The 71,611-nt window shown below is 38.3% G+C and overlaps 1 long non-coding RNA gene across 3 annotated transcripts; it reads left to right on the top strand.

The window, feature by feature from the left end:
• Nucleotides 1-11,008: 11,008 nt before the first annotated feature.
• LOC142051705 (uncharacterized) lies at nt 11,009-62,187 on the top strand. 3 transcript variants are annotated; one of them, XR_012658593.1, is made up of 6 exons: nt 11,009-11,251; nt 16,616-16,765; nt 17,088-17,180; nt 25,336-25,391; nt 29,405-29,488; nt 48,400-62,187. It is a non-coding gene; the product is annotated as an uncharacterized LOC142051705 (long non-coding RNA). The 3 variants fall into 3 exon arrangements; XR_012658594.1 differs by lacking the exons at nt 25,336-25,391; nt 29,405-29,488; nt 48,400-62,187 and adding an exon at nt 18,776-19,786; XR_012658592.1 differs by lacking the exons at nt 25,336-25,391; nt 29,405-29,488; nt 48,400-62,187 and having other exon boundaries at nt 17,088-17,268.
• The last annotated feature ends 9,424 nt before the right edge of the window (nt 62,188-71,611 follow it).

Raw genomic sequence — 71,611 nt, 5'->3', positions numbered from 1 at the left:
TTTCTTTCCTCAGTAGAAAGATTTGAATTATTTTATATTGTTTTGCTCCCTGAAAGTCTCTAGTGTGATTACTATGATGATGCCATTTGTGCCACTCCGGGTACATTTATGTCGTATTTTTCATTTATAACTCCTTGATTCAGATTTTTATGATGAAACCATTAGGAGTCCAGTCCTGTAAAAAAGACTTAGACCCAGGTCCTGGAAAAACACATATACATATGCCGAACTTGACTGCTGAGAGTAGTCCTGGTAGCGAAGCGTGTCTGGAAATGCAGTACTGTGGGTTTCTGTGTTTCAGTAGCCCTGCTAGCTGCAATGGGACAGCCCTGCGCATAAAATTAAGGTTGGGCATATTGTGTAGGTCCATGTCTGAAGTTTTCTCTGGGATGTAACTATAGGATCTTAGTTTAAATGCAACTGATCTTTAGAAAAAGGTGGAAGCAAATTTTTTCAGCTGTTATTATGTCACATAAATGAAAGATATAGGAATGGTGTGATTTTAGATGCCTTTTTTAGCTTATGAAACTTAAGAAAATATTTTTACATTAAATTTTGCAGGTCATTAGTCTTGAAAAGGCAGAGAAGTGTTGAGGGCTATTTTGAAAATGCCAGATAACTGGTATTTTTTTCTAACTGGTCATTCATACACACATACGCCCACAACCTAATTTTAAAAAAGATAAATTCCATAACTGCTCACAGATTGTTCTGTACATGCAGCAGCCAAATAGACATGAAATGCTGAAACAGATTTAATGGAGCAGTTGTAGTCTATTGGGGTTAAAAAATTTCCTGTCTACAGGAATTTAAATATGCATTTAAATAATAGCCCATAATAATTCCAAGATCTCCTATGCTGTATAGAAGAAATAGAATAGCTGATAATGGAAAGTCAGCCAACTTATCATAAAGACATTTGGAGAACCCCGTAGCATGGGGGTTCTCAGGGTAGGGAATGATGCCATGGCAGCAGTGGCCCTTACTTAGCCAGGCTGTCCTCTTGGCTTGCAAAGAGGTGATTAAGCAGCCAGATTTTGAGTCTCTTGCTCACATTCCTCTGTGATTATTCATTCACACAATGAGTCCTATTAAAACCAAAGGGACTCCTTGGGAGAATAGCATTTCTTGCCTGTGGGCAATGGGTTCTTGATTTGACTCCAAGAAAGCGAGATGTAACAGCATTGCACTGCCCAGCTGAGGTAAAGTGTTTTGGCAAATTGGCATATAGTTTTGGCAAATGAGACGTGCTGAAAGGCACCCGCCCCGGTACACTGCTTCCAAATTTGCACATGCTTTATCATCTCTGTTTACTGAACAAATATAGCAAACAGGGGGTCATAATCCTTGCCAGCATTTTGGGATGCAGTTTTTGTATGTTAACAGTCCCATTTGCACATATTTTCTCCTTGGTACGTTATGTTATTTAATGACATCTGTGATCTTCTATGTATTTTCTGTACTCATACAGTCGAGTCCTGAGCTTGCTAATGAACACTCACAGAAACATCTCCTTGATTACAAAAGCACTAGTCACAACAGTGAAGTTATTCATGAGTTTAAAGTCATGAAGAACTGTGCCTGTAGGATTAGTGTCTTAATTTCATTTCCTTTTTTTGTTGTTTTTTTTTTTTTTTTGTTTAATATTTAAAATTGATTTAAGTAGTTTTTTGTCATTATGATTAAATACAGGTGAAGAGAAGCATTTTTGGATACTTATCTTCCTTTCATCTTTATTAAAGTTTTTGCTTTGTTGAACTGGAAAAATATTAAACTTTTCACCTTGGACAGCAGGTTGAAGTATGACAGTGTAATCCAGATGGGAAACACAGGAAGACTTGGATAAAAGAAAATGAACTGCAAAGGGGCTCAAGCTGACTAAGTTGACAATGCTGTAATACTACCTTCGACTCTGTCTCAAGCTGTTTGTTTTTGCAATGAACACAAGTTTCCACTATAACATTTGCCTGTGTGAAAAACTATGGCAAGATTTTGGTTTCCATGGTGACACTTCTCTTTTTCATACATATTTATCATTAAAAAGCAGGAAGCCCACCCTTTTCCATCTGAGAATGTTACTTTTAGCACTTAATAATTGAAGCCAAAGCTGATTTATTTTTTATGTCAGGGTGTCTTACACACATTCTTCTATCAGTAAAAACTCCCATAGTATTACAGTCATTTAGTGTAAGTAGTTTATTCCATACATTACTTCAGGAAAATATTTCCAAGTTTTAAAACTGGAGAGCAGCCTGCCTTTCCTCCCCCCAGTTTCAGTTGGCACCACAGGGTATCAGAGCTAAGCTTTCAAACTATTTCAGAGCACACACTGCTCTACACACAAAGCATTCGGCTTCATTAATATGACATACAAGAGATGCAACATCTCTGGTTCTTGCCAGTGACCAGAGAATACTTGGAAGAGTAAAATATTTTATGAAATTAACCTTTTTGGAAACAGAAATTCTTCGTCTCTACCTGGCTGGCAATCTTTTGCATTTGCACAGCAACATTGTTATTTCTAACTCCGCCACAATTAGAGCCGAAACTAATAAATAATCTAGGATGGCCACCGTGTCAGTTTTCCAGTTCTTCAAATCCATACTTCAGCTAGCAATTTGTTAACATTTCTCCAGTGAAAAAAGTTAGACACTCAATCCAAAACAATTTTTCTATTCTCAGGTTCCCAAGCTGATGCCTTTTATCAGCAGAGCTTTTTATGGTGAAGGAAGGATACCCTGGTGAAATATGTTGTCTAATTAGTTTTGAATCTAAAAGCACCAAGGATATGTGACATAATTAAATATACAAATGCTACTTGAACCTAAACAATTCTTACAGAAACTGAGGTAACACCAGAATGATACATTCAGAAATGTACAAAGTGGCAATGAGAAAGGTCTGTGCACTACATATGCTATCTGCAGTGGGTCAGTCACCTTAGGTGCCTTAGTGTGTCCTTAGTATTTACAGTACTCTGCATGTTTCCCAGTGTTTCCCAGCATAACTGAAAAAAGGATCCTGTAAATCCATTAAAAACTGGTGCTGTAATCCAAGCTGACATGTTTGGCGAAACTGGTGGAATTGACTGTGATTTAGGATAGAGTTACCATGCAGTTATGGTGATGAGTATGGTATAAAAATGCAGGTTCTTTTTAACTTAATGGCTGGGAGTCATTACAGCATTACTCAAGTCAATGAGTATTTTAAGTACAATGCAACTGGAGATGAGTATTAGAAAAATGAGGATTAAAAATCCTTAGGAAGAGTTGTTACGTGTGAAAAATCATGAGTACTTCTGTCACTGTTTTCTTTCCAGCTTAAATCCAGACTACCCCATCTGGCCAACAGAACTGAGCTGAGCAATGACTTAGGTACTGCCAGTGTAAGAGCTGCAGTGCTGTGCACTGTGAGGGCTCCTCACCGTGACGGGAAGGGACACAGAAAGCACAGCAAGTTCTCCAGCCAAGCACCCATCTCACTGCCACATATCAACTCCTTCAGACCTCTGGGGGTGGGAGATACATATGGATGAGAAGAAAGCAGCAATGCAATGCTGACATGTCTGTACTCCACAGATGGAATTGTGCTGTCTGCATGGAAGTGAAGGGAGATGAGACACCTTTGTATTTCTCCTTGAACATCTCCTTCCAGGTGTAGGGTGTTGGGGGAGTGGGTGTCTTTGAGTGGCCTCTCTGAGGACCCTGTCCCCTGACGGTGCAGCTCCTCTGAGAGACTGTGGTTTCCCCTTGTTTGGGAGATGAAATATTCTCATTTAAGAAAATTTTTTATTTGTGCTTTTTTCTTATTTTTGGGGGTGTTGAGCAGAATTTGTATACTGTTATGCGTTTAGGATCAAAGAAATAAAACTATTAGAAAAATAGATCAATCATTAGAATTTCATTACAGTAAACAGTCAGCTAGATAGCTAAATAGATGCACACATGTACTTCCCAGTTACATTAGTGGTAACATATTGGTGGGCAAAGAAGCAGTAAGAAATGTCAATAAACTTATTAATATAGGACAGGCCAAACACAGGATTTTGTATACACATATATCTATATATATAAGAACTGTGTAATTTGTGCATATACTTATATGTGAAGTCAGCAGATGAGGTTTCTGAAAGCAGTAAATCTGTTAAATTTTATAAAACATTTTTTGAACTATTCAGTGTTCTTAGTTTAACTGTCTCCATCCTTTGTTTTCATATAACCCAATAAAGACAACTGTTCTCTTTCTGGTAATTTGGTTGCTCACACCACATGCATCTCGTTCAGCCTAGGCCTTGGTCTTTTCTTCTGGATTTATTTATCTTCCATTGTAGAGCAGAGGTGGTCTTTCAGATATGCACTAATAATGTTTACATTTCTAAAATGGAACACAGACTTTCTCTTGAGGTAAAAGATCACAGGGTCAAGGAAACTCAGAGATTAGATCTTCTGCCTAAGCAGACTGCAATATAGTAAAACTTCGGAGATCTTGATCGGTAATGCTAATACCCTGCTTCAGAGCCAGAGGCCAAGGTCTTTTGTGAACCAGCATTTTTGTTAAAATTGCCTTCTAAAATTTCTTTTAATTACCCACTAACACCAGTGAAACCCCAACCAAGCTAACTAGGAATTGGGAACATGAGCGTATTTCAGCTTAGTGCTGTACCCTCAACATGATCCAGCCCCGGTAAACATGTCAATCCACCAGCTGCCCACTCTCACCTCCTGCCCACTGCTAATGGAAGTGCATTGGCGGCAATGAAAGAACAAGAAATGTTCATAAATTCACTAGCAGTATAGGCAGGTCAAACACGTGATGGTGATTTTTAGTAGAACAAATGCACCTATCAACAGCTTCGAAATGAAGAAAGTGAAAGTCAACATCTTGGAGACTGGGATGTTTGGGTAGCAACATCCCTAAACAATTAAGTCTGACATGCTGCAGAAAACCTCTAGAGGTAGGTTAACTCATGAGTTTTGAATTAATTGTTGGTTACATTCAAATCATTCAGATATGGTGAGATTAATTTAGTAAAATTACTTGGGATAATGTTCAAGCAGATTTTCCTAAGAAGACTTTTTGCCCTGCATAAACATTGAGCATCATCTCCACGATGTACATGTCATTTCCACAAGCAGTCCATGCATACCTCTTGTTTTCCTCTCAGCCCCCATAGAGTGCTTTGGAATGGAAACTTGTAGGTCTTGTCAGCCCAGTTTAGATTTTGTGCCTGTGCCTAAGTCAAGAAGTTGAGTTTAGCTTGCTCTGTTGGACAGTTGCATCGCATCTGTACTAGTTTTAGACAATAAGAGAGACAAAGTAAATGGGAGAGGTAGCATCTGTTATTAAAGGATCTCAAATATTTGAAAAACACAGAGGATCTAGAATAATTTATGCTATTTTTACTTGTTTTCTTTAAAAAAATCCATGGAAATATAAAAAGAAAACTCAGCAGAATAAGATTTATCTAAATTATCAGCTTTTTGACAGAAGTATTTTGACATTTTTGATCTGAAATACTGTTTCTAGTTTGTCAGCTGGAAACAAATATTTGTTTTGGGCAATATCAATCTGCTTCATATTTTGAGTGCCTCATGGGAACAGTTCTCAGACTCTTACACCCTCCTCATTCCCTTGGTCATGTTTCACAATCAGACTGCTACTCTCATGGTCAGCAGTGGCCACTCCCTAGTAATGAATTACTACAATGCTCGATGGAGAGAATATGTAAATTCCCATACTCACAAAAAGCCCCTGTTGTTGGGCTTTGTGTAGGAATGTTTGTTGCAATGCTGAGAAAGGAAAATATTTCCTGTGGTTAGGTCTGCAAAACTACTTGCCCCTTCCCCTGCAACTTCTCTCTCCCTCTTTGCAGAAAGAAATTTCTTTGTCTTGCAAGGTGCTCTGTGTTTTGTGTGGTCCCTTTATACCCCTGAAATCTAAAAGCACCTTTCTTTTGTTCTGAAACAGATGTAAGGCATGCTTGTGTGGATGTTCCAGCTGCATAACTCTCTATAGATCACAGAGGTGCCATCCAAACTTGCAGCCATTTATTGGCTAAACAGGAGAAAGTGGCTTCTGTAAAGGGTGAATGAAATGGGGACTATTAACCTTCCTGGAACCAAGTCCATGCGTACAGAATGTGTGCGGCCCACTGGAGATGAGAAAGATAGGATGGATGCCTGAGCAGAATCAGAGGCATTTGTTTAGTTGCAACTGTGATGAAAATAGAGCCAGAATCAGTCACTGCAAACCCAGACAACTTCAGGCTAGAGTTCTGATTCCAGCCAGTTTCTAAAAATAACATGAAAGCTGTGGTGAAAACTGATAAAAGCTTGGAAATACCAAGCTACAGCTGGTCACCGGGCTTGATTCACTGCTATATTAAAGCCTCTTTAAACATCTTTGGCAGGGCAAAGGGTCATTAAAGTGAGTGTGAATTATATGGTTAAATACTTGCAGCTGATTTATCATAACTCGTGTTGCTGTATAGGGTTATGGAAATATATATTGTCTAGTCCTATTTTCCTGAGCTGTGCAGGTCTAAGGAACTCACATTTTTGCAGGATAGCTGCAGCTGGAATACACAGAATGAAGCGTGGAGTTGGAGGCTCAAGCTTGAAACAAAAGCTCACACTTCTCGGTATAGGATGTTGTAATATTCCAAATTATATAAACATTTAAATTAAATTATTTGTATTAAGTTAAAATGAAAAATGTTAGTAACAAATTTAGTCCACATTCTATGTAGGTTTCTGTATCTGGTTACAATAATTGTACATATATAAGTAAAATTCAAGGCATACACCAAACTCTTCAGAGAGTTCTTTTTTAAAGGTGGTAAAAGCCTAAAGTTCACTGTGTAAATACCAACTAATTAAATGATTTCACCTTAGTTTTAACACCATTATGCAAAATGCCCAGACAATGTTTTTCTCTGGGTCCCACCTAATCCAGCTGAATCTGTTTTAAATAGCTGTAATTGGTGATTTTCTAGATCAAGGGTCTTACTCAGATCAATGACAGTACCTTGTGTATATTGATTACTAACCATGCCTATGAAAATATCATTTGTTACCTCGGGAATGATAGTGGAATGAACAAGCTAACTCCAAATTGGAAGGGGATCAATGTGTTGCATGTAGATAAAAAGAAGCATGTTACCTGAGAGAGCATCAATTTTTCATGGACTGTGGACAAAACACGAAAGAAAAAGGAATTCTCTAGGTCAGACACTTAATTACTGAGGTCCTGTATTATTTTCTTCTTGCAAACTAGTCGTCCACGTTCATTTTTCAGTCAGAGAGAGGGAGAAAATTTTCTAAACCATGCTGAAATATATGGGGCATATCCATTAAAAGTGAAGATACATGCTTTGGTATTACAATCATACTTAATGGTTTAGAAACAGACTAGTGTATCATCTTATAATAAGTACTCCTGGGCAGACACGCTAAGCCACCCAGGGGTGAAGAGCTGATACACATAAACATCCCAAATGTGTTCAGGCCTCCAGGAGAAGCTCACTTCTCCCCTTTTCCTCACACATATGAAATGAGGTGTAAAGTTTATCAGATTCAAAAAGTATACCTTGCAAGCACGTATTTCAGAATATTTTCTCCCTTACTTCAGGCTTGACACCGAGGTGGATTGGCAGATCATGGCAGATCAGCTTTTTTGCTGTAAATGTGCAATAGAAGAAAGATTCAGTCCAAACTCAGCAACACTTATTGCATTTTCAGGGAGGATGAGATGTTCTACAAGGGAACGGGATGTGAAGAACAAAATATTGTGCAGAGCTGGTGTGCTGAAGTGCAGAGCAGCCCAGAGGCAGAGGAAATGGGTTTGCCAAGCAGAGGAGCTGCAGCTATCCCAGAGCCACAATGGAGGATCCCCTATCTCTGCAGACAGCTCCATGCTGCCAGGGGGCTCTGGGCAGCAACTGGGAAAGCCCGCTGCTTGCTCTGTAGTGAAGGGGAGAGGAGGGAGGAGACACCTCCTTTACCTGGGGATACTTTGATGGAAACATCCCAAAAGGAAGTTCTGCAGTGTGTTGGGACAGCCTTTTGACTGTCTTGGTTCTCCTTTCTGGTATGCAGACGGCAAACACCCATGTGTTAGGCTATGCTACTAGACTCAGGAGAAGGTAATTCTTTTGTAGCACCAATGTAAGTACTAGTGTACAGGGACTTAGCTTATGACTGAAAATCACAATTCTCTGATGCACTCCAGACCTACCCAGTGGGATCCTGTGGGTAGTTACTCAAGTTTAAAGTAACACAATTTTTATATGGTGCTTTAATGTTGAGGGAAACTAATGCAGGTATTGTAATCAGTGAAGAAGGGTGGTGAACTGAAAAACCATCTAAATTGTTAGCCTGTTTTTCATTACTTTTCTACCTGATCTCCACCCTATGAAATTTCCATAGCTTTTCTTTCACATTGCGGTGTTGTGAAATGTATGGAATATGCTGGCAAAGTCTGTTTTCTGATTTTAGCATGAGTATTCAATTTTTTCCCCCTCCAAATAGAAAAGGGGAAGGGAAGGGAAGAGAAGGTAAAAGCTTTCCAGAGTGAAATTAGAAATATTGACTGTTCTCCGAGTCAAAGGTACAAGATGAAAATCTTCTATAAATTCCACATTTTTATTTGCTCCTGTGATTTTGGGAACCCGCTTGTGGTATTTTAATTCATTTGGGAATTTGTCAATAATCAGTGAAATTATAGTTGTTATTAAAATCAGGAGAAATTGCATAGTCATATTAGCTTGAAGGATTTCCACCTTCGTAAACAGCCTGTACCTCTTCTCAGGTTTGCTTTTGACAGTGACAGAGTAAATACAGAAAACAAATGAATACAGTTTTTTTACTTTATTAGGGAAGAGTGCCATGTAGCCACAGAGTTTGCAGATTATTCACTACCACTTCAAATAAACAATCTTGCACAGTGTTACTTCCCTAAAATATTTTTGGATGGATGAAACAAGTCAACTACCTTCATCCACTGATAGAAAAGCACGAGAAGCTGAAAACACAAGTACTACTGTGGCTCAGAGAATTTACAGCTTAAAATAAACAAGTTAGCTCCAATGTTAATCCTTTATTTGTTTTAAAAATTGTCATAAAAACTCACAAAGAAGAATTTGGCATATGGGCATATTGAAGGAGTGAGATCCTCGTCAGAAAAGAAAGAAGTGTTGATATTAGTCAGCTAAACTGGATTCATGTTGTTCTTAATCGCTTCTGCTGCTGTTGTTTTTCCTTTGCTTCCAAACATCAGACAAATGCTAGCTTTCTGCTTTGTTTCAAGCGAGGTGATTAAACGTAGACACTGGCTAGCTTGCAAAAAGGAAAGATTGTCTCAGAAAATTAGCACCCTTATTATATGGTTCAAATTTTAAATCAAAATTAACAAATAAGACTGTCACGCTATTATATATGAACCATAGGGCAATTTTTTACATGTATAAACACTGATTAGCATTTCACTTCAATTTGTTAATTTAATTAGGCATTTTCAGAAATTTTAAATATTGTTTGAGCAGAACTCCTGTATTTAAAGCTTTTATGTGAAGGTCACATGGGCAAATCTTGTTTTGCCAGGTGGACTGTCTACAGTGTACAGAGTCTTGATAAAAACCAGCTGCAATTGCCTGATACTGGTTAAGACTCAAAATTCAGACTGTGCAAACAAATATATCTTGGCCCTAGATACTTGCCACATCTGCCAACAATTAGTTATATATCAGGACTAGAAAGGGGCACAGAATAAACAAGATCTGATTTCAGAATAAGCAAATAAACAAGGAGCTCTGCATCATTATTCATCAAGTGGATGTGGGATTACCCAAGTTGTAGGCTTAGGTTCAGAGCTGTCAGTCCTTGAGGTTTAGCTAAAAGTATTAGGTAACAAAAGATCTGATTGACAAATACTTTGCAGATGCTCTGGGAGCACGTTATCGCACCTGCTTGCCTGCTCAAGAGTGCCACCCAGACACTCAGCCAGGGTGCTTCTGGGGGACAGATGATATGGGTGAACTGTCTGTGGCAGCAGAAAGAGCCATTTCTGAAGAGTTTCTTATCACGATTGTTAGGGTTTCTACAAATAGTGGTGTCATTATGCCACTGGTGTCATGAGATGTCTGTCTGTTCAGAATTAGGCAAGAATCTAAAACAAATGAATACTAATGTTTTGGACCAAAAGGTAGTTTTTAAACCAAAGTGTTTTATGAGGATTGAAGGAGGGAGGGAAGCTGGGACTCAGTGAAAACACTGAGGTTTCCTGGCTTGCAAAGTTAAGTTGCTGTGTAAAGAAACCATGAATCCCAACTCTCATCTTGCAGGCAAACTGTTCCAAGTTTTGAAGATTTTCCAAAACATTCTGACCTGTTTCTGGAGAGCATGAGAATGAAAAAATGTTGAGTTTCTCTAACAAAGAAGCATTTAATGACAATAAAATTGACAAATAATAGGCCACGTTTACTTTACTATCTAGACAAAGCAAGTCTTTCTGATATCGTGTTTCACTTGAAAGATTGTATTCAATTAAAATCAAAGCAGGAAAGGAATTTTATTACCTGCATGTAACGTGGGATATGATATAATGACCTTCATTCAAACTCCCAGTCATTAAAACTCTCTAACTGGTGACCAGGGAGGACTTCAAATTCAGCTCCAATAGCTGCAAAATATGAATAAAAGCTATACCTTAATTGAATCAGTGATTCTAAATCTTAATACACGAATGGCATGAGAAAATCAGGCACATGGAAAAATAAGTTTCTGCTCTAACGTATTACATTTTATTTTGAATAATTCTTCAGCTGAGTTGTGCTGGGTAAAAGATAGTAAGACATGGCACACTGTCAGGTCTCTCTGATACCCTGATTTTATTCTCTCTAATGAACCCTCTGATGGTTGGCAATAGCAGTAACCTGCCAACAACAAAGATAGAGCTACTGCTCTCTTGCGCAATGCAATTTGTATAGTGGACCAGGTCCAGAGTTCAGTTACGCCAGAGCAAATCAAGAGTAAATATCCTTCTGAGACCTGATCTGAATGGCATATGAGAAAAGCCATTTTTGTGTCTACAGAATGGGAATTAATGACCATGTTTTTTTCATTACTAGATTGATAATGGTCATATAATCCCACATTCAAGGACCCTGATTGCATATTCCACTGAAATCAGCTTCAAGATTTCCACTGGTTCTGGCCAGCTTTCAGTCAGACTTGCAGACGGCAAACAGGCGGAGGTGAGTAGGGTATAAGTTATTTTTTGTAAGCTTTGGGGAAATCAATTTTATTCAGAGTATCTCTGAATGAGGACATAGGCCTTAAAGGGGCCTCAAAAATAAATTTCCTGTCCTTTTGTACAATGTCAGAGTCAACGCAGAAGCTCATAATGACCCATTTAGATTTTATGGGATAACCAGGCTTAAGGGCTGCAATCATTTTGTTTTCTCATGGATCAGAAAGAAGAACATGTCCTGGTCAATAATACTGCAGTCATGTTCAAAAGGAAAAGTAAGAGTTTTTCCCAGAAACACAGGTTTGTGAGAGGGGGATAGAATACCTCTCCTCCACACCTCAGGTTGCTGTGTTCAAAGTTCAAAGCTCACAAGGAGAATAAACAGAGTAAAACCTGAATTCTGAGCTTATCGCACACTACCTCAAAAGTCACATATATACAATGGAATATTTTGTCTCAGTTAATTAAAAAACACTCTTTCATCTTATTAACTATATTTAACCAACTCAGTTGAAAGTTGTTTAAAAAATCAGAAATTGGAGAGGAGCTCATTAAAAAGTGAATTAACATTTCACTGATTTGAGTTGAATATGATTGCATTTATAAAGTACAGAAAAATTACCACTTTATTAGAAGTCATTTGTATACTTAACTGCTGTATGAATTCACCTTCAAAGCAGTGGAATAGTATTTATATCAACTGTTAAGAGTTATAAGGTAACTAGATCTGCTCTGTTCTGCTTCTAAACAGTGAGTTCTTAGATACATGTAACATGATACAAGTCTTATGATTCATGGCCCAAAAAACTCCATGATTCTATCAGGACATGTCTCCATAGTGACTTATCCTTATTCCAGGGAAATGATTACTTTAGCAAAAATCTTATAAACCTAATGCAGATCTGACAGGATGCAAAGCCTTCTATTCCTCTCTAACCAGTCAAAGAACCTGAAAACTCTCTGCAAGAAGCTTGGCACGGCATTTATACCGGGGAACACATTAATGGCTGAGTGCTCAGAAGCTGCCCAACACCTGATGCCCCACAGAGGTTCTTCTCTGATTTTTGTGTCCTAAAATAAAAGTACAGTAGGAAAAAGAAGAGTATAAACATATATTGTATATATCTAGAGGATATGTGATCAGCTTTACCTCCGGTCCTTCCTGATGCTTGCAAATGCAGAGGAGTATTTTTAAACTATGTTTCAGAGTCACCAACTCTCCTCTTGCTTGGAAATCCAAGTGGTGCTAGAGCAAGTGTTCCAAACTGTTGTAAACGTGCCTTTTAAAGAGGAGCTAGTATTCTCCTTTGAGTCCTACTGTCTTTCATCTCAGGGCCACAAGATTCAAAGTGAGGAAGGGAGGAAGGAAGGGAGATGGGAAGGGAGCAAGGGATGAAAGGAGGGAAGGAAGGTGGAAGAGAAAGAGAGAGGGAGGGAAAGAAAAAGAAAACATTTCACAATACTCGCTTTCTGTCTGAATTACTGGGGAAAGAGAATAGATTCACCAGATTCTCTTCTGGGATTGTCTGTCTAAAAATTTGTGTCATTATGAATGACACAAGCAAAAAACAATTGCTACTACAAAGGTGTTGTATGCTTTTCCTTTGAACAGTATTTCAGTGGCTTAAAGGATACTCCCCTTCATGTCTATGGTTAGGGACCTTGAAAGGTGCTCAGTAGTGACTCTTAATCTGAGGAGAAGTTTTTGCAGAAAAGCATGCTCCCCAAATAATCTCCCAAAATGTTTTAGTCTTAATTTTCAAGGGTTTGAGACACTAGAAGCTAATCTCTGTGCCCGTTCATTTTTCTTTCCTTTAAAATGTAATTTAAACATTGCCAGATTTCCTTTGCACTGTATTAATTTTACCATGTGCCTACTTTATAAATAAATGTGATTGGGAATGTTAACTCATTCCCACAAGCTATGCAAAAAATTAAATTTTTAAAAGCTTTCAATCCTCGGCAACATTTAGCCAGTTTCAGAAAGACAATTTACAGGAGAAACCCCAATATGTTACTTCTTGTCTGAGCCGACATTTCCTTTTTCTTTCCAAGACGTATATTTTTAAAAGCAGCTAGAAGCATGATCAGTGGCAACTCTTAAACCAGCAAAGTTTAGTGTTGTTTTAAATGGTGTTTTTGTCTCAGTCTTGCAAGAAGAAGGGGAAGCACCAGGGATATTATCTAATATATAGCCCCAGGAGAGTTGGACTAAATGACCTCTAAAGGTCCCTTCCAACCCAAACCATTCTATGATTCTATGATTCTAACTAGACAACGAGTCTCCCTCTTAGATTCTGTAAAAATTCTATTGGTCTGTCTAGGCACCTATGGCTCATATGTCCCTGAGCATCCTTTCTAGTTATTTAAACATCCTCAATTTCTGTTAGCTTTTTTCTCAGTCTTGAAGCTGTTAGTAAGTTTGTGTGTGTGTCTGTGTGCGTGGATGCATACTTGTGTAAAATAACGGGTTCGTTAAGGATAGCCGAATTGAAAAAGTACGTGCACTTTGTTCTAAAATAAAATTCTTTATTTCCATGCTTATTGTGAATGAATTCACATGATTTTTCATGATCCCTTAGAAGTCCAGTTTCCTGGGCTTGCAAGCCTCTGTTTGTAAGACAAGTGCTTTATTTCTGAAGGGGAAAGCATAATCTTTGAGGTGACTATTGCCACATTCCTGGAGGAGTCTGTGCCTGTCAGGATGGGCATTTATCTTTGAATTTTGTCTTAAGATGGAGAAGGCCAGCATGCAAAGATCACCAGCTGTCTTCACAGGGAACTGCATTGCCAAAAATTGTGCTGCTGCCTTCTGCAGCAAGAGACCCTTTGCAGAGAGACCCTGTCATTTTCTGCCTGGTTCTTAAGGGTTAGAATAGCAAAGCCTATGGAGTTTTTGTGTGCCCTGTTCTACGGCAGGTTGAAACATGAGGTTTAACACAAGGTTCAGACTTCTAGTAGTAATAAATGGGATGTTTGTATATATATATATATAATACTGTAAAAATCTCAATAGCCATCCAGGGTGAATAGTCTGAGGATGAAGATTAAGTCAAAGGCATATTCCTTCAGTAGTGAGATATGCTACAGAAGAAGCAAATGCTCGTGTCTTTTTATGAGTTTCTCTTTTAGTAACACGATCAGGCACAACAACATCAGAAAATCTCTGTGTAAAGAATGAACCACTTTCTCCCTCCCCTTTCTTAACAGTCCAAACCATTTTTTCCTATTTAAATATGGAAAAGGAAAGCTCTGAATACGTTATAAAAGAAGGTGTTGAAAGAAGATTAATAAAATGTGTGTCATCTTTTGCATTCATGGCTTCTATTACAGAGGGTCCTGGTAAGACTGTAGTGCACATCTCTGTCATCTTTTCCCTAGACGTAAAATAGTAAGGAAGGCACAGATTAGAACTGAACATGCTTCGATTCTTGTCAGTCGCATACAAATGTATGGGGATGACATAGCACTGCTTAGAGTAAATCTGTTACAGAGATAACTCTCCTGTCTCGTACTGATTTCAGTTCTACTTGTTATTGGTGATAACAGATGTGTGTTAAATGGAAATAAGTCAAGGTCATGGTTTTGGAGCATCAGTGAAATTCATCAGCCTGAGTCCATCTTCCAATATCTTCTCTGACTTGTACTAAAACTTTTCTTTTTCAGATGGCTTCTGTGAAGAATTCTTATAGTGTTCCAGCAGTATGCTCCTGTATGATATTCAGAGCCCCTTAATAGGGAAATTATAGTACCTGTCAAATTGATGTTCAAACACTACTGTGCTTCTGTGGGATAGTTTTCATTTGCTTTGTTAGTTTTTGTTTCCAAAGGGAAAGACATATTTGTATCAAGTTGAGCTAAAGATATTTATTATCACAGTATGTTAAGTAAAACAGCCAGAGTATATAAAGACTGATTATTGGCTGAATATTTTGCAATCAATTTACAGTCTCAGAATGAAACATCCTTTTTTCTCTTTTCAATTCTTTGTAAAGCCATTTGTAATAACCTTGTTTTCTGAAAAGCATATGCTGACAATTGCTAGTGTGATAATGTACTATTAATGTAACTAAGCTCAAAACCAGTGTTATGCTTAGCTCTTTCTTCAGTTGTGGGCTGCTTTGTTTAGGACATGGATGGGAGCTGGCTGCTGAATCTATGCAGCACCAGCTCACTGAAGTTGCCCATTTGTCTTTGGAAACCTGACAGCTCTTTCAGCTTGTCTGGGCTGGAGGTAAAAATCTGTGCTGGTTGATGCTTGGGCAGTAAAACGACAGTTTTTCATTGAGGTGCGTTGAAGAAGTAGTAATGGTGGATATTCCAAGTTCATTGCTTAAGTCAAAATGCTCCTGGTTCTGAATGTGCTTTGTTTGTTCTGGTCCTGCCGCCTCCTGTATGCTGGATTTGGGACTCAGGAGGTTTCTTTCTGCTCTTCAAACTCATTAGCATAAGTATGGAGCCATTTGACAAACCTGGAGCTTTATTTTATAGATACAATCTATTTAATTCGGTTTAATTCTTTTATTCTTATAAAAGACATTAACAAGACTTCACATTTGGAAATTATACAAAATTAAGAGGTGTTGCAAGTAACTGTGAGGACAGGAAAATAATATGGGGGCTGCGGAGGTTGGTAATATGCAGCGAAAATAAGTTCACATAGGTGAGAATCAAAGCAGAAAAATGTAAAATACCATTCTGAGACAAAGCTAATATGAAACAGATATTCACCAGGAGGATAGTACTTGAAAAGTTACTGGGTCACAAGGACCTGCTGTGAGATAGTACAGCAAACTGGTTGAACTTACAATGTGGCACAATGGAAGAAAAAAAATCCAAAGCATAGTTGTTGCAGTGAAACTGTTTTTAATAGAAGAAAAGCCTTATTTGGCCTTTTGCATCTGCAGAATATCTTGAGGCAAAGTCACTGTCTCCTGTCAAGTATTTTATTCTATCCCAATTAAAACCTCAGATTTTCCACAAAAGGGGTACTTTTCAGTACTCTACGTAAGGAAAGGAATAAAACACGTATCATTGTTCTTCCTGCCAGCATGTACGGCTACTGCTCTTCTGAGACTTTTTAACTGCTTTGTTTGCTTATGCAATAAAGGTCTTATCAAGGATTGCTTGAAGATAAAAGTGCTAGTTTATCACTTTCTAAAGTCCAGCCTGAATCAGCATAAAGCAGATTGTTTTAACCTTATTATCTTGGTGTTCTGCATGTAAGGTGCAATATACAGCCAGCCCAGCACGATCCTTCTATATCGTCTGTATATTATCCAACAAATCTTAGAGATAACCTTAAATACAGATTTGTTAATTTGATTTTTTTTCTTTTTTTTTTTTTTTTCTTAATTCTAACATTAAGGGAAAATGGTCTTGCCAACTGATTTAATTCTGCCAGATCTGATCTGATTTACAGCTGCAATCAGATGAGATATTTTCCTGACAGAAGAAAAAGTGAATACTTCCCTCCAACATGATTCATTTGGGCCTGCAATGGAGAAGGAGAAATCAGGTCAGTAATAAAAAATGTCAAGCTGTTTCAAATACAGGAGTCTATGAAAGTAATGATCAAAATGAGGTCACTGAATTATCTGATTCTGAAAACAATTTTATTTGCCTGCATGCACTAGAGCTTGAGGGTCATAGATACTGAGATGAGAGCAAGAGTGAATATGCCTGGAGACCATGAGAAGCACTTGAACTTGTAGCTGCTGTGATCTTTGATTTTGGAATATTCTCCTTGAAATTGATACTTCAAGGAGTAACATCAGAACTTCTAACCAAAATGATTGATTGTTTCTTTGACAAAATTCTGTTTATTTCTCCTCCCACAGGCATTACTTCTGAGAATTTCTTATGGGTCCTGTCAAGAATGCCATTATTTGTGAGGCATCCATTGGTGCTGTGTACTCCAGTTTGAACACTCTGTGAGCAACGTTTTTTCTAGAGTATTAAATAGTCTGAAAAGCACTGCGAAAAAAGATAGGATGTGAATTAAACACTCAGAAAATCACATTTTCAGTCTTTTAATTCTTCATCAGTACAAGTGAAAATATCTGTCACAGCTGACATGACTCGTACTCAATTATTTTTAAAATGGTGTGTGACTTCTGACATTGTGGCACTTTTGTGCTGCTATGAGTGGGTAGATGGAAGAGAAATTTCACCACCTTTACTGAGTTTTAGCTGTTAACTTTTGATGAGCCACTTTTCTTCTGCATCCTGAATGCAGGGACAACCGAGAAATCTTACCCAGTGCTTTTGAGCTATGTGGAGTCCCACGACATGCTGAAACACAGCTGTTCCCGTTGGAGCAGTTCCTGTGTGCAGGGATAGTCTTCTTCAGAGGAGAGCCATGGAAGAGGCGGGGGGGCAAGTGTTCCAAATCATAGCACCAGGGCTTCCGTTCATTGCTGAAAGGCAGGGAAGCATGTGTTATATATGGAGCTACTGTGTATCTTCTCTGAATACATCACCATTTAAAATACAAAAGTGCTTTCTGTGCATTAAGTAAAACACCTTGAGAAAGCACACAAGCTCCCTGAACCAGCTCTTCCTGACTGTTCACATTTTGGATGCTGCTTGTATTACTCTGCACAGTTGTGAATGATGCACATTAGCAAATCACACCTTCAGAAAGTGAGTTGAAGGCAGTAATGAACGATGAATGAGCCAGTGGCATGAACTTTCATAGTTACCATAGGTTAGTGGATATGCAGGAATTTGTTACCCCTTGGTTACTTGTTCGTATGTCTAGGAACTTCATCTTTCATTTGAAATATTTGAATTTAAAGGCACTCCTCTGAGTTCCATATCATTATCTAAAACTAAGCACAGAGCTGGGGCCAAGTTGCCTATTAAATGCAGAATGTATTTGTTTTTGTTTTCTTTCCTCCTTTCCTTTTTTTCCTAAGAGGTATTGCTTATCCTTCAGGTGGGTCAGTGCAAACACAGGTGATCATTTCCCTGGAACAATAAATTAGTTAATTTAGGGCTCACTTTGAAGCCAGTTAAAAGGTCAAATCTGATTTTGGTTTCTTTTTTTTTTTTTTTTTAAGTAAAACTTTAATGACTCTAGTGGAGTGGTTCCTAATTTAAATATGAAAGGAATGAAGCAAACAGTTCTGTTAGAGGAAATAGACTTGAATCACCTGGCCTTATTAGCCACTTTCTCAATTTTCAGGCCCTTGCCTTCACTGGCTTCTAAACTGCTTGGCTTCACCCTAAGTCCTTCTTTCAACAGTCACAGCTTTGAGAAGAAAGATTGAGCCAGACTTGCTCGCCGGCTCCCTCAACTTTTCAACTTTAATGAAATTGATTTGCATTATCACATACCAGAACAGAAAAATAGGTAAAGTGAGCAAAGCATGAAGCTTAAAATACTATTTCTAGGCTACTTTCAGGTCACCTCCAAAGGACAGGAACAAGCACTTTAAGAAGGAGCACATGAAGTACAGTGATTATCTCACTGAATATAAAGCCTTTTACTACAACACATTCTTCCTTTTTATTTAATTTTCAGTATGTTAAACAGCCTTAATTCCAGTGGAGGTGACCTACTGCTGGCAAAATGGTGAAACCACTGCATTTGGACATGAAAATTCAGGTTTTATATTAAGAGAACCACTTCCATCAATACTGAAAAACATAGCCATTGGAAATGTTGGTATCTTCATAAAATCACGTCTGATACTTTTGTGGTACAAGAGATTCAACATCCATCTTCTTAGAATTATCTTCAAAATTTATGTATTAAATTATGTAATAATGTAAACATACTCAGATTAGAATAAACTGTCCATGTGTGAAGATTTTTATAGTGATAAGCAATAGCCTAATTCTTCGGTGAAAGAAACTCAAAGTGTAGTCACTGTGGGAAAGCAGTGATGATAAGAAAAAACTGATGGAAACTCCTCTCCATTACTCCTCCCATTCTCACAAATCTGATCCTAGGTGCAAATATAAAACTATTATCAATGTCAGTCCCAAAGTAAGTACCTGAAATAGTTGGTGATACCTATGGTTTGGCCCCTGAAATGAGCTCCTAGCCAAAATAATCAGCAAAGACTGTTAGACACTCTACTCACCCTGCAGCCTGCATTTGGGGAGCTGAACGATTCTCTTGAATCCATTGACTGCAAGAGCAGACATCTACCAAGCTCACATAAGATCATCTTTCTGTGAAGACCACAATTTCAGTATCTTCATCCAGAAGGTTAATCCCTCTGAATCCCACCCTGGGGTTAAAATTCGGTTGACTAAACAGAGGGTGTCTTTCATCATTATAAGCAATGTGGAGTTAAGCAGTTTCTGATCAGCAGCTGCTGATCTAGAGAACAACTCCAGTGTGACTTTTACCACCTTTGAATGTCTCAGGTAATCCAGGGCATTTCAAACAGAAGACACCTGCATGTTTGCAACTGTCTTACCAAAGATACACTTACATCAGTGGGACAGACAGGATCACAGAGTGGTAGGGGCCAGAAGGGACCTCTGGAGATCACCTTGTCCAACCCCCCTGCTTGAGCAGGCACACCTAGAGCAGGGGCCACAGGAACACGTCCAGGCCAGTTTTGAATGTCCCCAGGGAAGGAGACTCCACAGCCTCCCTGGGCAGCCTGTTCCACTGCTCTGGCACCATCAAAGTTTTCGCATGTATTCAAGTGGAACTTCCTGTGTTCCAACTTGTGCCCATTGCCCCTTGTCCTGTCACTGGGCACCACTGAAAAGAGTCTGACCCAATCCTTTTGACACCCACCCTTTAGATACTTATAAGCATTGACAAGATCCCCTCTCAGTCTTCTCCAGGCTGAATAAACCCAGGTCTCTCAGCCTTTCCTCATAAGGGAGATGCTCCAGTCCCCTGATTGTCTTAGTAGCTCTCCGCTGGACTCTTTCCAGTAGTTCTGTCTTTTTTGAACTGGGGAGCCCTGAACTGGACACTGTACTCCAGATGTGGCCTCACTGGGCAGAGAAGAGGGGGAGGATAACCCCTCTCGACCTGCTGGCCACACTCCTTTTAATGCACCCCAGGATGTATAAGAAACATTTACACTCATGTAATTGCAGCTTTAGTTGAAAAACACAAAACACTTTTCACTTGGTCATTTACAGGTGGTATCCAGGCTCACTCTAGACCCTGGTATACCTTGGGCATGATATTTGCATCATGTGGTAACAGAGAGAACACAATTTCTCCACCACCTCTCAGGCACACCAACGTGCCATAAAGCTATTGACCAGGCTTTTTAAATTCCAAGGGCTGTTAGAAGCCATCAGCATTTGCAGACTGACAATATGGTACATTACTGTAATCTACTTTCTATTCCTGATATTTCTGCTCATGATACATAGGATTCCCAACAACTCCATAAAATTAGGGCTGAAAATATATCAAACAGCTTGAGTATGTGTCCTATTTTGTGTGCTGATTAGCTTCATATTATGCGGTGTGAAATCTTCCACATTGTATTTCTGTTCATACAAGTACTCTGCAGGAATCAATGGTATCCCCTTTAAGATTCCTAAAATTTTTAGCCTATGGTCTGTGGATCTGACCTAGGCCCTTCTTTGCTAAGTAGAAGAGTCTAAAAATTCAGCTGGCTGGAAATCCGTACCCCCTTTAAGTAGGAATCCTGAAAGGATCCTTCTTCCTCTAAATATACCTAATATGTGGTCTTATGAAAAAGGACGAATCCATTCTTTCATTTCCTTCATCGAAAAAAATAATTCTCTGAAGTAACTTTAAGACTGTATGTATGCCACTTCAACCTTCCTATGGAGTCCATAGACAAAACTATAGGCCTCTAATCAAAAGAACCTCTAATCAAAGAAAATCTGTACTTGAAATAACAAAACAAAAAAGGGTAAACTATACCTACCTATAGGTATAGTTACAGCAATTCAGCTCCGAATTGTATCAAGCTGGGTTTGGCACAGCTTCCTTGAGAGGCTTTTCCAGAGATTTCAAATGATACTAAATCAGAAACCTTCCTGAAGGTTTTCTACTGTTTGCATGCATTTTCCATATATAATTCTATGAAAGATAAAAGAGGGAAAAAAAAGGAAAAATGTTGTTACAGGAATTATTTTAAAAAACATTATTTTTAATAAGCAGATATTTCAGAGGAAGAACTCATTTCCAGAAAAGAACTGAATTAGTTTAAAGTTTGCTAGGTTCTGTAAAATTTGTTTGCTTTCTATTCTACATACAATGAAATACTAAAATATATTAATTGTGCATTCATTCTAATCAGTATTGTTATTTTTAGACCAAATGTATTAGTCAAGAAAACAAACCCAGATGTCTGTTTCTGACAAATAGAGATCCTTCTCCAATCATTAAAACTGAACATGCAGATGATAGTACCAAATAATAATAGACATCTACTTTTTTATGCTTTCATGATACTTTGTACACCCAGCATGTGATGTATGGATTACTATTACTACTAATAATCCTCACAAAGGTGTTCAGGTGCTGCCTTTTTGTGTATACCTATTTATTGTATTCACAATTTGGTAAAATTGTTTAAAAATAGGTCTAGATACTCACGACAAAATCAAACTTCCATTTAATAAAATTTCATATTATATGGCAATATTAAAAAAGATGGTAAAAATTATAATTTTCTATCAAGTAGAGGTAGCCAAGAGAATACCACAAGTTATCACAAAGTAAGGTTAAAACCCAAAAATCCTATCACTTTCATTTGTTATCCTAAGCTTTATCTTTGGAATGCATTATTACTTCTGTTTTCTACCTATGTCCCAAGTTTTAATCACTAGAAGAATTAAAATTTCATTTTCCCCCAATGAATGATATCTATCCTTTATACTAGATATTTTTAACTCTTACATATTCTGCATTTTGATTGGATTGCCATTCCACCTTTGTCTGAAAGGTTATTGAGGCTGTCAACAAGAAAAGGACTAGAATTACCAGCCAATCAAATTACAGAATACTTAAAAGGTCAAAGTAGTACAGCACACTAACATAATTCACAGAATATATGAGGCATTAAAATCCTAATACCTCATTCTCGTAACAAAGGTTGTAATGAGAGCAAGAAATGGCACAACATGAATTCATTCACGTGACAGAGATTATAACAAGAACCTGAAATGCAATAAACTTAACCCATTCTTGCTGCTAAGCTAAGACTGTAACTTAGGTTTGTTTCAAGCTACCTTGAAAATTACTCGGAAGCTAAATGTTAAGTAAGGTCCTGGCAGTAAGTTTTGTTTGTACATCACCTCAAATTAATTGTTAATCATAACTTTGAATTAGAGTTGTTTATGGAATATTATGTAAAAAAGCCCCCAACCCAACCCAGAAATTATTACTGGGTCATCTTTTAAATTTTTTTTGTCTGTTCAGCAAGGAATTTCTTGGTATCACAAATGGTGAAAAGCTACATCTGTTTCTATTTTGCTAGTAATAAACTGAAGTGTTTTCTAACCAGCTACCCTATACAACAGCAACACAGAAATGCCACTCACAAACATAGACATCGCAGATTTTTTGTAGAGTAAAATTCATGCGTTGCAATGTTTCACAGGAACAAAACTTGCCTTTATGAGTCTTTAGTACCTGTGCCATTGCAGTTGTTAGTACATGTAAAATCTTAACAAGTCTTTTTTTCCTGATAGAACATTCAGCTTTAGATCACAAATCTTGTCAAGGCAAAGAAGGCTGGCAATGACAAGCAGCCCAACCCTTAACTTTCCAGCATTTTGGGGAGGGGAGTGTTATGATAAAAAACGTTTTTATTTTAAATTTCTTTTCCTCAGTGAAATGCGTAGCATAATCCTTTAAGTCATAGTATCTATGGGGAGGAAATAAAAACAGATTTTAACCTACAGACCTTTGGTTAACTTCTTGCTAACCTAAATATAAAATGTTACCTCATCTTGCTCGGATTAAAAGGGGAGAGGGGGAACTCCCCCCAATGCCACACATTCCCTTATTGAGAATCCTTTCTATATAAAAAGAAGAGTCTGCATATAAAAGACAATCCAGAGACATCTTTGAAGGTTCTCTTTCAAAGCATCTCTACTTCCCTGTGCGTCTGGGGATTTCTGTTATTAATTGAAGTTAATTTTCTAGGATATCAGTTTGCCGTGCACGTGGGAAAGATTGATAGCCTCTTCGATTCTCAAGAGTGTTGAAAATGACACTGTTCCATCACTGGGTGTCTTCACTTTTATCATCACAAATCAAATTATAAACATCGGGGCAACCTTGCTGGAATCTGGCTTCGGGAGATTTCCATAAGATTAATTAGGCGGCCAAAGCAAAGATGGTAAAATCTGAGGGCGGGGGGGAGGCCGGGGGAAGGGGGGGAGAGAGGCACCATTCATTCCTTGTAGAATGGGAAGTCAATTCAACAATGGGTAATTAGCGTGGGCCATGGATTCTCAAAGGCACTGAGGACACTGGACTCTTTCTCTCACTCTGATGTTTAGTGCGGTATTGTGGACCCCTCATTTAATTAGTGCACTTTGATACCCACAGGAGCTTGAAGCTCCAGGGCATACTAAACACAGACTGACACCAGCAAGCTTCTGCCTCCTTCCAGTCTAATTAGAGACACAATGAGCTGCAAAGACAATGTTTTACTCCAAGATTTCTTCTGCAGATACCTCTGGCAGGAAACAATCGTTTATTTTGTGTCTATATTGGTATTCAGATTAAATTGTTAGCATGCAAAAGATGAGCTAAGGGCACATATCTATTAAAAATGCTTAGCAGAGTTCAGAAAGGATGGAAGCAATTTGTGGAAAAAAATGTATTTTCCCCTTTGGAATTTTTTTTTTTTGTTCTCTTATCTAATTAGAAGTAAATGGTTTGAGTAAGAAAACCAAAACAGGCTGGACTCCAAAGCATCTCTTATGAAATAATTTTCCCCCCCTTGCATAAATAATTTCTACCTCTCAGACAAGAGAATTTTTAAGTTAACTCTTTGTAAAAGTGGAAGGAAAAAAAAAAAGAAATAAGCCAACAAGTACTTCTGTTCCAATTGTGTGTTGAAATGAACAACCACGTACCTGAACAGGTCATTGTGCACAGAAATTGTTACTCAGTTTTACAGCTCTCTAAAGAAGCAACCCCAAAAAGTTTGTGGCAGTCATTGTGTGTGTGTGTGGTGTGTGGTGTTTGGGTATATATATATTTATAAAGTTACTTTTGATGGACAGTTCTATGCTGATTTGGAGAATATAAATATCCCAAGGGAAACTGCGTATTGAAAATTAATCTCAGCATACACAAAACACTTGTATGTGCTGCTTAACAATAGGTTGCAGAACCACTACTCCTAAAAATTCAGTATCTTCTATATTTATAGTATCATTATTTTCCTATTTCTCAGGTAATTAAAGAGAAACCGACTAGCATGTATCAGTATGTCAACTCTTAAGACTGGAATGGTACTCTGCTGGTTAAATTCCGGTGATCTGGGCAGATCTACAATATAATAAGTGTTTATAAGAGGAGGGGGAATTGATGTGAAAAAAATAGGAAAAGAAAACCTAAAAAAAAAAATTCTATTCAATTTTTATGGCAGATCTATGAATCTACCCAGCTCTGGGCAGGCTAGGCTGAGGAGAAGCCAGGGGAGCAGTCTTAGCCTGTTCCCTGATGTCAGGTGTAAGACCCTTGCTGCTGCTCTTACCTGTGCTTACGTGGGTGACCTCTTGGAGGTTCCTCTGCTGTCTGGGGATCACAGGAGGGTTACAGAGGTCCTGCTACCCTCCTGTACTCCGCTGCAAATTCTGTTCCAGTGAAAAGAGTCTTCACCAGCCCCAGAAGCTGTAACCCTTTAAATATCAGCATGTCATAAAGTCTAGCAGGAGGAAGACGCAAGCTCCAGCCCTGACCTAAAAATTCCTGGCCAAATCTGGACAGACTTCTGGTTAGAATAACCAGAGCACTCAGAATAACTCAGAGGCTATGTCTATACTAGTAAGTTAAATGCAAGGAACACATTTAATATAAAGCAGGAACAGATATGTGTTTAGAAGTCTGAACCACCAATGTAGGTGATTAATAAAACTTATACCATTTTCTACCTTTTATAGATATTTGACCGGAATACCTCCATCAGGTTTGTGGTAACCCAATACTGGATGCTGAGGTAAGTTTGAAACCATATATGAAAGTGGAATACATAGAAATATTCCAGGAAAAGAGTGAACTATGCCTGGTTTTATGGTAGTAACAGCTATAGTAGGTCCGGGTCACAGGTTTAAATTGTGGCCTGCCATCACCCATAGCATTGACTGTTAGCAGGCTGTCATGTACACATTTTTGCCTTTGCCATCTAGCACTTTGCCAGATATCTCCAGACACAATCTGGGGAAGAGAACAGGTCAGGGACCACTCACAGAAGACAGTATGAAAAAGTTTACAACATATCTATCTGCTTCTCTGTGACACAGTCCTCCAGCACAAACCCAACATTCTTTGTACTCTCCAAACTCCCACATGTTCCCATCCCACACATTAAGGTGTGCAAACAAATCATTGGTTTTGGGCTAAAAACCCACCAGTCAAGCAGGCTGCAGAGGAACCCTCATATTATTTAATGAACTTTGAACAGAGGAAAGCACATCCCAAATAATTGTCATGTCTTATGGCTAAGGCATTTGGTGACCCCAGAGGAGATCCGGAAGCTACGTAGTGGAAGTGGAGTCAAGGGCACTGCTTGACCCAAGGACCTGAGGCTGGGTCCTGCTCAGTGCTGTTTTCTTTTTCTGAGACAGCCACGGAGAGGACAGGACATGAGCTCTCCATTACAGGGGTTGTGAAAAATTATTCCAGTTCCTAGTGAGGATTCCTGTCTCCATCACTTGACATACCTTTTCTCATATAGAAACAATCAGATAGGATTGTTGTTGGACAGAGTTTCAGTGCATCTTACTTGTCATTTAACAGTTTTGCAACAGGCACGTTACGCTTAGGACCTTCTTGCCTGCCTACAGTTGTAGGAATGAGTTCCCAAAGGATGCGACCGAAGATATAACCACATGAAAGTGTTAATTTTAATTTGAGATATCGTTTCAATTTTCTCCTTTACTTGTACACTCTGGTACTCCTGGCCCTGGAGAACTTGAAGAAGACAAAGCTGAGGAGCTCTGGCATTGGGGGTGTGACTGAGGAGCTTTGAGCCTTCCCTGAGGAGGCTAAGCAGTGCTACTTCCAGTTGGCCAGCTCATAGATCAGGGTTTCACCAAAGACCAGAGAAGGTGGAGCCAACAACTCATGGCAGTAAATCCTTCTGTCCTCCAGAGCTCATCTTTTAGAGCCCCAACTACTATTGCTATTAGGCAACATCTAGATTCGTTTGGTTTGTGGTTTTTTTGTTTGGTTTGGGTTTTTTTTTTCAAATAAGGTTAGATTTTGCCACTCTGCTTCCATCTTTGAACAGAGAAAGAAATAACAGTGACTATATGTAATGGATGTCTTCTAGTTATAATCCTTTACTGTAGCTAGACTTACTTTAAAAACCTGATCTGTTCTCCCCAAGGCTACATATTCCCTATCTGAAACATTAAAGTAACTGCTGAATAATTAGCTGTTGATACCTTGGAAATTAATGTTTAAAATGCGGAGGAAAAAAATACTACATTTTCTTCAAGAGAAAAAAATCAAGCTTTAAGTTGAAAGAAACTGCATAATCCTTTCAAATGTTCCCCACTCCCCAGGAAAACAAAACAGACGATATTATTGCTATTTACCATATAGACCAAGCTTTTTGTTATTTTTGGTGCATTTCTGAATGCTATAGGGAAATTAGGCAACAACTAGGATTTAAATGTAGCATTGTCCATTTGCTCTTTTTTTTCTTGATAACATGTGTCTGATACAAAAAACTACAACAGGTGGACGAGACTGGAAGAGAATGAAGCAACTGAGCAATAATTAGGTTTTTTAATATTTAATATTGTTGAGGAATGATTAGGTTTTCAAAATGGACATAGGTAGTAGTCAACAATGAAACCCAAGACGCTTTCTCAGGTGTGCATAGGTTTTTCAGCCATTCATTCCTATGTAATTAAAGCTATCATTCTGAGCACACCTGTCAAAGAAAATCAATGAAATCTGGTCTTACTGAGTATGCACAACTTCAGAGCCTTTGCTGTTCCTTGTTGGTTTGCACAGTCACAGGAAAATTAAAACAACATATTTAGTCAGAATCTGTAAAAACATCTCAAATTTTGGTGCTGCTTCTTGGGAATACAGAAAATTATGGTGTGGGGATTGGAATGAGTAGCTGTGGCTGGAAGCTGGAACTTCATAAAATGGCCTTCTCACTAAAGAAAATCTTCATGTAACTACATCCTCTGTGTCTATTAATAAAAGCCAGTCCTGAAAACTCCAGCTCCTAAGCAGACGGATATCCCAGGAGCAGGGTGCTGACTGTTTCACAACTTGCACTTGCCAGCAGTAGCTGGAGTTGTGGGAGGGAAGAGTCCTTCTGATAGCTTTGTACCACTGTGTCTCTTTGGTAGGGGTTTCCTTGATATATTGTTGTCTGATATGACTAACTAGGTTAGGATCAGTAACTGGTTCATTTTCAACATTTGATCAAAGATTATCGTGGGTCAAAATCCAGGAACCTCTTCATTACATAAACTTGCTATTAAGAATGTTATAAATCATCTCTGAAGAAAGACTGACTGACCTGTGCTACTAGGTGATAGTAAGTCAATACCCAAGGAGCTTTACCAGCAAGAACCACCAAAGAAATAAAAGGAAAAGGCTATTTATGCTCTTCTTGTTTGTTCCTTATTGTTTCCCTTATTTCCATTTGACTTTTCTCTGCCACCCCTCTATCTGCTCCTTTTGTTTAGAACTGCATCTTATTCCCTCTTGAATTCAATGATGCTTCTTGCTTCAGGGGCCCTTTATAGTAATTTATTCCATACACTTCTAATCCCTCTGTGTAAAATAGTTTTGCCTTATCATTTCTTTGCTTGTTCCTAACTTTCTAATTTTTAGATCATGTCTTCTAGCTTCTGTGGTCTTGCAAGTGTAAGGAGCTTGCTTGGATCAATTTTATCAGTCCTCTTCATAATTTTTAAAACTTCAGTTGGGTTACATGAAGTCTCTTCTTTTCCACTGAGAATATGCTCAACTTTCTCAGTCTTTCCTCATAACTTAAATCGTTGATATCTGGTATCATTTGTATAATTGCTCTACACTGCTCCCCTGAAGAGCAATTAAACCTTTACAAAGATATAGTGGCCAGTTCTGTATAAATTACTCAAGGTAAGAGTCTGAAAAGCAAAAATTATTCTTAAATAAGAATAATTCTGATTCTCTTGATTTAGATGGAAATTCCTCTAGCATCACTATTCAAAGTCCAATTCAATTTGCTATATTTTTAATTTCAGCTACATAATGTAATGAAAAATTATTTTCTATCTATAACAGGTAAAATGAGAGGGGAGAAAGAGTTTGCTGCTATAAAGATGATATAGCAAGGAAAAAGAAGGGCCAAATTAGAGAACAAAAAAGTTATGACCCAATTGCACATGACACCGAGGCCTCATATGTCCTTCCCAACCCTTTTAGGCATCACAGACTCTCAACTGTAGTTCTAGGTGGGGAAAAAACCAAACAAATGCCCAAAGTAAAAATACACAGAAAGAGTGTACCTCCAGAATCTGGCACTGTCTGTACCCCATCCCAGTTGTCCAGTGCATTTCACTTTAAGTAGAGAGACAAATAGTTGTGCTCAAACATGGCTTTAGCCATTGCAGTGACTCAAACTCCTGTCTCTTAGTAAGCAGAGCAACACCTTTTCCAGTAAGCACAGTTTTTTTTCTTCTTTCTTTATCTGTGAGGCTTAGACTTGCTCACAGCCATCCTTATCTTAGTCTGCTGAGCCCATGTCTCCTGTGACAGAGGGTGAATCTTTTAGTCAGCACAGTAGCGCACTTACATGTTTCTTATTTCTTGAATATAAATATAAGAATCTCACTTTAACTAGCCACACACGCTACAATGCTGTCCCAAAGTAAGGGGTGCATTTTAAAATGCTCTTTCACACTCTTTTCCTAAGTTAAAATTATTTGAAGCTTTTAAAAACACCTCTGCTAGTCACCATTTTCTAAAATATAAAATAAAATACTTATTTTTCAGAACCCTTCATTGACCCACATTTCTTTAGAACACTGAAGAGGCTGGATAGCCTTAGAGGACTGCTCTCAAAAGTTTTATGCATCTGTAAGTACTTTATTGTTTTCATATTTATGGGAGATTAAGAAAACTGATTTTTAAATGTCCTCCTCAGCTGCCTGGAAAATGTTTCAGTACAAATAGTAAGCCATTGACTGGCTAACAGTGCAGTACTATGAATATTGCTGTTGTCCTAACAGTTCGACTGGTTCATTGAGATCTTTTTAAAATAATGTCCTGAACAAGCAATAGTAATGGCATTGATGTCTTGTGGAACTCCCAAATATGAGATGCTTTTTTATTAGATTCAGTGTTGTGTTCCTGTATTCCTACCATCTAACAGACCAGATTGCACGCTACAGTAAATCATCTTATCTCCAGAAACATGGAAAGGTAGTTGTCATATAAAACCATTGAGGATCTTTGCCACTAAATAAACCATATCTTGTCTAGATGTATCTGTACAGAAGCTATTCAAGTCAGAGGGATGGATGCTCTGCCCTGCAGTAGAATCTGGGCCAGGACCTGTAGGTTCCTTTACACAGTCCTGCAATGTGGTGATCCTCCCAGAGAGATAAAAGGCTATGTAATGGAATAATTCCCCAGAGAAGAGTGAAAAGCTTTGCACAACAATTCCCTGTGTAGTCCTCAGCATTTCCCAAATTAATTGTTTCACTTAAAAATAGGAGAGAGTCCCTAAAGCAAAACTGTTTTGAGGAAACTGAGATCTTTACAGTAAGATGACATTGATATTATTTCTTTATCAATCACAGACTTAAATAGTTACTGCTTTCCTATATGCAGTCCCATCTTCTATTTTCCTGTAATAAGTAATCTAGTTTCTTTGTTAGCTGCAGATTGTCTGTTACTCACCAGTTGCACACACCCAGCCTAGCTACATTGACAAAATTTCTCATTCCCCTCAAAATCATTATTAGTTTGTCACCCTACATTTGCCATTATAAATATCTCAGAGTTATCATGCAGGCCAAGAATCTTTCCTCTATAATGCCACTGATGCCTACCAACTGAGGTGATACTCTCTTACAGAATATTCTATATATAAGCATCTGTTCCATCACAATTAACTGTATTCCTGGAAGAAAAGTCAGGATAAGAAAAAGTGCATACAAAAAAGTGTGTTTTCCAATGTGTCTCCATTTGCTGGGCTGTTCTTCCTCACTGCCATCACTGTTGTCCACTCACCGTTCTGTGATTTGATACGCTCTGTCAGCCACGGTTTACCACAAGCCCTGCAGTCTTGTTCATGCTGCATGCCTGTCATTCACTTTAACTCTGTCTCTTTACATATCTCACTTATCTCTTTTTCTTCTTCCTCTTCTTCCTCTCTATAGGCTGTTCTCAGCTGTCTCCCATTGACCTCCTTGCTGCTTCTCATTCTCTGCATTTAAAATTAACCATGTTTCATTGATAAATCTCTTACACTCATTTATCCTCTTGAGGACTTCTTCTCTTCCGAGCTCCTCCACATTCGACTTAAGATTCTTAATTGTTAAACATCCATCACATATACAGTCATCTCTAAAGTCCCACATTGTTCGCAGCTGAATGCAAACCACATCTCCAGCAACTGATGGCAGTACTATACTCTCTTCAGAACACCCCATTTTTCATATGAAAGCGGACACAAAGGTAAACTGATGGAACTTCCTGCTAGCACAATACAATTTTATAGAAAATCATGCAAGTAAAGAAAACCATGTGGGTCTGGTGGCGATAATGAGTTTGGAGTGAGTCGCACAGTACGGAGAAAGGAAGATACACTGGCTATATGTAAGTGAAGCCCTTTCCTTGGTGCACAGCCCATTTTAAGAATGCCCAGGTTAACATTCAGATATGGAAAGAGCCTTTTCATAAAGTTCCTTTTTGAATGAAACAATGAAGGTTTTCAATTCCATGCACCTGCATAAGCAACTCAAAACCAACTATGTTCCATATGAAATCCTGTTGAGAGGAAACTGTTGAAAATCATGACCAGGTTCAACAAGGAGAAAATTCAATTATAATATTTGTGAATATTTCCTATTATTTGATGCATCTGAACTTTGTAATGTCCAAAGTTGGACAAGCTGTTTTTTTCCCTAGAGTCCTGTGCCGACATAAAACATTACTTCTAGGAATAGCTTTTGTTATGTATGACAGTGCCAAGATACATTGACAAGCTTTATCCATCAGAAGCCTTTCTCCTTACTTTCCTGGAAGACATAATGGTATCATAGCAGTGTGTGAGGACATATTGTTAAGACACATGTGCTAATAAAAGGAATTACTGGGTTCTGCTCACATGCACTAGGAATACAGAGTCAGTTCTTCTATTACTGTTTCCAGAGATGTTGTTCTAACATTCACTGTTGGCTGGAACACAGAATCTTTAACATAGTTGGTTCTACTCTGACCTAGGAAAATCTCTATCTATCTGGTTAATTACTGAGATGTTACTGTCCTTTAATAGTAGCTCACAGGGTCAACCTAGGAGGGAATATCTGTTTAGTGAAATTTTCCTCCCCAAACCTAACACTCTTTTTCTGCTGTTCTTAATGTAAACTTTTTATACTATAGCTGTTTTTTCTTTTGACACAAAAAATTAGACTTGACACGATATTTAGAGTAATTTTTTAAGTCACATATACTTAACCATTAATTTGTAAATGGTATCTTAATATTTTCCTACTCTTGGCTTTTCACTAGTTGGTTCTGTCATATTTCTATCAATTAACTGAAGACTTACTTCTACGAAATACTGCAAGTTGCCCTTTCAGATGGATACTGAGCTGCATTTGCTAATGGCCCAAAGTTAATACTGCTTACTAATGCTGCATATTGGAATTGTGCCAGGAAGCCTTGATAAGGGTGAGTCCCATTGTGACGTACAGCTATTTGTAACTGGTAACCCCTGACCACCAAAGAAAGAAATAGTAGAGGGGAAAAGGTAATAAAGAGGGCTTCCAGAATAAAAACGCAAAGTTTTGCAGTGTAAAAAAATGGTGGTAACAGGGATAGGCAAGAAGTTGTCTCAGCATTCACCTTCTCCTCTAGATTATTCACAGATGTATTGAACAATGCTGGTTCTAGTTCTGATCTCTGAAGTGCCACTAATGAATAGCCTCATTCCACCAAGAACTCAAAATTTATTCCTACTCTTGCCTTCCCACTTTGAAAGCAGTTTTTAATCCATGGCAGTACTGTATTTCTAACCCTGTGGTTATCAAGTTTCTTAACTGACTCTTATGAGGTACTTTATCCAAAGGCTTTTGAGAATCAAATGTCAATTTGTTTTACTTGTTCAAATTTTAAGAGAGTGTTTAGAATTTGTAATGTTTTTATTACAATTTAGATGGTTTCATTATGTAGCAGGCAAACTGAACTGCCTTATAGAGAGGTTTTTAAAAAATCAAAATTATATAATTAACTATTTGTATTTATTGTGGCATATTACATTGAGGGAATGCCCTTTATCCCTTCAGTGCATTTCTCACTCTCTGATATTTGCCTAGGACTAAATCATGAAACATTGTCAAAAGTAACTGAAATGGTAGTGAGAAGTGACATGAAGACTCAGCCAATGACAGTGTCAACCTCTTGGTCTGCCAACACATATGAAATAAATGCAGTATACTGATAGAAGAGACTAATATGGCACATATTACCGGGCTGTCTGCAGCCTTTGAAATACAGACTATCTAGTGTATGCTGCTAAGACACGACATCTTATCCAAAGAAGGGAAATTTATACTAAAGCCACCCTAGGACAATGAAGTTGTTGACACAAAGAATAAGACAGACAAACTCTTGTGGAAAATAATTCGCTTTCTGTACTTTTTTTTTAATAGTAATTTCTTCCCTATGCAACTTGTCCAACAAAAGTGTCCTGGAGTATTTATACAAAAATTTTGGTCCTGAGGGCTTTTTAAATTGTTATTCTTTTGAATGAATATGCTGTGTTTGTTGATCTGTTGTCAGATGATGAAAAGCATCTCAGATTCATACAGTCAAGAAAAATTTTAAAGTGCTTCAGTTCAGGTAATTAAGGTTCCTGGAAGAGAGAAATATAAATGCTACCCTTTCAAGCTGAGAGGGCTTATGTACACAGTAGTCGTCCATTCTTTTTTCCTATGAATTAGGAGCCCTGACACTCCTGATTGATAGCTAGATGGATTGGCTTGATATTTTAACTTCTGTTTATTCTTTCTTTCTCTCATTCATTCTTCCTTCCTTTCATTCTTTCTCTCTCTTTCATCTCACTCCTTTTTTCTTTTGCTCTTTCTCTATTTTTCCTCACTTTCCTCCCTCCTATTCTTACTTCTCCTTCTCTCTGGCTCTTTCTCTCTTTTCCTCTCTTTCTTCTTTTCCTTCTTTCCTCCTTCACAGAGAGTATTCTTGAGGTTTAATGTAGTTCTTATATTCCCAGTTCAAAACATTAAAAAAACTCCACAAACAAGTTCAAAGAAAGTTTTTTGGGAAAGGCCTTTTTCACTGTGCTTTAAGATTAGAATTTACAGTGAAATCTTCCCCCCGTCTTCCTCCCCTGGCCTGTAATTTTTTCCCCGTTCAGACCATTCCACTCTTATTGGAGGAGATATTTCACAAGATCCATGTTAAATATTAGAAATACTTTGCTTCTTCACTTAACACTCAGTTTTTCATTCGCTGAGCTTTCCTGCTGGTATGAAAAACTAGAGTTAATTTTGTAGTAGGATGTCATTTATATTAAGACATAACATTTTTGAGAGGCCAAGTTTTTAAAGATATTTAAGCATCTAAATACTTCAGTAGACCATAATTTCCAAAATTATAAAACCAGGACTTAAACATCTTATTATTTAGATGCCTTTGAAAATACTTCCCAATGCTTTTCATTAAAGCATCAGAACCATCATAGGCTTTTGAACATTCACTTGGGTTATTTCTTTCTCCTAACTTTTCTTCTAGGTCAGGTTAGCATTGCGCAATAACTCTCTACTATGCAAGTTCCTATGCTCCCATGAGGTCTATCTCTGTGACATAGTATGGATTTTTAAGTATATAAGTATACACGCTTTTTTAATAAGGCAGCTTGTCAGCTCTGGTTCCAATGTGACTATGTGAGAGAAGTCTGCCCTCTTTACAACATTTGCATACTTGAGTTTTCAGAAAATTTATATTATTATATTAAACTTACTTAATGGGTGACAAGAACTGAATTTTTATCTGAGAAATATTTTCTTATTTACATGATATGCTATTTATATTACAATAATGGTGGGTCTTTTTTACTTGGTCATTGTGCATCTGTGCTACAAGATCTATGTTCTCATGAGGTTATACTCTAAAAAGAACAGGACAGATTGTAAGAGGTGGAAGAATCATCATCTGTTTTTCACTAAAAATAGGGCCCTTGAACACATTCAACATTTTGCCAAGGTCAAGTAGGGTAAATCACATTAGGTACTGATCTCAGGTCTCTACTGTTTGTTGTGCTTAATATGTTAGTAGCCTTTCCCTCATTACTCCCTGGATTTTGTCCGAGGATGAAACTGATCAGCTGCTGAGAAAGCAGAGTCCAGACCCACCATGAGGACCTCTGCACCATAAGGCCCTACACAATGCTGTGCTATAACCACAGCACAACACCAAGGAATCATTAGCAAATTTAGCCCTCTGGGTGTGAAAAACTTCACTGTCAGACCTGTTTGAGGTCTGACTGATGAATACGCTTCTTTGGCATGACAAATAAATTTTCCAAGACAAAATGGTAAATTATTTTAAGATGGCTTATGCTCAGAGCCTCTTGATCAGGTACCGAAGCTCCTTTTCACCTTTGCTTTATATGCATACTCACTTCACACACATAAAACACTGAGATGCCCACTGATTTCAGTAAAAGCTGCATACCTCAGCATATGCTTTAGGAGAAGGGCCTAAGTTCTCACCAGGATGTGTATTAAAGCTTGGATCTTTGGATTTGAAAGAGCCTTATAGTGCTTGAATTGGTCAAATTGCTGCAGAATCAGGGACTGCAGGACTCTGTGACTTGGGGTGTGAAGTACCCTTCCCTGTTGCAGGGACAGTGGCTTTAGAAAGAGCTAAACAGAGATTCTGCACCTGACACAGAGCCACAGAGCCCCGGTGAAATTCTCTCTATGGAGAAAGTAGAGGGCTGTAAATAAGCCAGTTGCAAGCTTGGGATTGTGACTTTATTATTGTGCTCAGGAGCTTTAAAAAACTCAGTTGCTTTTATTAATGTATACTGTGATCCAGAATTAAAGCACCTCCACCCAGTGCAGGTTTAATCCCGGAGATTCTGGGGCTTGCTGTCTTGGGTAATGCTCTGAAATTTTGAAACTGACCCTGTGAATCTGTATCCCATTTACAAAAATGACTGAAGATGCAGAGGTATTTAGCACACACTGATTTTTAGGGAAAAGAGGATTGCTCTGAATAAAACAGAAGAGAAAACCTTACAGCAACTGAGGGAACAATCACCTGTCATCTTAGAACAGGGCATGTAATAGACAATCTGCTTCAAACCCTCTGTCACTTCCCCCGAATTTAAACTCAAAAGGAAAATATAACAATGTTATTCCTTTCTGCTGCATAAAGGCTTCTTTCTACTCATAACAAAAATAAGAAAAGATGGTTATTACGTGTATTACTTTGGCAATTTAATCTACACTTTCCATTTTTTTCTTCCATATCTAGAGGGCTATTGTATGTCCAGCAGTTTCAACTTAACATATAATGCAAGAAACCTACATTGTGCCAAAATCATTTAGTTTTTATTACAACTTTTTCCTTCCAATTTTCTCCTTATAATGAGTGCATAAAAGACCCCTTTTCGCCCTATTGTTTTTAGTCTAAAAGCCACTTTATTCTTAATAAAAGGAGTAATAAGTGCCAGTTGTAAAATACTCTGTCAATCACTTTAGCACTTAGAATTGTGTAACACCTTTCTGTAGGACCTCTTAGAGTGCTTTAGAAAAGATAAAAACAAATAAAATAAAATTACAATTACATTTAAATGCAGAATTAAACTAATCAGTTTTAGATCACTTGAATTTTGTTACTAAAGGTTGAAAAGAGACGTGTGTCTGAACACCCTGCAAGTAGCTGAAAGCTGCATTAGTCTTGTCCATGCTGATCTTTGAATGAGCTATTTCAGAAGACCCTCATTAAAAGCAGTCTGAATTGTAGCAGAAAACATCTTCTTTTGTCCTGATTCCCCATAGCTGATATTCTTCATCTTACATTATATCCATTTTCCTGTTTTTCTGCTGCATATTGTTTCCTCTGTGTGCACTGGTGGAGGTGGGAGAATTATCTCTTGAGATAAAAAGGTAAAATTTGGATCCTTCAATAAATCCCTTGTTCAGGTTAATTGGAAGGGGTGAGGAGTGAAAACTAGGTGGGATGAAAGCTCAGTATGCTGGGGCAAATGCTTAGCTTGTGTACTATGGATATTTAATTCAGGTTTTGAGATGACTGTTTTATAAATTCAGTAAAACAAAAAAAGAGTCATAATAGACATTATCCAGTGATCAAAAATGCTGGATCCCTCTACAGTCACTACTTAAACATGTTTGAAACACCTGTATCAGATCCTATAGGAAGTGTTCCTATGTCTTTTCAAAAGAATCAGTGCAGCTTGTCTTCTTATAGTCATATTGTGGGTCCTCAGAAAGGCAGGTCAGTGGTTCATGATGTGGTTACCCTTTTCTGCAGTTATTTTTGGTAGTAAATGTCTCATTACAAGGAGATCATAATCCATGGGTTTATGAAACTATTTGTTAAATGTAATGGGAAGGTGAGTACACACAGTCACACAGGTGACAAAACTACTGTACTTTTTTGTTTTATTTTGGTTTTACTAGCAAACAAATCAGCTCCTTGGTATGTGCTGTTCCTTCTCAAAGGGCTCTTTCAGATTGTAAAGAAGCGACGATCATCTTAATTTAATTGTAAGAAACCTGGTGAAACAGATTATATCCATTTTCTTTCTCATACCTTAAAGTTCAGCAAGTCAGAGGGGAATTTTTCAGTGCTCTTTCAATGAAACACATAAAACACAGAGGAAGACTATTAAAACTCATGCACTGTTGGAACAGAAGGAAGCCATCTAGTCAAATCCCATATGCCAGCCCATGCAATGCCTGTTGTATGGTTGATCATCTGCAGTAACCATAAATAAATATGGAGATAATGATAAGAGCTGACAGTATTTGGGGGAGGAGTAAATGCAAACTGATCCCAACCTACTACCAACAAAATATTAAACAAAGGGAGTGGAGTCCAGTTGATTTGGGCCTCATGCCACCTGGGGTGTCCTAGGACTTCCTGTCTGACCTCCACTGTTCAAAATGGCACAGGTATTCCCCAGGCCCCGTGGACAATTTGCCAGCCCCATAAGAATGTCTCAAGACACCTCAAAAAGCAGCTGATTTAGGCAATGAAATGGTGCTGTGGACTCATGGGAATTTCTGCTTACAGATATCTACATTAAATAGCTCTGTTTAAGTATCTTGGTGCCACCATGGGAGCTTAATTCAGTTGCATAAGCAGATGTCTAGTGCCATTTGAGGATCAAAGGTGCCTGAGACATCCAGAGAGGGCTGGTATATGTGACATGGTGGATCTACGCTTTTCTGTAACTAGCTGGTGGAGGCCAGGCAGGTTACCTTAGGCAGTTTCAGAAGCCACCAAAGTCCTATATTTATGCAACTGAAAGAAGTCCTACATCTCTGTTGATTATGATGGCAACCTAGAAACCTTTCATGCTGTAGGCACAGAATACTAGTTTAGGTGTCTTAGTCTTAAAAAGAGTAAAACTCCCAATAGCAAAGACAGCTCTATCAGGAAGAGGGCAGTGTGCTGGAGGTACAGCTGCTCACACCCTTCTGAAGACCGGGATGTGACCCCCTTGTGTCGCTGACAGGGCCTCCTTCAACAGCTTCTCCTCTCCTCAGCTGCACAGTCTCATTCCCACGTCATAACCTCTGCTGTGCCAGCACAACCAGTTGTGGGGCTCTGAAGTAAATCAGAAAGGGAACTGATCCATTTCTGGTGGGTCATTTTTCACTGGGACCAGGTCCCTGACTCTGTTCTCCATGCAGCTGTACAAACAGTGGTGCCAGCACAGGGAAGGGGAGGAGGGAGTGAACGAGTGGTGGACAGCGGGAACTGAGTCTAAGTAGGCTTAAGCAGCCCTGCCGCCGCATGTGTAACCACAGCCTCGGTGGCTCTCTGATCATGCCTCGCTCTAAATGATTTCCTTTTGAGACTTTCCTTTTGCCTGTTTACCTACTGAGGCAGATCAGTCACTTGGCACCTGTGTTTGCTTCCTGCATTTCTGCTTCTGTTTTTTCTCATGGTCAGTGACTGAGCAGTACCATTACTCTGGCAGCAATAAAAAATTGTCACTGGAATTCCTCCAAAAAAGAGCCAGTTGGTTCTCTCTATTTGGAATATGTTGGGGGTTTACTTTTGTTGTTCTTTACCATCTTTTCTTTCTTTCAGACTGTTGGTGCCTAAGGTAGCTGTTGCATGGGGAATGCATACTCTCCCCACTGTAAGGTTTGAGCACAGGGATGAAATCAACTTCTATTTTCCATGTAAATGGGCTCATCGCGTCATGAGTTCATTCTCATTTTCTTTGGCTTCTGAAAGTTACTAATTGTCCATACATCGTTAGCCTGTAGGAAGATGCAAATTAATTTATGACTTATTGCAGTAGAGCTCTTGAAAGCATACAGGACCCTCAGAGCAGGAGTCAATGAGATTTAAACACATGCTTAAAAGCAAACATTCACTTAATTCCTTTGTAAACAGAACACTAGTGAAAAACAGTAATGCTCGCTGTTTATTCAGCACTAGTGCATCAAAATTTTAAGTCTTTCAGATTTTGTTTGTACAAAATGTGATATCAAATCTTGCCTTGAAACTTAATGAGCTACAGTAGATTTGGAAGAAATATTTCCTGCAGAAATATTGTCTATTTTTAAAGTGGGGAAATTAAATGTTCTACAGCCTCCTTAAACCAGAAAAACTTTGAAAGATCCTCTTTAAGAACAGTTTAAGATTGCAATGTTCCTCTAAATTAATGTTTACTGTTCCAAAAATACTTTACAGCTGTCAATGTACACATCTTAAAAGTATTCAGTGTGCAAGCTAATAGTCTGGTAATGCTTAAATAATGAATTTCTCTACTTTATGTACAGCAGTCTGCAGATTTGACCCTGTAGGAAACAAAGAAGGTAAAAGCTGATGAGAAAAGTCAGCCAGTAGAGAAGATAAGTAATGACTTGAAAAAGAAAAATATATATGTGATACAGAAATAAAAAAACCCAAACTCAAACTCCAAACCCTAGGATACCTATTACAATAAAGACCCAACATAATACTTTAAAGATGCATCTGCACTGTTTTTAACATAGAGACGTAAAAGATTATTTTCTTTAAAAAAATACCATATCATATTTGTAATTCTATACAACTTCACAGTATTAAGTAAAATTTTTAAAACTTAAAACATGCCATTTTTATTAATGGTCCATTTTAAAACCACCAAACATTTTGATGTCAATTACTAAAACAAGGTTTAACGCTGTCAAAAAGCATTACTGCTAAAAACAGTCATCTTCTTGGTGTTTTCATCTGCAAAGCATTACAGTTTATAAAACAATTTTAACTTGGAATACGTAAGTCTCTATATGAAGGTTTCCATATGTTAAAAATTTTATTTGTGTGTTTGATTTTAAATTGCTTTGAAAAACAGACAGTTGAGGTTTATAGAAAGGAATCTTTCTTTTAGGAAATAAATGTCTCAAAAGTACAGGGCACCAGCAGTAAAAACATTCTTACCACAAATCAGAAACACATTGGGACGTGTTTGTTGAGTACACCTTCTGAAACCAGAATTTGTTTCTATTTGCTGGAAAATTGAAAAATCTGTTGTATCTTGGCATGCTTGTTTGGCCCTGTCCCAGGCTGTTCATGCAGCAGTGGCATTATTGTGCAATAAGGCTTTCAGGACTTGTAAAGCTTTCAAGTTTCTCTTCCATTTAATTTCTAAAATGCAATGTATCTGCCAATGGTCTGCACAGAACCAGCCGACGCTGTTGTTTTATGAAGTGAAAAGCAAAAGTGTGTATTCCATGATATTTTATTTTTAATAAAATGTGAGGTATTTTTAAGAAATGAAGACAATTAATCAGTGCCTCAGCTTCTGCATGGCACCTAGCCAGAAGCCACCAAGCAGACAGCTGAAGTTTAGAGATTGTTTTTGCAAGGCTAATTTAAGGTGAACTTAGATGGATTCAAGATTTATAAGCACTACAAAGTCTTGACTGGAGCAAAGTTCAACTAAGTAATCCACAGCTCACTCTGCAGACAAAGTGCTGCAGCCGAAACTTCCCTGTGATTTAGTCTACAGTCAATGAGAATTTTCAAAACAGGCAGAAGGAGTGAGTTTCACTGTTTCACTTCAAAGGTCTCCTAATAACTGAGAGGATTATACTCTTTTAACCAGTTAAGAAGGTTAGATGATTTTGAGTGAGTAGCTTTACATCCATCAATAATTCTAAATTGAAAGTTTAAAGATATCTTATGCATGTACATCCTTTAACTCCTTACGGGTTGCAGAGCAACAATGCACCTGTTTTGTAACCACATCCAAACTGCTAAATAAATGACAGCTGTTTTGAAATTGCTTTACTGAAGTGAAGTTACTGTTAAGAAGATTAATTAAAATTCTTTACGGAAACATCTAGTAAAATTAAGATCCTTTAAACTCCTCCTAAAAGACTTCCTTCTTTCCCTGCTAAATAAATATATAATGCCCGTTTAAGATCATTCTAATGTGAGCTGTGCAGACTTTGATGTTAGTACCTTTTACCTCTAGCATGCTAATGCCATATGTATATTTTATCAAATTAGAAAGAAGTTTCAAATGCTCAGTTCCAGTGACAAAGGTACTGCTGAGGTAAAAAAGCTGAGGATTGTCAAACTAAAATGAAAAAGGTACATGCAGGAAATGGCTATAAATTTCTTCTTTTTACGGGGGAAGACAGGAAATTATACATCATAATAGTAAAAGAACTATCCTTTATCATATCAAGTGGTTCTTCTTAAGTTCTTTTTGCTCACGTTTACCATTATTAGTGCAGTCAGAGAGCCCGGTTAATAAAGAATTACTTCTGCATTATATGATTGTACCTCAAATCTTCTGCAAAGAAGTCAGGCTAACACATGTGCTGTGAATTCTTAAAGAATGGGAGACAATTTATTGTGAGTTTTACATAGTCTATATTAGCATTAGCATTAGCCCACAGAACTACCCCTAAAATAATCTAAAAAAAAACCTCTGAAAAGACAGAGAAGGAATGAAGAAATTAAGAAAAGGCCATATAGGATTGCATATACTGTATCAAAAATCCCATTAATATTATTATTAACAATAAAAATAACCATCATTGTATTAATGTAATGCCTAGGAGTCATAATAGTTTTTGAATAAAATATCAGAGACAATTGGGAAAGGTAATTACAATTTTGATTGATAGAAGGACCACCCGTATCTTCTATCTACCCGGCAAGATATAATACAAATGGACTTAATTTCTCAAATGGAAAGTTGAAGGGGTGGGAAATGTGTCAAATCTGCTATGATGACTTTTAGAAATGACTAAAACAGGAAGCATTTTCTCTTGGAATGTTTTAGACACAACTGCATCCTGCTTCATCAACATCAGCAGCTTTCTTAATAATCTCCCATACACTGCAGAAAAAAACTTCTGAAAAATAGGAACAATGCTTTTAAATATCAGAATATTAAAAATAACTGATGGACTATAGCACCAGCTTTCCTTTTTTAGCCAATAAAAAGAATGGAAAGATGTTGGGTTTTGTTTGCTTTGTACATATAAGCTTTCAGGGCACTGACTATCTTATTGATATGTGTTAGTGAAAAGCTAACAGATATTTGCCTGAGAACTATGACCACACAGTGATTCAAATAAAACTTAAAAAGACCATAATGTTATTAGAAACTCATCCTTGCATTTCTTTAAGCATTCTAAACTACCCTTCAGGTTCCATACAAATTATATACAGTGAAGGTGACAACAAAATTTAATGTTTCTGCTTAGAAAAAGTAGTTATGCACTGTGCCATGGCTCCAAAACCATGATCAGAGCTACATATTTGAAACAGCTTTGACAGTAATTGCATAAAAGATGTTTCCACATATTTCTATTAAATATCTTCTTGCAATTAGACTTAGTGAATCATAGAATCGTTTAGGCTGGAAAAGACCTTTAAGATCACCAAGCCCAATGGTTAACCTAGCACTGCCAAGTCCACCACTAAACCATGGGCCTAAGCACCACATCTACATGTCTTTTAAATACCTCCAGGGATGGTGACTCAACTACTTCACTGGGCAGCCTGTTCCAATGCTGGATAACCCTTTTGGTGAATAAATTTTTCCCAATATCCAATCTAAACCTCCCCTGATGCAACTTGAGACCATTTCCTCTTGTCCTGTCACTTGTTACTTGGGAGAGGAGACCAACACACACCTCACTGCAACTTCCTTTCAGGTAGTTGTAGAGAGCCTTAGGTTCTCCCCTCAGCTTCCTCTTCTCCAGGCTAAACAACCCCAGCTCCCTCAGCTGCTCCTTACAAGCCTTGTTCTCCAGACCCTTCACCAGCTTCGTTGTCCTTCTCTGGACATGCTCCAGCACCTCAATGTCTGTCTTGTACTGAGGGGCCCAAAACTGAACCAGTATTTGAGGTGCGGCCTCACCAGTGCCGAGTACAGGGGTACAATCACTGCCCTACTCCTGCTGGCCACACTGTTCCTGATACAAGCCAGGATGCTCTTGGCCTTCTTGGCCACCTGGGCACGCTGCCGGCTCATGTGCAGCCAGCTGTCAGCCGGCACCCCCAGGTCCTTCTCTGCTGGGCAGCTTTCCAGCCACCCTTCCCCAGGCCTGTAGCGTTGCATGGGGTTGTTGTGACCAAAGTGCAGGACCTGGCACTTGGCCTTGTTGAACCTCATACAATTGGCCTCGGCCCATCGATCCAGCCTGTCCAGGTCCCTCTGCAGAGCCTTCCTACCCTCAAGCAGATCTACACTCCCACTCAACTTGGTGTCATCTACAACCTCACTGAGGGTGCACTCCATCCCTTTGTCCAGACCATTGATAAAGATATTAAATGGAGCTGACCCCAAAACTGAGCCCTGGGGAACACCGCCTGTGACTGGCTGCCACCTGGATTTAACTCCATTCATGACGTCATGCTCTATTTTGTTTGTTCACTCACTGGTTCTATGAATCTTGCATTTTTGCCTTCTTTGTTAAGGTGTCTTTGTGGATTTTTGCCCCTTAATCTTTCATTGCTCCCAAGTTTCCCATAGTTTTCTGAAGCATTGCTGAAATAAATACGTTAAAGATTGTGAGACGCAGTGGGCTGCAGCCTAAGTATTATGGGTAACAGTAGCCCTGGATGATTTCCATTAAACTAATAGGGGATACAATTCAGTGAGTTTAGGGAGATTTTTGCCTGGTCTGACGCTTTGCAGGACTGACACCTTTTCATTTTTCAGTGTACCTGTTATACATTGAAGCTTAGTGTATGTTCATTGGGGCCTGCCTTTTGGGAAATATATTTCACCCTGGAAAGGTTGCTCATATTTTAATGTTTTGATAATTGGATGTGTCTCCTTCCAGAACCTTTAAAGAGGATTTGAGATTTCATTTTCCTTAAAAATATGCACAAAAATAAACCTGCAGAACTGAATTGCTGGCTGGGTAAATGGGGTAAGGGGGGAAACAACAAAAAAGACAAATAAAATCTGGAAGTGGTGACTTAATACACATACCTTAGTGCATCGCAAGTGCCACTAGAAGTATTTGTTTCATTTTGTTATTTTCCACATGGTAATTTATGTGGATTTTTAGTTTTACCAGGACAAAACCAGCACTTTACATATGGAGAAATCAGCTACAAAGGCTGGGTCAGTTGTTGGTCCGTGCTGAAGGATCTCTTCTGCACAGGATACACAATGTGATGTGAGTCCTCAAGGGTGCACTTCAATCACTCCTAGAGAGGGGAGTTTTAGGCTGGGTGAATGGGAGTCCCTGTGAACAGCACTCATACATTTTGCCCATCAGAAGAGTGGATAATGTGGTTTTTCATCTGAGAATTCTTAGGCATTCGAAAATGTTGCTTTTTTTATCAGTAGGTTGTTCAGCCTGCTTGATATTGCGGCTGCTTCGTTAACCAATGCCTGACTGCATCACACAAGCGATGTGGGTTTTGTATTATTAACGCAGTCCTGCACGGTGCTAAGCAAGACAGCCAGTGGGAATTGGTAAAGCTGGACACTTTATGAGACATGCTCAGCACCTTCCAGTACTGAGCCTTAAATAATGGTCTGGAATTAAAGCAGCATATTAAATTTCACAGTCATCTTCATAATCAGGTAGGGTGAAAGGTCATGATACATCCACCAATGCCCTGACACTGGCAAAGCTCCATCTATATGTATGAAAAGCAACAAAATGTAGTTTAAGAAATGTACTTTAAAAAATTGATCTAAAGACTGTAAAAGCATTCAGAAAGTATTTTAATATGCATTCTTTTGCGGAAGTGGTTCTATAAAACATAGATAGCTAAGAACAGAATGTATATAATAATTTATCTATGGCATGTTAATCTGAAACAAGAAAGTCTGTCATCTTTTTAGTGCAAATGAAACAGACAATCTTAATCTATTGGAGATGAATATTTCAATCCTTTCACAAGGAATTGAGATTATAGTGTGGTATCCAGTCAGCGATAACTTCAACATTCTAAATAATGTTCTTTCCAAAATAAATATTTTTATATTTAGAATTAACAGATAGGCAAATAATCAGTCACAGGCATACAGTATGCACATTTCCCTGGTATTAATGTCATATTTAACATTTTCTGGCGAAACAGTAGAAGGATTTTTTTTCAGGTAATTAGAATTTTTTTCAGGTAGTTTCTGTGATGAAAATTCTGCAGCCCTTATGTAGGCAAAAGTCTCAGTGAAACCAATAAATGTGTTTTTAAAGAAAGATGTTCCCAGGGTTTTAAATATAGCTATATAACCTTACCCTCTTAAACCACCTCTGTGCTTCTAGGAGATGGGAAGCGCTCTGTTATATAGACTCGGTCTGGAGCAAGTAGCCCTCGCGTATGATCCAGTTTCTTCCCGGGATCAGGAGTGGACTGAGTGATGGAGGAATTTGGCCCAATGTATGTAATGACAGTATAATCCTGATCAGCCACGCGTGTACTCATTTCAAGCTGCTGACTACACTGCTGAAATGCAGTATAGTATTTTGAGCTCTTAAGCTCTTTTCCAAATTTAATGCCAGATATTAGTCCTACTGAAATGAATGGGGAATGAGAAAAGTAACAAGTTACCCTTTTGGAAAAACAGATCTCAATTCCTTTTACAATGTTCACCACCTTTTTTCACAGTAAACCATAAAAAAATTAAAATCTTTATCAAGGGGCTGTAAGCTTTTTCCATCCAAAATAAAATCAATATATATGAAAACCTTTGAAATATTATGAATGTTTTTCTCTCTAGCCTTTATCTCTTTCACCTGCCTGAACCATTGTGGCTGCATTACATCAGGTGAGGCTGAGTGCACCTAGAAGGTACACTGATCCTTGGGACAGCTGAGTATTTCATACCTGTCCATCTCTACAAACCATCCACAAATATTTAAAACAGAAAGAAAACCTGCTGCTGCCATTCAGCAAGAAGTCTATTACGAATCCCTAGGTGGCATGGAAAGCATTTAGACTCATTTCATTCACATGTCAGGTAAAGACTTTCATTTAGAAGTGAGATGAATGCTGAATAATGGATCTTTTGAATAATGTAATTAAGAATTCATTAAAGCTGCCCTTAAAATAAAATCTCCAAAATGCAATGCATGTATATTTTCCCCCTCTAATGTACTAGAGAATCAAATGAATGAACAGAACATAATATAATACTGATGTTTACAAAATTTTCACATTTAAATTAGATGAACTCTCAATATAATACAACATATAATTTTTAATGGCTTCTGAGTAGGAACAATTAGGATTCTTGAAAGAGATTGGTATCCTTGTTAGGGGGAAAATGAATACATACAGACTAGTGATAATCTCTCTAAGTCTGGCTTTTTGCAGTATGTGTTTACTTGAAAATCTTGACTTCACTGAAGTCTATGAAAACTCTCACACTGATGTTTTTGTTTCCCTCAACATTTATACAACTGTTCTGAGTAAGCAATAATAATAATAATAATAATAATGATAATAATAGAGGTGATATGGGCTCGCACCCCAGCTTTCTGATTCCCAGGAAAGCAGCTCTCTCCTGTGAAATGTGGTCCAAGACTTTCTCTGTTTGCCACTATCCCCTCCAATTGCTGAAGACATTTTGTCTAAATTGCACATTGAACAGGAAAATGCAGAACACGCTCTCAAGCTGCTATTCAAACACGCACTGAATTATACATCCAGCATCTATCTAGGGACTGCCAAACCAGGAAAAAACAGTGATCCAAATGTTTGGGAGTGTATTCCCTACTCTTGCCAATGGGAAATCTGGGATGAGAATTGCAGAGGGCAGGACCATCACTGCCAAAGTAAGACTCCTTCCTGCAGCATCTTCCATCTGGTCCATGAGCAGGACAATATTCAGCATCAGGATTTTGAAGCAAAGCCCTGGCCTTTTTTTTTTCCACACACAACTTGAATTTGAAGGTGAATTTGGTCTATTAGAGGGTAAAGACTTGATCCAATTTGTGCACATGGATCTGTGCAGAGGGACAGGACTAGTTTCATGGGCCTTGACCTCTGGCATTCAAGAATAGGAGTGTCAAGGAAAAGATAGATTTTTAAGGATTTAATGATGACAGAAGCCCTTGACTATGCATAAGTGACTAAAATCAAGCTGGAAGTTAAATGTCTGACTAAGAATCTAAGCACACAAGACATTTATGTCACTGTTGAGTGGCTTAGAATACATGCCCAACTTTTACATGGCCAGTGTTAGTTAAGATGAATTTCTTTGAGGTTTGTCTTCAAACAAGAGAAAAAAGGGTGATGAATAGATTGAAGAAGCTGTTATGTTGACAGAAACAGGTGTACCCCAAGGTAAAACAGGGAAGAATAACTGCGTTGGCTACATTTAGGCTTATCTAACACAAATGTCCTTCTGGTACTCAAGTTACTTTTCATTTTTTGAAGAAAATATAGTTATTAGAAAGCAGGGTCAGAGAGGGCCAGGAGGAGGACTTAGCTCCCCTGTTCTTTTTTACAGATACTTGGCAAAATATTGGAGGTCCTTAACAACTCAGACAATATAGACCTACCTATAAAATATTACAGGCCAACAAACATTTTCACCTATTCTCAGGCCTGGTTTTGAAAATCTGTCTCTACTGTACCACAGAATCACCGAATCACAGAATGGTAGGGGTTGGGAGGGACCTCTGGAGATCATGTGGACACAGTGCTCCAAATGTGGTCTCACTAGGGCAGAGTAAAGGGGGAGGATAACCTCTCCCGATCTGCTGACCACACTCCTTCTAATGCAGGCCAGGATGTTGTTGGCCTTCTTGGCCACAAGGGCACGTTGCTGGCTCAGGGTCAGCTTGTTGTCCACCAGCACTTCCAGGTCCTTCTCAGCAGAGCTGCTTTCCAGTAGATCAGCCGCCAAAGTGCACTGGTGCATTGGGTTGTTCCTCCCCAGGTGCAGGACCCTACGCTTGCTTTTGTTGAACAAAAAATAAGAATAAAATTACAGTTCTACTATTCTGAAGAACAGCTCTTCACTATTCTTACTTCTATAGTAAGAATACCAGTTCTGCATAGCTAGTGATGGTGACAATCCTTTATCTTAATCCTTTTTCTCTTTACAGAAACATACGCAGAGATGTGGGAGGCAAGTCCATCCTGCCGTGAGTACTTGTAGTAATGCTGAATGAAAAACCTGTCATTACAGCAACCTCTGAGGAATTTGTTCATCAAGCTTCTCAGACTTGAGAAGTCCCTGATATACTTGCAACATGGTCTCAGTACAGAGGTCACCCAGGTAGCACATATGGGGAAAAGAACATAACAGACTTCATTTCAACAGCCCACAACCACACAGTTGTTTTTAAAGAGCCAAACTTGGCAAACAGAGATTTTATAACACTTGTTGCTGGAAAAAACTGAGAGGTTTCAAGTACACAAAGCTTTTTCTGGGCCTTCAGAAAAAAATCCCTCAAAATAAAATCAACATCAGTTGACATTATTACTAAATTGTTTTACCATATGTGTCAATATGTGGCCTCCTGAATGTTTATGAAAGGCTAACTCAGTTATTTACAGGGAAGATGGCTGTCACTCTCACAGGATGCAGTTCAATGGAAATTCTCAGTGGATATATTAGTGTGTGAAGCCTCCTGAACCTGACTTTCCTCCATACCTTTAAGTTTCTACCATGTATCAGCTGACTCTGTTTAGCACTGACCCCCAAATTTAACGTGATCTATTTTATCCGCTTTGCAAGAGACTAGGAATGCTCATGGAAATTACAATTACGTCTCAGCAGATTTGTGGAAATTTCCAGCAGTCACTTTTAAACTATTTTAACTCGGTAGCTTGCGATTATCAGACCATATTCAGCTTTTCTGCCAGCAGAGCCTGTCATTGAACTCCTTTTGCCCCTTCTGCTTTCCTAGTGGAGCATGAAAGCATACTGCAATGGTAAATTCACTGCATTTTGTAAAGCATCTTATGAAGCTCTTCTGAGAGAAGATACTACAGATGTGGAAAGTGTTCTCATTGGACTGTCACTTTTGGTGGGCAGAACAATTCTGCACAAAGAAATTTGAACGGAGGAGCAGAAGTGTCAGAAGGAAGGTAGACAGCTGCCAACACAACCACTTCCAAATTGCTCTTCTAAGTAAGACAAAGATGGTAATTTCTTTAAAACATTCCTCTCCTAGAGAAGTCTCTGCCGTTGCCATGTAAGAACCTTAAGGTTATTACGTTGATATGTAGGAACCTATGGAGCCTTCAGCTCAGTCCACATGGGCCTAATGGATGATTCTGCCCTGAAGGGGAGAGTCCATCATTTCATTAGGAACTTAGAAAAAAGGCCGTATTTGATGGCAGTCCCCTGATGTCACTTGTAGTTAATCAATTGCCATGTGTGTCAATCAGGCTAGGTTGAGCTACAGGCAACTCTTTTTATTTATGGCTAAGAGACTGGGAATAGCCTATGCAGCTGGGAAGCCAAGCAAACCCAAGGATTTTCCACAAGCTGGCAGTCAAGGAGGCAATTTATTGAGGTAGAAACCCCAGAGCAAGAAATTAAAAAAAAAAAAAAAAAGCAGTGATATGTTTTACATTACAGAATTTCTCTTGGTATGGGTATCAGCTTCTGAATATTTCAGCAACATTGCATCTCATCTCTCATCTACATATCCATTGAGAAGTGTTCAGCAGAAATTGCCCTTTGTTCTGCAGCACAGAATTAAACTGACTTGCAACTCACTGCTATACTTGGGCCCTGAAAACTGAATACGCTTTGTGATGATTGTAAAATGGTCTAATCCTCACTCTTGTCAAACTAAACTGCAGGATTATCATATGAAACTTTTTCGAATGTCCAGATTAATCACACATGACAATCAATCTTTTATTCTACCCAATAGAGACAATCTGTTTTATGCGTTTTTGAGGGTAAAAGGGTTATTTAGCAATTGAATTCTATGATTTGTGACACTTGTTTTGAATTACACATCATCTTGTCCTGGGAAACCACTAAAAGTAAGATGTAGTGCTGTGTCCTCCAGAGGCATCTACTTTTGCCTTCCTTTTGTGCATGTACATATTTATGTTTACATATACATATCTGTATAAAGGAATATATTCTTACCTGTTTACTCATCTAAGCAATAGGAAGTATGCAACACATTTGACATTGGCTTGATGTGATACAGAGTAAGTTAGAGCTATGTGCTGATGTCCAGAATGAGGCACTTCCAACTGTTCATTTCAATGGTTATATCATCACACTGTCAATTGCAAAAATATAAGGTAAGTGCTGCTTGTATTTTAGATTGATCTTGCTTTAGAAATACGAGTGACAGTTCCCACCATTAAAATAACAGGTTTCTAGATAAACACTAAATTCTCCATGTACTGAGGGCTGTATCTTTAACTTTTAGGTTATACTGTATGGTACAGTTATAATTAAACATGCTAAAATAATGATGGGAACAGTTGCCTAAGTTTCTAAAGACCATTTTAATTCACTAGTGTCCCAGATACTTTTTCCACAACTGTGTAGCCCGTGTGCTACAGAGCAAACTCTGCCCAGCCTGGCCAAGTCATGGCTTGAACCCTTCTGAAAAGAACCTCGGAACTAAGGATATTTATATACTATATACTATGGAATTAGTTACTGTATGCATACCATGTTTTAACAAATAATCTGCATGTTGTTTGACTGGCTGCTAGACTTCTGTTTTTTAATTTATTTAAATATATGCTATGACTCACCAAAACAATGAAACCTATACCCATCTGTAAATTGTCGTGTGCAGTTAAAAAGGCACCTTCAACAGTTTTATAGTTTAGATGTCAATAAATAACTGTACATTGAAAGCTTCAGACCAACATATCACTTAAGTATGAACTGCTCTTTAACCATGTGAACAGTCCCATCATGGGAAAAACTATTCCAATGTTATTGTTTCTAAGTTTTAGTGGTTTATTGTGACAAAGACTCATGAATCACAACAAAGGTTGTAGAACTTCTATTGGATAATTAACACCTCCCTAAAAACATTTAAGGCCATTTTGCTCTCATTCAGACAGTACACTTTTAGAATATGGAGTGTGGTTTATTGCAACAAGGTCCCTAAAGAAAAAATGAAAAAATATTTAAACATTTGTTGTAGGTTATATGATGAGAACTGCCGAGAAGACAAAAAGGTTATCCCTAGACCAGGGGCTGAAAACCTTAACAATCTTACAAAATACTGTTTTCTCCTGATTTTTTTCCCCATAACCTCATTTTCTACCCCTTGTTCATTTCTCAGTTGTTGAAAGAAAAATACAAAAGAAATCTTCATATAGATAACCAGTAGGATGCCAGAAAGGGCTTTTTTCAGTCAGAAATGGTGTAGTACCCTCTGGATAATCAATTGTCCCTGCAACACTTTAGGATTTTTCATGCACTGAGATGCAAACTGAGCAATGTCTCCATTTTTTTTTCCCCCTGTATAGTTTGTTAATACTGGAAAGGCAATTGGACAGTGGGGCCTCCTCATTCTTGGCTCTATTTCAAAAGCAACTTGAAATGCCCTGACAGCAGTTCTTCTCACAAAGTAACGTTAAGGTTGTGACACGGACCAACAAAAGCCTGACACACTGTCGTTAGCTTACCCTGTTGTGCTTAGGTAACGGTGGAGCCTCAGATCTGTGTGTGATGTTAGCATTATATGTTCTTCAATAACAAGGCACCAGAGGACGAATTGAACGTAGAATGTCGTCTTTAACTTTGAATTCCTAAGTTTAGGCTACCTTCTTTCTTTAATATTAAAGACCGACTCTGCATTAATTATACAAACCCATTGATAATAAACATATTAGTTCCTCAGAGATGGTTAGTACTTAAATGTAATATTTTCAAAATGAGTATGTTCTGCAAAAATGCAGCAATAAAGTCACTGAAGTGTTCTTTTACGCAGTTATTCTGATGTATTAAAAATCCTGGCCATAAGCTGGCATCCACAATCAAATTTCCCACCTGTCCAGCAGTGTTCAAAACTGGGATTTTGTTCTAAATACATTTCTGGTTTTAACTAACCAAAAACCCACCATAAATTGTTTCCCTTATAAATTTCATGGGACAGTTAATCCAGATCTGGAATTTTGGGACTGAGTTTCACGACAGCCATGGTAAAATAATAAAAATAATTAGATCGAGTACAGCACAAGTAATACCCTCATATTTTTGTAAAATTGGCTAATATCAATCACTGTGTAAACCACTCCTGCCTGTTACTGCTTAGCAGTTTCCAGTGTCTGTAAAAAGAGAACTCACATGTTTCTTTGTAAAGCCAAAGAAAAATTGGCTCCTCAAAGATAACAAATTCAGTATTTTTACACTCTCCAGTTACTTTAAGTCAAAGTATTAACTGTGCTTCTCTTCTTACATTCACTGTGTTAGTGTGTTAAGGGTTTTTTCCCCCAAAAAAAATCTTAACTCTTATTTTTCATGTAATTATATGAACATGCTCAAGAAACACAGTTTTGCAAGCTTTTAGCTGACCTGGTTGCTTTGAGACTAGGATCACATGCAGACTTAAAATTTCTGGATCAGAAAATGATAGCTAAGCATAGTACACCAGCGTGTTGTTTTTCAGAAAGGGGAAGGATGCCATTCATTTCACTGCCTGGTATTAGGTGATTTAATAGCCATTTGAGGTGCTGTGTCTGGGAAGAAAAAGCTCCGATCTTTCAGAATCACTTTCGTGGAACCTTTCTTTCTTCTTGTGTTAACGTTACATTATGTGAATGAGGTATAAGCTTTAATTCCTGGAGTAGGTACTCATTGTTCAGAAAATTTGTGGGCAGAACAAGGAAAATTTGCTTTGTGAGCTCCCTGTGGGAACCAAATGACAAGCTCTGTCTTCTCCACAAGAGGAAATAGCTGGCATGGTATTATCCAGTTCCTGAGACAACATTTTTCACCCTTTTATCTCTTTACCCCTTCCTCAGAAATCTTGCCCAATCTATAGCAAGCATCTTTCATCTTTGACTCTTGATCTTAAAGCAATTGAGAATAAATGCTGTTAAAAAGAATATCACAGAGTATCCTGTAGGATTCAGTCCTTTAAGATAGGGTCATCCGGGGGGAGATGAGGGAATTTTCCTTTTTGCAGGGAAAGAAGAAGTTAGGTTGGAATTTGACAAATATTGACATCTGCATCTGTGCAGGTCCTCTTTGGCTTCCTTTATAGTCAGTGGAGAGAAACCGGCACTTCTGGCCTGCAATTAATGTAATCCTTGGGTAGAGGTCTCAGGTAAGTGAAATGAATTCTCCCCTGCCATTGCACCCTGGGACAAGTTCAGATTAATTCAGATCCCACCTGAAGTTAGGTGGATAATTTCCACCCTTAAAGTCTGCCCTAAAATCACCAGCGTTAAGTAGGGACTTCCGAAGTTGTTACAGATAACTTTGCAGGAATTATTATTTTGCACATAAATAACCTTGAACTCACATAAATTTCACCCTTTAATGGTACCAGTATTCAAAAATAGTTCCTCATATAACTTGACCCCCTCAGATAACTGAGTCTAAATCAGACATGGATGTGGTGGCTAATCAGCAGCACAGGGGTTATTAAGGTATATGAAGCATAGCACAGAGGTTTGGGGAAAAGGACTTACTGGGTAAAAAAACAAAACAAAAAAAAAAGAAATACGGTCTCCCTTCATCATATTCATTGTTGCTTATAATCATCTCTGCTGAAGCACAGAGTCTTGCTTGTTTGTTTTATAAATAACCCCTGGTTCGTGCATAAGAAAATATATTAAGTATTCTAAGAATGATGCCTTTTCTTCTCTGTGTAGCAGAGAGTCAGGGGTCAAATTCTCAGCTGCTGTAATCCCCTTTGGACTTATTCTCATTCATTATTGAAATGGGCTAGATCCTGGGCTCATGTAAGCTGGCGTAGCCGTATTGAAATCAGTGGAAATGCATTGTTTTTTCAGTAGATGAAAACCTGGTCCTTGAAATGCAGTAATTTTGACTGAGCACGCCAGGTTGAATTATTTTCAGTATTTAGCAATGTCTGGCATTTTCTTTACGAGCCTATCTTATTGCCATTCACTGTACCTAAAAAAAAAATCCCTACAGTAATGTTAAAACACTGAGTGGCAAAACAACAGCCTCAGTATCTGCTTTCACTCTTTGCCCAAAATAATTTATATACTATAGTCATCTGTCTGAGGATGATGTTTTGCCACACAAAACATCACTTCTGTTGTTTAGTAACAGCAGCAGAGTCCCTGGCACAATTTTTAAAAATCTTTTTTAACATTAAGAGGCACTACAGTGCGCAGATCATCTCAGTGGAATAATGCACTGGTGCAGAGGAGCACTAAATCAAATGATAAATTGAGTGTAACATCGATTATGTTAGCTATGCATAGAAATATATACATTTGATGGTCATTATGACACATGAATGTTCAAGACGAAAAGTGAAAAATACATTTCAAATTCTGTATATGTGAAAAACTGACAATGATCTGTAATTTGCGTCTAGCATTAAATTCTATAAATCTGCTGGTGTTTTCAACATTGAAAGCCTGATTCTAAATGGAAAGGTCATTATCATTATTAAGTTTTATAAGAAAATCAGTACGTGTACTAGTATCTATTTAATAACTGAGACATCATGAATGTCAGACTTAACACACTTTGCTGGGTGCTAATAACTCTTTAAGTGTACCCTTGACTCGAGTCGAAGGCAGTATTGGAATTTTTATATTATCTGAACTGCCTGATAGCATTTAAAAGTACTTCCATAATAGCCAGGTAAAAATATAGTGACTTCACACAACTTTACCTAATTTTGCTCCTGTTTTAAAGGTTAAGCTAAACTCCTTGCTCCCCCCTTGTATAAGAACTGGATGTGCAGGCAGCTGAGTCACAACGGACCTGTCCTACTTAACCATTCCCTCATTTTTATTGGAGCATATTGTGCTTCCTGAGAAAAGTATGTGTCAGTAATGACAACAAAATGAAGCCTTTTGTACCCAAAATAAGTGCCTGACAAAACAATATTTGCATCAGTGTCAAAATTGCTTTTTGAAATGTCTTGGTGGAATGGTGCTATCTAAATATAAAATATGTATTTATTCAGCATTTTTCAAACTTTTGTAATTCCCGCATTATATTATCTCTAATTCAAGTCGAGTGTTAAGTTGATACAGCTTGTTTCTTTTTCTATTATATATTTAAATTAAAAATTGGAAGATGTAATTTCTATTAATGAGTTTTGTAGGGGTCTTTTAGTATTGTGTCCCTAGGCGAGTTCCTTACTTGATATGAAGTCCTCATAAGAGGTGCTTGTGCACTTGATTAATTCATAAATGGTGTTGAGGGCTGCATATTTGCACAATTCTTGTTAAATCATGGAAGTCTGCTATTTCTCTGTACAATGCATTGCCAATTGTGGTGCTCATATTATGCACCTAATCACAACTCTACAAGTCCCATATTTTCAAAGTAGTCTCATCTATGAAACATTCATCTCCTATGGTAAAGGTCAAGGTCCCTTGGCAACATTTATAACAGTTCCAAAGCAAAATAGGCAGACAAAAAGAATATTCAGTTTGCTGAAAAAGTGAGATCAACAAAAGCAAATGAGTAGCCAAAAATATCAGAAAGTTTCATATCACTGAAGAGAGCTTTTAGCAGATAATATTAATTCAATATTGATCTACATTAGATATGACAATACAAAAGTATTGATATCTGTAGATATTTAGTCAGGCATTGAGATGGGAAGTAAGGCTAGTTACAAATGTCTATGAAGGTTGCAATACTCTTTCCTGACTGATAAAATGTAAGTCTACTGGAAGAAAGACCAGGGAATAAAATCCAGAAGTTTCTTCCAACTAATTTGTGTAGACAAGGTACAGTGTTTTTTTAATGAAGCCAAGAGCACTGACCACTTGCCAACATCATCTGAGAATTCACCAGTATGTGAGGGCTACAGTTAACAAACCAGTTTGCCAGGATATTGAGGGAAGGGAACAGAAATGGGCAAAAGCACTGCTGTAATATGCTCCCCTGAAAGCCAGAGTGTTGTTGGCTAGCTATTGCAATATAAAACTGGACCTTATTTATTTCTGTGCAAACAAGAGGACAGTTGTTAAATTATTTTGCTAAACGCACCATTCATTTGAAAGACACAGCCTGTTCTATATTGTTACTGTTGATACTATAGCAGGAGCTCTGTTCTACATGCAGACTTTTTCTTCAAGGCAGTAAGCCTTCAATTTTCTTTTCATTCATGATCTAGAAGACATTATCTTGCTCTCTAACCTTGTGGCCAAAGACCTTTACGTCAGAGAAGGATACCTAAGGTTCTCACCTCTCATCTGCGAAATATATCCACTTTATGTTGGTATGGATTTTTTTTTTAAAAAAAGCATAAATTATTCTTAAGGCACAAATAGAAAGCTAAGTTGATGGGTTGATTATTAGTTTCTAATGCTTCCTGTTTTGTCTTTTTGGCCATTCACTTCTTTTAATGTTATTAAAGGACAGGGAACTCAATAAAATATGGGATCACCCCAGCAGTATTTAAATGAAAGACACAAGCTTAGCATGGCCAAGATTGCAAGTCATTATATACCAATGGGTTAGACTACCTTGGAAGTATATTTCTAGATTATGCCATTTATCTGTCTCTTCTTTTGTGGTTAAAATATTTAATTTTGACCTTGGTTTTAATCTGGGATTGGCTTCTTTTCCTGGTCTAAATAAGCACAGGAGAATTTCACAAAATACAGATTTCTTTCTACTCCACTTTTCAGCCACTTGTCAAACAATGGGATGGTCAATGTACTCAGCTTAGTTGTAAATATTGCTAAAAAACGGGAAAAGTCCTGGCACTGACAGCACTAAACTAAAAAAACCCTGTATTAAATACTTTACTTTGAAGATCTAAAACATAAGCAAGATCAGTTAAAAAGTAAAAAAAAAAAAGATTAAGCCACAACAGAAAAATGAAATTGAAGTAGACCCAACTCCTTGTGTCAGAAAATGTGAAAGCCAACTGAATAGTAGAGGCTACATTCAGGTAAAGTCTTAAGGATGGACCTAACTTTGAGCTCGTGAACAGCTGTATTAACTCAGGTGAGACTGCTCAATTGCTTGGAGACTTGTGTGTGAATAAGGTACTTCACTGAATCAAGGCCATTGTGCAAGAAGAATACAGTGTCAGTGTATAACAACCATGCTCCCCAGGAAGGAAATTTTTTGTGTGAAAAAGAACTGTTGTTATAGAGGCTGCGTACGATCAGGCTGCACAGTGTTCTTTGTTTCAACCCACTAGGGTGCTGTCTTTTCCCATATTATTATTATTGCATGCTCTGCAGTAATTTAACATCTCAGAAAGCTAATAGTTCTCCTTAAATTGTAGCCTGCATACCATTACTGATAGTTACAGTAGAGTGCAAAGTCTATTTGCACACTACACATCCTATAGTGGGGTTTTTTTGCAAATCAAAGAACATCAGTGGAAAAACACTTTATGCCCAATGTCTCAGAAGTACTGGATCAAATTCAGCCTCTGAGGTATGCCAAGGAAAATCTCTTTGCAGCTGATGGGTGATGCTTCTACTTTTATCAGTAATGAGGTACCAAATATAGTTTATTGCATAAATAGCACCAGAGATGCTTCAAAAAGGGACAGAGCACAGTCCCTACTGTATCTGCTTTGTGCGACCTCAATAGCATAAAGAAACTTAGTTTTGTGTAGGAGTAGTAGTACACAGTGAGGTGTATCTGGCATTACACTGGCAGCTTTACATCCTGTCAGAAAACAGAATTTAATAGGGGAATGTGTTGGTTTCGGCTGGGGTAGAGTTAATTTTCTTCATAGTAGCTAGTATGGAGCTATGTTTTGGATTTGTGCTGTGAACAGTGTTGATAATACAGGGATGTTTTAGGTACTGCTGAGCAATGTTTACACAGAGTCCAGGCCTTTTCTGCTCCTCATACTGTCCTGCCAGCAAGCAGACTAGGGGTGCACAAGAAGTTGGAAGGAGACACAGCTGGGACAGCTGACCCCAACTGACCAAAGGGATAGTCCATACCATACGATGGTCAGCAATAAAACTAGGGGGAAGGTTGGCCTGGCAGCTGCTGCCTGGGGACTGGCTGGGCATTGGTCAATTGGTGGTGAGCAATTGTTTTAATTTGCATCACTTGTCTTTCCTGGGTTTTATTTCTCTCTCTTTATTATTTTCCTTTTCATTACAGTTATTATTATTATTGTTATTTTTATTTTATTTCAACTATTAAACTGTTCTTATCTCAACCCATGAGTTTTCTCACTTTTACCCTTCCAATTCTCTTCCCCCCATCTTGCTGGGGGTGGGGAGTGAGTGAGTGGCTGTGTGGTGCTTAGTTGCTGGCTGGGGTTAAACATGACAGTCCTTTTAGGAGCCAATTGTGGGGCCGTAGGGTTTGAGATAACAACAGATTGACCAAAGCGTATTAGGAAGGATTTATATCTGTTAACAGTTGTGGGTCATGATATTGATTCATCTGTTCTCAATATCAGTTTATCTAATCTGTGCCATGCTCTTTATTTTTCTGTTCATGTTAAAGATTGTTGTTGGCTTTTGCAGTTTGCTGTGCTCTGAAGTGATTAGCGATGTTTTGCCTGGAAAATAGTTCATGCAATAGCACTTGGGCCAGTCTGGACAGGACAAGATATGAAAAATGTGCTTTACATCTCAGCCATGGATAACAGCCCCACCTGAAGCCTCTGGCAGAAAGTACCAGGGCACACCTGAGGTTGACCTCTAGGGTTTCAGTGATGGGGATATAGGGGATCTGAAGCCCATTACACTCCAACTGAAAAATACTAGCAGCATAGGAAGGAATTCAAGCTGCTTCAGAAATGGTTGGTACTGAAGCACAGCTCTTTTTCATACCTCCAATGCCTGTGCTCAGCTGGATGTTCAAAGGGAGGACCTCCTCTCTGTATCATGCAACTGATGCTACATGGAGTAAGTGGGTCATGCTGATAATGTAACAAGCTCGAATGGGAAACCCCAAGCCTGGAATCATGGAAGCGATCGTGGGCTGGCCAGAGGGCCAAAATTTCGGAGCATCACCAGAGGAAGTAACCCATGCTGAAGAGGCCCCTCTGTATAATAAATTACCAGAAAATTAAAAGCAATATGCCCTGTTCCTAGTGTATTGTGGGAAAACATTGATGGTAAAAAGCTACTGTGTGGAGTCCTATACAACAAGTTGCAGAAACTGCTGAAGGAGAAGGTGAATTGAGTCAGTTTGCAGAGGAGGTGAAAGCCATCCAGCTGGCTTTAGATATTGCTGAATGAGAAAAATGGCCAGTACTGTATCTGTTAACTGACTCATGGATGGTGGCAAATGCTCTGTGGGGGTGGCTACAGCAATGGAAGCAGAGCAACTGGCAGTGCTGAGGCAAACCCATCTGGGCTGCTGAATTATTGTAAGATATTACTGCCCAGGTAGAGAACTTGGTTGTAAAGGTATGTCACATAGGTGCTCACATACACAAGTGTTGTGGCACTGAAGAACATCAAAAAGTGAACAGGTGGACCAGGGTGCTAGAATTGAAGTAGCTCAGGTGGATCTGGATTGGGAACATAAGGGTGAGCTATTTATAGCTCAACGGCTCCATGACACATAAGAACATTTAAGAAGGGATGCAACATACAGATTGGCTCGTGATTGAGGGGTGGACTTGACTATCGATGCCATTGCACAGGTAATCCATGAATGTCAAATGTGTGCCATAATCGCATAAGCTAAGCGGCTAAAGCCTTTTAGGTATAGAGTATGATGGCTGAAATATCAATATGGGGAAGACCAGCAGATGGATTATATCACACTACAATGAACCCGCCATGGCAAGCACGCTGTGCTTACAATGGTGGAAACGACTACTGCATGGTTGGAAACATACCTTGTGACCCATGCGACTGCCTGGAATACTATCTTGGGCCTTGAAAAGCAAGTTTTACAGCAACACAGCACCCCTAAAAGAATTGAATTAGACAATGGGACTAATTTCTGAAACAACCTCATAAATACCTGGGCCAAGGAGCATGGCATTGACTGGGTGTACCATGTCACCAGCCTCCGGGAAAATTGAATGATACATTGGACTGTTAAAACTACACCGAGAGCAATGGGTGCTGGGACATTCAAGCATTGGAATACATATTTAGCAGAAGCCACTTGGCTAGTTAACACTAGAAGATATGCCAGTTGACCTGGCCCTTCCAAATCAAAACTCCTGTGCACTGTGGAAGGAGATAAGGTCCCTATAGTACATAGTAGGGAACTTTTTGGGGAAGCCAGTTTGGGTTATTCCTTCCTCAAGAAAGGGTAAACCTATTTGTGGGATTGTTTTTGCTCAAGGACGTGGGTGCATTTGGTCGGTAATGCAAAAAGGTGAGGGAGTTCAATGTGTATGTTAGGGGGATTTAATCCTGGATGAAAATAATCCCTGATTTGAGTTGCATGTTATGGGAATTACTATAGCAGGAAGCCCTTGTTGTTAGCCAGGCTAGGAGCACAGGGAGGAATTAACTGAAATGTTAAACCCTATAACCTGGCCCAAAGGGACCAGGGTGGAGACTATCATGATATACCTTTAAATTTTAAACCATTATTTGAGTTGCATGTTACAGGAATTACTACAGCAGGAACCACCTGAGCCAACGGAGGAGAAGCCTTACAAGAAGCAGTGCCTGTGCAGCAGGGACTGAACTGAACTGGCTTTGGTGTCCAGTAATTCCACACAACACACCACATCTCCTCTCCTGAGTGACTACCAGAACAGATGGAGCCCAAAGTCATGGACTGAATTAACTCAATGGATATTTTGTGGGCATTTGTGGACGTTCTACAGACATTTCACAGGGGTGGTCCATAGACTAAGGGAATGAAATATGTGTTTTGTATCAAAGGATGGGAAGGTGGGTGGTGATTAATGAGGATGTATTGGATAGTGTGGGACCTGAGCATGACATAAATGGTATGGAGTAAAGAGTGGAGAATGTGCTGGTTTTGGCTGGGGTAGAGTTAATTTTCTTCATAGTAGCTAGTATGGAGCTATGTTTTGGATTTGTGCTGTGAACAGTGTTGATAATACAGGGATGTTTTAGGTACTGCTGAGCAATGTTTACACAGAGTCCAGGCCTTTTCTGCTCCTCATACTGTCCTGCCAGCAAGCAGACTAGGGGTGCACAAGAAGTTGGAAGGAGACACAGCTGGGACAGCTGACCCCAACTGACCAAAGGGATAGTCCATACCATACGATGGTCAGCAATAAAACTAGGGGGAAGGTTGGCCTGGCAGCTGCTGCCTGGGGACTGGCTGGGCATTGGTCAATTGGTGGTGAGCAATTGTTTTAATTTGCATCACTTGTCTTTCCTGGGTTTTATTTCTCTCTCTTTATTATTTTCCTTTTCATTACAGTTATTATTATTATTATTGCTGTTGTCTTTGTTGTTATTATTGTTGTTATTGTTATTATTATTATTTTTTATTTATTTATTTCAACTATTAAACTGTTCTTATCTCAACCCATGAGTTTTCTCACTTTTACCCTTCCAATTCTCTTCCCCCCATCTTGCTGGGGGCAGGGAGGAGCGAGCAGCTGTGTGGTGCTTAGCTGCTGGCTGGGGTTAAACTATGACAGGGAAACAGTCAAAGATGCTGTTTTACTGCTTTACTGTTTTACTGCTACTTCTTAGAGCTACTGTAGTACAATTTAGTTGTAAGGGTATCTGTGGATAGCTATATTGTGGTCTATAAAGGGAGCTTACAGTTTGTTGCAGACAGAATACTCTGTGATTCTGGAGTGCTCCGGTTATATGTGTCCAAGCAGTGTAGCAGGGACACTTGCTTTGGTTCTTCTACTAATACCATCTGACACACTGCCCTGGGGGGCCCTGCTGGGAGGTTGGTTATTGCCGAACTCTTAAATGGTCAAGCTTCAGTTTTATATGTCACCATATGGACAGAGATTAAGCAAAACGTAACAAGGCTTGCACTTAGTAAAATAAAAAGGAGCTGACATCCTTCTTAACTGCTTTCACAGAGATCCAACAAATGAGCACAAATTATAAACTTCTAGGGCAAAAGCAAAACTATGGTCTTTGCAGTGACAGAATCAGGCCATCATCCTGCCCCAAAATTTCCATCAAAACAGAAAAGTGTGGAAATGTAACACTGAATGATTATTCACATTACAGTATAAGCCTGACATGAACACCAAGCAATCAAGACTGATGGTCAGGGGAAGGCTTCAGTGGCTGCTCAAATCAGTTGTCCAGGTGATGTAATCTGGGATCAGCTCACAAAAAGCCATACTTCAGATACTATGAGCTGTGTTTCTACAGAGCTTTAGAATTTACTATGTGGTCTAGATGCAACAGGTAGTAAAAAAAAAAAAAGAAAATCTCATGTCTTAAGTTTCAGTGGTCCTCCAGCCTATATTCCAGATTAATTTGTCAATTGTGTACTGAGTGTCTTAACAGTCCTGAAACGTCCTTGGAAAAAGGTCACATCACAAGTCTTCTGGTTAGTTATGCTGCCATAGCTAAACTGTTTGGTACCTGTGCTTAGGATGTATCCCTAACTTTAATTATTTAATTATTAATTTAGTGTATGGTGCAATTTAGTGTAGTTTTCGTGGTTCCAGTTTGCTTTGTACTTATACCCAGAGAATTGAAGTATGCACTGAAGACACTGCTGGTAGACTCTGAGCAGCTTCCCTCTTGGTGGAAGCGCAGCTGAAGCCGTGTCCATGGTCAGTCCTCTAACATGCCTCATTGCAATGTAGACACAAGGTCATCCAACATTCAGGTCCCTGCACATGCACAGTGTGTGCCTGGGCCAGGCACATGCCCTGAACTGTCATTGCTGAAAAGGTATTATGCAGGCTTAGATTCTTAGAGCCAGAACAGATAAAAATCAAAGCCTAGAACTTTCCTCTCTGCAGTACACCATACGACAACATAAACACGTCCATAAAGCCAGTTCGGGTTCCTCAGCACTTCAGTTCGCAGTGTAGACAGTATGGTTCAGTATGGGAGTGGACAGACAATTACCATAATTTCTGTTTTATCACCTCTGTCTGCAATTATCTAGTGCTTCCTTTTGAGGGGAATAAGGGCATAATCACATTCCCCTTCCAGTTGCGCTTTCCTACTTTGCCAGGCTGTACAAAGTTGCTGGTAACCAGGAGTGAGTCTACCTTTGCTCATTCTCACTGGCTAGCCCCTGATGGTTGAAGCTTGGGGGTTTAGTCTCAAACTCTTTCAATATTTTCTGTGTGACTGATCAAGGCAATGTGGCTATGTTAACATTAGTAAACAGTGTGGAGCAAAAGGAGCAGATGTCTAGAGTAAAACAGTTGATTCTGAGGACCTAAATTCTTCACTATACACACTTGTGTATTTTTTGCTTCAGATTAGCCCTAGCTTGGTCGCATGGATTGACTGCCCTTTTGTGGCTGCAGAACATCAGGTGTGCTCCTAGATGCATCTTGGGGTACTGTGTAAAGCTAAATAGTCTTTGAAGGAACCTCACAGGAATGGTAGTAGTCAGAATTTTGCTGTGCAGAAACTTTACTATCATTGCTGGCACCGATGTTAATCTGGATGAGAACAGGTTAGGCAGTCTGCAAATGCACAGAAACTAATCCCTTCATCCATGGCTCTGAGCATTGTGGTGAATGGCAGGACCAGCACGAGAGGATGACCAGCACTTGGACTAGTTAGAAGATTATGAATTGGAGACTTTGGTGATGCAAATGGCAGCAGATAAATGGAATAGTAATCTCAAAATCTTTCTTCTTTCAGACAAAATCTCCAGTAATCTCAGATCTTTTGTTTTGACAACATTGAAAACTGGAAAAAATAAAACTGAGGGAGCGAACGTTAAGCCAAGTATTTAAAGAAGTACCTTGGAGCTTCCCATGTGTATTTTCCTCTCCCACTGAATGTTCCCTGATTTAGCCAGCTTTTGGAAACTCCCAGTTACCAGTACTGGATTACAGAAAATTTAATCCAATGTGAGCAATAATCCATCCCAAAATGCACAGTTTTTTCAAGAAATAATGGAGATAGGAATGTCCATATGTGTGTATGTCTCACAGTATAACCAGTCAGTCTATTACAGAATAAGATTAATTACATAAACTTTGAATTTGTTCGGGAGAGCATTTCATTCTGAAGATGAAGCAAGGGAGACAAAAATGCAGCAGGAAAATTCTTGGCTCTCCTAAAGTCAATGGGAGCTTTCAGAGGAGCCAGGACTTCATCTTGTATGTTTTGTTTTTCTTCAGATGTCAGTTACCTGCATACAACATAAATACGATGTGGTCAGAGAAGTGTACAGTGAATGGCTGAAACAGTTAACAAAATCAATAAATGTGGGGAAAGTAGATGAAAACATAAACCAGACTGAGATATTTTTTCCAGACCAAGATTTTTAAGTCTTCTGTATTTTGTCATTTGTTAAACCACAAATAGTTATAAACAGAGCTGCAGTTCAGAGAGTCTTTGTTTCTAACATAAACAAGGTATAGGGCATAGCTCTGTATGTCAGCCAAACATGACTATAAGTTACAAAAATGATATATATGTATAAAAGAAGTGTCAGACCCTAATTGAAAAATCGTATTTGGACATGAATAAATATAAGGAACACACTTAACTCCAGAAAGGCGGTAAGCATTTAACAGAAAATAACCCAGATTAAATTAACGCATGCATTATACTGTATCTGTGAAATTAATTAAATTCTATATACTGAAGCTCAGAAACTGGGGAATTTTGCACCATTTAGGTAACACTATTCATACTGGTGTGTCTGTCCAAGTTGAGGAAGCTTGTACTTATAAAAACCTATACTGATCATATGTAACATTTAATTTAACTAGATCTAGGAGCAGAATAGCAGACTGTATCAAATTGGATTAAATATACAGCAGAATTTCTTTTTTTAACAGACAAGCTTTCCACAGTCATTAATAGGAATAATATCTTTCAGCTAAAATGGCTGTATTTCTTAATAACCAGGTTATATCACAAAACCCCAAGTCTGTAAAGTACTCCTTTAAATACTGATCTTTTCACTTAATTTACTTCTTCCTAAAGTAACATTTTCTGACCAACATGAACAGTTACTTTCAAATCATTACTTTAAATTCTTTTACAGTTTGTTATTTAAAGCTAAAAAGAAATAAAGTTCTCAGGTAAGTCTTTTAGCCCTCAAGTGTTTTTGTGCTGCAGGCTCGTTTAGCTGCGTACTGGGTCACAGCAGTCACTGCGGTAAACAATGTTCCAAACTTCCAAAGCCTGCAGAGGTCAGTATAGCAACATCAACAAGACATTATATAGCTTCACTGAATAGATTAGCAGTCACAAATATTTATTTTCAAAATGCAAATATGTTGTACTGTTCTGCCTGTTACTGTAACTGTGGGACTACTATGGCATGTGATGGTTATTCCTGCAAACCTCATATAATATCGCAGATGCTAGAAGTTTTACAGATATATTTTTGCATTTGCTTTTGTTAATCGTGAAAGGGTTAAATATATTTTTCTTGAGAGTGTTTGAGAAAAGTTGGATGGGCATTATGGAAAACTTAAGCACACTCTCGGAAGCTGTCTTCTCCGTGTTGCCCTGTCAATGACCTCCGCTGTGACATTGAAGGAATACCCTCCGTGTGGGTGAGAAGTAATTTGCTTCAATAGCTCTTCTGCCCCAGACATGTATAAAAAGGAGACTGTAAACATATACCCCGCGTTTTCTTTGGCACTGACTGAGCTGACACCATCAAAGTCATCTGGAGCAGAACTTTTAGATGTTTGTGACAAACTAGAGCAGGACGAATGATCCAACCAGTAAATGTTAAGCTCCAAGCTCTGTGCAATAAAATCTCCAAAACTGAAAGGAAGTGGCAGATAAATAGTGCTAATCAGGCCATTGAACAATACCGTTTTAATTTTATTTACCCTCTTGGCCAGCTTTTCATGACCTGCCCACTTATGTCACTAAAAAGCAGTTACATTAGTGTTTCACTGCACATTCTCAATCATATATTAAAGAATAAGCAGATGTTCAGATATGACCTTGAGGGTCACAGAGAGAGATTTTGAGAGACATGAATTAGGCTTAGACATATATGATTTGCTTCCTTCAAAGCACTCTACTTAGGCAGGCAAAAGTAGATACATGATACCCGCACCACAAAATACCCTGCCCCTAAAAAAAGCTGTTTATAAATTAAATATATTTCTTTCAAAAGTCTGCAAAAGTTGAGGGTGAGACTTTTTGTCTCATTAATATACAGCGTGTATTCTTGTCTCAGCTGTCCACCATAACATTAGTTTTGCAAGGTAGACACTCAGATGTTGAAAGTGGTTCTGCATTATTTTTTTCCCTTTCTCTACGGACATTCATATAATGCAGGTCTTCATATCTTTATGCCTTCACAGTTTCTCAAAACAAAATGCGAATTGCTCAAAACTGAGTAACTTTAACAAAAACATCCAAAACAGCGAAACCATCCTGAATATGAGCGATGGGTCAGATGCTCTGCTGCTTCTACTTCTGCATCTCTACTTGAACTTAAAGAAAATTGCACACAAATCTGTGGCAGTGGGAGGATTATATCTGAACTTTCTTGGCCTTAAGAGACCCATTCTGTAGTGCACATTTCTCTATCTATGCATATATACAATTACATAGAAATGAAATAGAGGTGATGCCTCCGTAAGTCCAAGGTGGCAAAGTGAAATGGTAGACGATGAAACTTGTCTAATTTCACTTAATGCAACTCTATATTGTACTAGTAAAGATACATGAAATTAGTAGTGCTTACATACATATTATTTGCCCTCAGGTGTTAGTTATAATGTTCTGCTGCATAAGAAAGCCATAAGTTTGGGTATCCAAAGCACTGGGAAGATTTAATGTAGCTTCATCACTCCCAATCAAAAATTTCCCTGAGAAGCTGATAAGAGCCATTGTAAGAAATTTAATGAGTGGGAGGGAGGTCACAGAGAAAAAGTTTAAATGTATATTAAATCCCAGCTTCTACTGAAATGGCTTGATGCCCACAGCAGCACTAGCATGAAACTGTATCGAGTACCTGGTTCCTGCAAAACTGAGTCTAAGGATTCCTTTCTCTGCTACACTCATGATTATCTTTCTGAGAAAGACAAGGAAACACAGTTCACAACCTGCCTCCTGATATTTTAAGTATTGACATGGAGTGTTTTCCCAATATATTTTCAAAAGAACTGTATTTTGCCACTTAATAGAGGAGACAAGAATGTGTAAAATATATGGTAATGCTTTAAAAGATACACTTCACAGGTTTTGACTTAAATCAACATATTCAGATAGTAAAGGAAGCTTAAATAGACCAATTCACAGACTTTTATTTTTTAAGAGTATGCATGCTGTTGTGAAAAGCAAAAACTTTTCTAAAACAATCATAAACTATCTTCCTCTTTGTCATTCTGTTCACACATGGTAGATCTCAGACCAGCTAAAGCAACAGTGTAGATAAAGGAATTTTGTTCTGAACCTGGAATAAAGTACAGTGACTTGAAATTCAAACAAGAAAGGTAAAGGTGAACAGGCTAGAGCTGGTAATATAGATCTTATCCTCACATCCTTGCTTCTTATTCATTTATTTCCCTCTGTGCAGAATGGATGCAGAGTGGAGATGAAGGAGATCATCTGAGCAGAAGTGCTTTGTCCTCACTTTGCACAGACATGCATGACTGTTCCTAGTTCTAATTAATTAAACTGAGTCCTGTAAAACAAATGAGACTTAAAACATTTGAGATTTCAGTAGGTTCAGAGTAACTGTAGAAGAGAACATCAAAGCCTTATTTCCGTATTCATCCTCATCACTATATTTCTCACATCATCAATGGCTTACAACAAACATCAGAGGACCGATAACTCCTGCCAGAGTGTGTTCTTCAGGTTTTTTCACTCCCTAAACATTATCAGTAACATCGTAATTTTTAAGTCAGTCTTCCTGTTGTCTCTTACCTTTCCTCTAAAACTCAGGACACATGGGGAGGGGACAGAATCCTCTAGAAAATCTACAACCCCAAGAGTGCATTTTCATTTCATTTACAGCAAAGTATATTTGCTGAGTAAACAATGAAAGACTAAACTGATGGTAATGCAAGGCTGGGACAGATATACCTAAATATTTTCAAGAAATAGTAGATCTACCATAACAGACCAGTGGCTGCCCACTACTGAAAACAATAAAAAATACTTCATTCAGTCTGTCCTCAGGAGTCTGCAACAGAAATGTCACTGGCTTCAGAAGAAGCAGGATAGGATGAGAGCACACTTTCTCCAATTTTCTGGAAAGATCTTCTTTGACAAAAGACAAAACCAAACTCAGCGTATAGCCTTGCTTCTTCTTAGTACTTGCCAAAATAATCTCCTCTTCCTACACCTCCCTACTTTTAAGATAAGCTTGAGAATCTACCAACAAAACAAAGTGACAAAAATAGCCAATGGAGGCAATAGGTTCTGTTAATATAATCAAGAGTCAAATACATTTGGACCTCCTCAGTCTCTACACAAAACCAGTGTGTGACCCCCATGGACATTTGGCTAACTAGGACTCTCAAATACTTGTGCGATGGGTACCAGCAGCTGTGTGTATAGCACTCTGGGCCAACAATGGAAATCAACACACTCTCGATACTATAGAAAAGATGAACATTGCCTGCACTATGCAGAAGATATCCTCATTATATATAATTAGAAGACTTATTTTCCCCCTGCTGCTCTAATTTGTTTCTGGTTTGGTTTTTTTTTAAAAAACTTAATTTTTAAAATTCTCCATTGGCTTTAATTAGCTTCTCTCTGAAATCACCAACCAGGTGAAATTAGAGCACTTTTTAACTTTAAAAAATGTAGTTGCATTTTTTCAAACTTTTTTTTTTTTTTTAAAGTTGAGCTTTATTCCCTGAGGCCAAATCCTCCCTGCTCTTACTCATGAGAGTAGTTCTGTGCACTTCAGTAAGGAAGCTTTTCAGAGGAAGGCGGGTTTTGGCCCTAACAGGATGTATAAAAGCTCTTCTAAATATAGATGTAAGATATATGAAACAAATCCTCACTGAGGGAAATCAGCAGTATTCTTAAGTCAATGAAGCTGAAGACATTTACAGGCACTGAAGATTTTTCCTTGTGTTTTCAGGTTTCACAAGTTTTCACCAAATGTTTATCACATGTGAAATGTTATGGTTTTGCTAATGACATTTCTATTCCTTCATTTTAAAACTCATAATTATATAATCAATACCAGTGACTCAGTCTTCACTACTATGACAGGAGCAAATTTTACCTAAGAGAAATAATTTGTGTGGTCTACATGACATGATGTATCCTTAAGTGTTTCATCGTTAATTAAGAAATTAAGGAACAAGCCATTTAAGAAATATGATAAAAGATATCATTAGCTGCAAAATAATACAGCTCTGAGGTTTAAAATGTTCTACTCGAGCTCTGGAGCTGGAGACAGTCATGTCCTTGTGATATTTCAGTGACAATTTCTATTTTAAGTGTCAAAAACAACTCTGCTATCTGGAGCAAGTAGTGTAGTATTCTCTCCTTTTAATATTCTAATCGTGAGGTGTAAAGTGAAATGGTTGCACAGTGTAATGGTGGTAAAGAAGCTGAGTGTCAATGAGACGGGAAAGGTGACAGACACGGAATGAGTCCCCAAGGTGCTCTCCAAGTGCATTGGATAAAGATTCCCCTGGGAAATTTTTCTCATTAGTTCTCAGACACAGTTCAGTAATTCAATAGCACCAGGTTACCATTAGTCACAAGACCAAAATATGTTACTTTCCATGCTTTAACTCCTTGATTTGTATATGTCATTTTACGAGAAAAAATTATGAGATTGTCTATAATTCAAAGTAAGTTTGTATTTTGTTTACATACCCGAGGATGATCCATGACAAGAAGACTCTGACAATCCTATTACAAAAAAGCATACAAATTAAACAGAAAACAGACACCTTTTTGATATTTGAAACTGCATTAATGAATGATTGCATTGTACAAACATGAGAGAGACATCGCAGATTGATTTTTTGACACTAGTATCTGAAAAATTAATTATAGTTTGAGAGACAAACCCAAAATTATCAACAAGTAAAAAGTGAAAAAAACCCTAGATTTTTTCTTTGGATATTGCCAGGTTAAAATAATTTTTCTGCGCTTAAAGATGAAATGTGTATGGATTCAGTTAATATGATGGGGAAAAGTAGCTAAAAAGTTTGATGGTTAGCTAATTTTATGTGTAATTACTCTGTGAAAATGTTAAACTGAATAGGTTATTCCCGACATTCTTTTTTCTATGCAATAAAAAATGTACTTACTTCTATGCTATCAAAGTTAACTGCACTCCCACTCAGCACTCGAACGGATAATGGCTGGAGGTGTTGTCTCTCTCATTACCCACCAGGGTGGAAAGAAAGGAGTATCTATCCATCCCCAATGGTCATTTAAAACCTCGTTGTTATATTAAAAAAGTAGTGATGACAAAATCCAGAAAACATGAAAATTAGACACACAAACATAAAAAGTTATTATATATTTTACCTGTGCAGAGGATTAGTTTATCATTTTATGTACCTGTGCACATGCTCTTGAACGTTCCAATTTAGTTTTCACTACTGATTAATGTATTTAGCTCTCATCATTGCACCTTGCACTCATATTTAATAGACAGAAGCTACAGATAATTACGCTGCCCAAAAGTAGTTCAGGGAAGTACAGATATTTTAGCTTTTCAAAAAAAAAAAGGGATGCATTCTAAGTTTTTCATTTTACTTGATTTGTTTTATGGAGTGTGGGTCTGTTGGGTTTTTCCCCCCTTATGAGCATGTACAACATTTGAGAAACAAAAAGCGTTTGCATATAATTGCCTGTCTTGAACAAAAAATATTGAAGTCTGTCAGTCAATAGGTGCTTCATTTTCAACCCGTCAGCCTGGTGAGAGCTTGATCTTTTATTGCAGTCAGCTCAAAATCATGCACCCAAGGTGTCTCATTTAGCCTACAAGATCAACTTATTAGTAGAATTCCTTAACAAGAGGAATTATATCCCCAATAAAATTGTGTCTCACGCAGTAAGTAGGACTCGCTGCTTTACGACTAGATTCCGATACGCTTATCGTTGTACTGCAAAAAGGCCATATGTTAAGTGCTGTGGTATCTGTGCCAAATAAATCATCAAGAGCCAGTTCCTGTTAGTCTT

The sequence above is a fragment of the Phalacrocorax aristotelis genome, chromosome 1, assembly GCF_949628215.1.
Source record: "Phalacrocorax aristotelis chromosome 1, bGulAri2.1, whole genome shotgun sequence".
Lineage (NCBI taxonomy): Eukaryota > Metazoa > Chordata > Aves > Suliformes > Phalacrocoracidae > Phalacrocorax > Phalacrocorax aristotelis.
This window is presented reverse-complemented; position numbering and strand designations above follow the sequence as displayed.